General features: G+C 44.3%; 2 protein-coding genes across 7 annotated transcripts; both read right to left on the minus strand.

Annotated features, from left to right (window-relative positions):
* Window positions 1-17193: 17193 nt before the first annotated feature.
* Window positions 17194-34815, minus strand: Smarce1 (SWI/SNF related, matrix associated, actin dependent regulator of chromatin, subfamily e, member 1). Of its 5 annotated transcripts, XM_057775577.1 has the most exons (11): window positions 34273-34815; window positions 32373-32424; window positions 32153-32196; window positions 28874-28978; window positions 24547-24627; window positions 23472-23603; window positions 23042-23213; window positions 20670-20842; window positions 19990-20091; window positions 19020-19230; window positions 17194-17473 (listed from the first exon to the last, which is right to left on the minus strand). In XM_057775577.1, the coding sequence occupies exons 2-11, from the start codon at window positions 32377-32379 to the stop codon at window positions 17265-17267; spliced, it is 1236 nt and encodes a 411-aa protein (XP_057631560.1). In that variant the 5' UTR covers window positions 32380-32424; window positions 34273-34815; the 3' UTR covers window positions 17194-17264. The 5 variants fall into 5 exon arrangements, with proteins under 5 accessions (XP_057631560.1, XP_057631561.1, XP_057631564.1 ...); XM_057775578.1 differs by lacking the exon at window positions 28874-28978 and having other exon boundaries at window positions 34273-34813; XM_057775581.1 differs by lacking the exon at window positions 32373-32424 and having other exon boundaries at window positions 34273-34491.
* Window positions 34816-36906: 2091 nt separating this feature from the next.
* Window positions 36907-48482, minus strand: Krt222 (keratin 222). Of its 2 annotated transcripts, none has more exons than XM_057774997.1 (6): window positions 48320-48482; window positions 44442-44570; window positions 41921-42141; window positions 39925-40001; window positions 39610-39745; window positions 36907-38985 (listed from the first exon to the last, which is right to left on the minus strand). In XM_057774997.1, the coding sequence occupies exons 1-6, from the start codon at window positions 48413-48415 to the stop codon at window positions 38757-38759; spliced, it is 888 nt and encodes a 295-aa protein (XP_057630980.1). In that variant the 5' UTR covers window positions 48416-48482; the 3' UTR covers window positions 36907-38756. The 2 variants fall into 2 exon arrangements, with proteins under 2 accessions (XP_057630980.1, XP_057630981.1); XM_057774998.1 differs by having other exon boundaries at window positions 48239-48427.
* Between the last annotated feature and the right edge of the window lie 22665 nt (window positions 48483-71147).

Genomic DNA, 71147 nt, shown 5'->3' on the forward strand with positions numbered 1-71147 from the left:
AATGCTTTCATTTATAGGAGTTGCCATGGTCATGGTGTCTCTTCTCAGCAGTGGAACAGTGACCGAGACACGAGGTACAGTGTCCTCCAAATTTGTCAGGACAGCTGAAATGGCCCATCCTTCTGGTTCTGTTTTGGGGCACACCCGTCTCTCACTGCTTCTCTTTGTGGTATGAGGATCACAATGTAGGGTCTTGCCCCAGGCACCCTGTCACTGAACTGCTCCCTCCATTCCTCACTGTTGTTGAGAACACAGGAGCTTGAAAGAGACCACGTCACTAGAACTTTAAATCCCAGAGGAAGGTGGCTCAGGCTGTAACCACTTGGTTATCTACACCTATGTCCACCTAACCATCCATCCCACCATCTATCTATCAGCCAGTTCATATATACATATATCCACCCACCCATTCACTCACCTACCCACCTATCCATATATACATATATCCACCCACCCACCCGCCCACCCATCCATGTATACATATATCCACCTACGCATCCTTCCATTAGACTTTTTTGAAGATTCTGTTCTCTAAAAATGATGTATATTCATCATTGGGGACACAAGGATAGAAATCACTAAAAATTTCCCCCATCCCTATCATGAGCCAGGTTACTGGGATGTGTATGGACTCAGGTTGGGACCACATATTTGGGTAGAAGACACAAACAGGAAACATCTCTCTGTAGTTGGAAGTAGAGGTTTGACAAAGTGTTTGGTTGTATCTCAGCATCAGGGTAACTGTCCATCAGGTTGTGGTGGTTCGTATCCAGGCAGGATATCCGCAGGTAACAAGGCCCAGTGTCTCTCAAAGGTGAGCTAGGGTCACCTTTCAGGTATAGCTCCGCACTCATGGCCTTCACAGTCCCCAACCCTTGGGACACGTCCTGTCTTTCAGTTTGTTTTGCCTTGAACGCTCGCTCCCTGCTCTGCTCACCCTGGAGGATGGGTACCAAAGTAAATACGTACCATGGTTGTTATGATTCACAGTAGATGGGAATTCTTCCCTGAACTCCTTGGTACCACTAGGACCCTGTTGTAAGGGAAGCAGGGTGAGCAGGATGAGGGCATTCCTGGGCTCTCTCTGTGATTGAAATGCTAGCACAGCCACACTGAGAACCAGGGGATGGTAAGCCTAGGGGGTTAGCATAGTGTTGGAACCAATGCCTTTATCAGGGCTGCTGGAATAGGCTGCCACTCTCTCTCTTCCCAAGGGTTGTGTGGTGGAGCATCAGAGAGGCAGGCCTTTAGTTCTCTCCCAACATCACAATTTCTTCTGACCCAGTGATTTTCTTTTGTTCGTTTTTTGTTTCTATTTTTGTTTTTGTTTTTCTGACATAGGACTTCTCTGGCTGTTCTTGAATTTACTCAGTAGTCTAGGCTGGCCTTGAACTCAGAGATCCACTTGCCTCTGCCTTCTGGGTGCTGGGATTAAAGGCGTGCGCTACCACCACCCGGAGACCCAGTGATTTTTAATGACCTCCAACTAGAATCATTGGAACCCAGTTATGGGAAGGTTATCAGGAAATATTGGGGAGGGAGAAATGCGACTATACACGTCTTGTTTAGATTATTTTACATTAGCTCCTGATCCTTAGGATTTTCCCCTTCTTGGGCCTAAGAAAAAGAAGGGGAAGTGAGAGCAAGAGGGGAGAATTCTCCCACAGTTCTTCTTGCCTTGCAGACAACAACCAAAACCCCCCTTTGGTTTGAGCAGGGCTGCGGGCTTTTCTGTAGCCTGCTCCCCTTCACAGCCTTTCTTGGTTCTTGGTCCTTAGAGCTCCCCCAGGTGGGAGGCAGACTTCTGATCTGGCCCGATTTTACTTGGTGTTTTTTTGTTGTTTTGTTTTGTGTTTGTGTTTGGTGGTTTTGGAGGCAGGAACATTCCTAGGCCTGTAGCAAAGGGTCCAGGACAGACTGTTTGGGAAGGAACGAATGTTGTAGTCATTCTGAGGAGACACTGGAATTTCTGAGTTTCTGTCCGTGTCTGGGGCAGGAAGGCTCGTTAGGGCGGGGACCTCAGTCAATTCTCTTCTGGGTGGATGGAGAAGCTGGGCTTCCTGAGCCTGAGACACCACCATCTGTTCTCATCTCCTAGCTACAGGACTCCCCTGGCTGGTGGGATACCCCCAACCCCCAGCCCAGTGGTAGCGTCTTCTAGGAAGACAGGGGCATTGTCCCTCTGGTCCAGTGGGCATGCTTCCAGCCTTTCTGTGGTCTGGTTTGTTTGTTTGTTTGTTTGTTTTGAGAGAGACGCTCTTGTAACAGAGAAAGCTAAAGATGACCTTCATCTTCAGATCCTCCTGCCTCCACTGTTCAAATGCTGGGATTTGAGCATGTGCCAGTACACAAGGTTTTTGCTGTCACCTTCCCAGATGTCACTGATAGTTTGGAATGTGTGTCAGGCTGGAGGAGCAGAGGATGGAGGCTACCAAGATGGAGACAGCCTTTGTCCTCCAGAGACTTCAGTTCTGGTGCAAATAGGGATGCAAACTCAACACAAGATTGAACGGCAAGAGGCCCCAACATGGAGGGAGTGCTAGGCAGGACCAGGCTAGCCTCAGAGTTGTCGGAGCTCTGTACCAACTCCAAGGGCAGTCTCTCCCAGCCCCGTGCCCTTTGCTCCTGTGGAATGTTATTTTAAGATGTGTTACATTTGTCTAGGTTGTGGAACTTTTGTTTTTATGATGCAAAAATGTGTTGCAGTCTTTTCTGTTGTATCTGTTTAGCTCTGTGAAGCCGTGTCATTGTGCCTGTCTAAAACACCTGATTGGTCTGACAAAGAGCTGAATGGCCAATAACTGCAAGGCAGGAGAAAGAATAGGTGGGGCTGGCAGGCAGAGAGAATAAATAGGAGGGGAAATCTGGGAAGAAAAGATCGGGGAGCAAGAAAAGAAGGGGCCAGCCACCCAGCCACGCAGCGAGACACAGAATAAGAAGAAAAGAAAAGATGTTCAAAAATAGAGAAAGGTGAAAGCCCAGAGGCAAAAAACATAGATGGGATAAGTTAAGAAAAGCTGACTGGAAATAAAGCAAGCTAAGACACATTCATAAGAAAGAATAAGCCTCCATATGTTTATTAGGGCGCTGGATGGCGGGGTGGGGGTGGGGAAGAGTCAAAAGAGTGAAAAACAACAACACTTTGCCTTACAAGAGTGAGGCAGGATCAGACCGCTCAGGATGCCCCGGAGGGAAGGGACAAGTCAACGGTGGGTTTTCAGACATCCATCCCAGTGTCGCTGTTAAGGAAGGACTGTGCTGTGGCCTAGCCGCATTGAGAATAAGGGTCTGTGGCATGGATTGTAGGTGGGACTGGCTGGGAAGGAGACAGAGGGATGGCTTTCTCTTGCTCCCACTGGGCTTGGCCTTGGTTGGGGTTTGGAGACTAGGGACCAGAGGAGAAGCTGGAGGTCAGGGTGCCAGACGCTCTGCTGGATGGAAATGGAGTGCAGCGCCATTGGGCACCCATCCAGGCTAAGGGAAGCTACAGGGGCATGGTACTCACTCAGGGTCCCTCTCCCACCCAAACTCCAAGATGGCCCCTGGGCCTGCCAAACAGGCTGACTGCTCGGAGGTCGGGATTCAGTCTGGGCTGAGAATCGGAACTCGCCCCCCCCACCCCCCCGACTCCTCCCTTTCCTTTCCAGGTTAGGCTTGGCCCAGCTCCTTCTCTTCTCTCAGGGCCCAGTACTACAAAAGTCTCCCTAGCCTCCTCGCTTAAGAGTGCTCTTCCTTCTAACCCCCATCCTGGCTCATAGGCCCACACATGGAATAGTCATCCAAGGGTCTCCACTTATTTCTTCAGTCTTCAAGATTCTTCTTCCTGAGGGTTGGGCCCATGGCTCCCGCTGCTCAGGGTTTGCCCCTGCCCCTTCCCCCGGCTCTGTGAAGATGTCAGCAGATCCGAAATGGATACAAGGAGAGGCAAATGCGCCATCCCTAGATCCGAGATGACTGTGCTGGAGAAGAGGGGGAGCGGGGAAGGAAGTGGTGGGAGGGGCTGACATGGCAAACTCCTCCCAAGGGTCTGGACAGCCAAAGCCTCAAAGGGTCAGGATTATGGAAGCATCTGGTTGTTTTGGCCTTACACAAATGCTCTCATCTTCTGTGAAGTGCCACAAAGGGGTTGGTGGGGCTGTGGTGTAGGATTAGCTCTGGCTGGCATTGGGTCTATCTTGGGTCCCTGTCCTGGTGGCCCCTCTTCCTCAGTTATCTGGGTCCCATCTGAGTACTGTTGATGTGGGATTTCCCTCTGTATGCTGTGATTACCATTACTGAATAAAGAAACTGCCTTGGCCTGTTGATAGGGCAGAATTTAGGTAGGCGGGGAAAACTAAATGGCATGCTGGGAGAAAGGAGGCAGAGTCAGAGAGAAGCTGTGTAGCCCTGCCTGAGACAGACGCCAGAATTTTACCCGGGTAAGTCACAGCCACGTGGCAATACACAGATGAATAGAAATGGGTTAAATTAAGATGTAAGAGGTAGCCAATAAGAAGCCAGAGCTAATGGGCCAAGCAGTGATTTAATTCTGTTTCTGTGTGATTATTTCGGGGCTAAGTGTCTGGGAACCAATAAGCAGTCTCTTTCCCTCCAACATACTATGAGGTTGCTACCTCTTTATGTAGAGGGCAGCCTGGGTTTATGGTCCTCTGATGATCTCCCATTGGGTGGACATGGCCTCTTCTTATGGGCTCAGCCAGCCTGGACACACGAAGCCTGATCTGGAAGCTGGCATTCTGCAGATCCACATCCAGATCCGCTCCAGGCCTTGGTGTTCTGATGCCTTCACTAGCACCAACTGGATCGGGAAAGAAACAAAATAACCAAGCTCTGAGTCAAGCAGGATTGGTTTGTGTGAATTCCCCACCGCTTGTCTCCCCACCCCACCCTGGATTCTTCAAAGGACCTGCCATCTTTCCTTTTGGAAAGGGTCTAATTTATGGTAGTAGTTAAGGCATATATATTTTAAGATGGGCGTGATGGCAAATCCCTGCACTCGGGAGGCAGAGGCAGGAGGATCTCTGTGAGTCTGAGGCCAGCCTGCTCTACAGAGTGAGTTCCAGCACAGCCAGGGCTGTTATACAGAGAAACCCTGTCTCGAAAAACCAAAAAAGAAACACATACTCAGAGAGAACTGCTTAAAATAATTACACACATGCAATGGTTTCTCTCTCTCTCCTTCTTTCTTTCTTTCTTTCTTTCTTTCTTTCTTTCTTCCTTCCTTCCTTCCTTCCTTCCTTTCTCTCTCTCTCTCTCTCTCTTTCTTTCTTTCTTTCTTTCTCTCTTTATCTCTCTCTCTCTCTCTCTCTCTCTCTCTCTCTCTCTCTCTCTCTCTCTCTCTCTCTCTCTCTCTCTCTCTCTCTCTCTCTCTCCTGTGTGCATGAATGTGGCAGTCAGAGGAAGACATTAATACACGAAGTATGGCCAGGCAATGGTGGTGCATGCCTTTAACCCCAGCACTCAGGAGGCAGAGGCAAGGGGATCTCTGTGAGTTCAAGGCCAGTCTGGTCTACAAGAATGAGTTCCAGGACAGGCCTCAATGCTACAGAGAAACCCTGTTTCGAAAAACAACAACAACAATAAGAAAACACCAAAAAAAAAGGCAAAAACAAACAAACAAACAAAAAAACCCATAAAGTATGTTTAGAATCATATTTTAATTATCTCTCTTCTTGTGTCTGGAATTTGATCATGCTTTAAAGCAAGGGATTTATTTTGTTTTATGGGTTATTGTGCCTGGGGCCGGGCAGAGATGGTCTTCATCTTTAGAGCTGAGCTCAAATCACTCCCCTTTGCCTTCAGTCTGACTCTGGACTGACCCTTATTGAATGTGTCCTGCTGTGGCCAAGGGCTATTGTCTAGCTCTGGCTGTCCTGTAACTCACTCTTGTAGTACAGGCTGGTCTTGAACTCAGAGATCTACCTGCCTCTGCCTCCTGAGTACTGGGATTAAAAGCTTGCACCGTCACTGCCCAGCTGCCCCTGTCTTTTAAGGACATTTCTAGGGCACATCTGTGGGTGTGTTTGCCCATGGGATGGAAGTCATATGTATAAATAGTTCTTTAACTAGACAAAGTACAGGGACCATGTCATAATAAATCTCCTATCATTGGTCCCAAGTAAGGCCCTTGGCTGATAAAAAGATACATAGTAGCCATCTGTTGAGCGAATAGAAAACAAACGATTCATGGCTCGCTTGGTCCAGGCTCCACTGCAGAGGCTGACACAGCATTCTGTCCCCGCGAGACTCTGACTCAGAACTTGCCCTTTTCTCGCTCTCCTCATTTCAGCCATAGATTGATGAAGCGTGGGGATGATACGGGTCCCTGTCAGACTCCCCGCATACAGCTTTAGGCTCATCTTTACATAGCGTGGTGACCAACTTGTTTTAGTTAACCCTGGGGCTTTCCCAAGGTTGTGTAAAAGCCCTTCTTCAGTCTCAGGCTAAATGGAGTCCGATTTGTTCCTAGCTCCCTGATGCCAGTTCTTATCGAGCTCCTGTAGGGGGCGCTGGAGGCCAAGCCGAGGAGGCGGTGCCAACCTGCTCAGATTGATACTTGCAGGTGGGCTGCAGGAGCGCATCACAGGCACCAGCCGCCATAGGCTTCTGTTTTCGCTTCTCTCCTAACCTTCCCACCAGGAACTGCTGGCAGAGACGATGCTTGCTGGAAAAGACGCAGCAAACTGCTGCTAGCAACCCTCTCTCGTCCCTCTCTCCTTTTGTCCTTCTCCTCCTCCTCCTCTTTTTTTTTTTTTTTTTTTTTTTTGAGACAAGCTGGCTTCCGACTCACAGCAACCTTCCAGCCTCAGCTTCCAAGTGCCGGGAGCACAGATATGAGCCAGAAAGGGCAGGCTTACTTTCCTTTCTTGATCTTAATGAATCAAATTGCTTGTAAATAAACTGATTTGTTACAGGATACCAGGCTTCCAAGTGTGTTCTTGCTCTAACTATCCCAAATGACAGCACCTTCTAGCTGTCAACAACATAGAACAACATAGATCAGAGAAGGTAGAAAAAAAGTTGATTTTGTTAAGTGAGGGAATCTCTCCGACCCCACCCCTTTAACCTTTTTGGGTTCCTGTCTGGAGTTTTGTTATAAAAGACAGATTAACAATGAAAAAAAAATGAAAACTTTAAAATGTTTTATAGAACAATAGAACCTTGTAAGAGATGAAGACTGTGTGTTGGGGGCGCAAGACAGAAACAGTTGACGTGACCACTCCTTCAAGAGAAAGATTTTTACATTGAATAGGAGAGAGAAAATATTCATAGGCATCAGGAAGGGTCCAGAGCAGAGGGAAAGAGAAACAGATTGGACAGGGACAGGACTAGAGGGCAGAGAATAAAGAGTAACAATAACGAGAGAAGTGAGGTGTGGGGGGGGGGCGGGGGGAGCCTGGGAGGAGAGGGGAGAGAGCATGCAATTGTGGAGGCTTTGCAATGTGCACCAAGTACTTGTGAGAAGGGACTGAGGGAGCTGGAGGCCTGCACCGGCTTTGAGAGGCGATCACAGATATGTATCAGTGTATGCTAGGCAATGCCAAAATGTTGGAACTCTGTCAAGCAGAGAGTCATGTTCCTTCTGCCAGAGGCACGGAAATGACTCTTTTTGGGGATGGAAAACCTGTTTCGCAAGTTCACGAGGAAAGCTGGCTTTTGTGTAACCACCAGGAATTCTTCTTTAGTCCAGTTTGAGCTTATTTTTAGACATCTGGACGGTCTGAGACCTATCAAAGACCCCAAGAAACAGTTAAATCTGAGCATGCGTGGAACAGGTGGATAGAGAGCGCAAGTCTTCCCCATCCCACAGGACACAGGGAACTGAGGGGAGAGTAGGGAAACTGGTGTGGTCAGCGGGACGGCAGGCCTGTCCCTCTTGGGACAAAGATGTTCCCTGAGCCATAGGGAGGACACCTCTCAAAACAGTCTCAAGACTTGATTCAAGAGGAATTCAGGAAGGCCTGTTCTCAGATTCCTTCCACTTAAAAAACAGTCAGTACTTTGATGTGGGATTCCCCTCTGTATGCTGTGAATAACATTGGTTAATGAAGAAACTGTGTTGGGCCTGAGCAGGGAATAGAGGTAGGCCGGGAAAACTAAATGGCATGCTGGGAGAAAGGAGGCAGAGTCAGGGAGAAGCCATGTAGCCCCACCAAAGCCAAACAGAACTTTAGCCGGTAAACCTCGTGATGATGTGCAGATTAATAGAAATAGGTTAAATTAAGATGTAAGAGTTAGCTAATAAGCAGCTAGAGCTAATGGGCCAAGCAGTGTTTTAAATAATATAGTTTCTGTGTGATTATTTTGGTTTTGGGTGGTCGGGACGAACAAGCAGCCTAAGGCAACAGTACTTTGGGGACACCATGTTTTAAAAGCTTGTTTTTGTTTTGTTTTTCAAGCTCATATGGAACACCAATGACTCCACTTGGGTTATGATAACATTAATCAGTGGGCATAGCAGCCCCACGCCAGGTTTGTGCCCCAACTGTGGACACTGTTGGGTTGAGTGTCCTACTCTGCATAAGCCAAAGTGGGGTCAGTTATCCCAAGCTCCTCATCCACAGGAACATCTCTCCAACGTGGGTCTGGCAGCCCAAAGGCTGATGCTGCTCTGTATGGAGCTAAAGATTAAATTCTGTCTTGTGGGGCTGGAGAGATGGCTCAGTGGTTAAGAGCACTGGCTGCTCTTCCAGAGGTCCTGAGTTCAATTCCCAGCAACCACATGGTGGCTCACAACCATCTGTAATGAGATCTGGCGCCCTCTTCTGGCATGTGGGCATACATGGAGGCAGAATGTTGTATACATAATAAATAAATAAATCTTTTTTAAAAATTCTGTCTTGTATGACAGCCGAAGACGGACCACCATCCCCAGGGAAGTCATCGAGACCACGGACCACTATCCCCAGGGGAAGTCATCGAGACCATGGGAGCCTGGGGCAACCGTCTAAGTAGAGGGCACGTCTCTGCCCTTTGAGTGGATACATAAGTCATTTGATTTCCATCATTTATCCTTCTCAGGTCTCTGATGGTGTTGACAGCTAACTGTGGCTTTATCAACTTAGCGGTAGCTGCCTGGTCAATGCTTTCATATATAAAAATCAGGCCTTACTTTTCTAGAGCTATATTAGGTCACCTGGTAAAAAAGGCAAACTCACAGACAGGTTTGCCTCAGGAGAAGAAGCCAGATAGAAGAATTCTGGCTTTGGCTCTGAAATAGGTGAATTTGAGACGAACCACTCAGATCTTTTCTTTGGGTATTGACTTCTCCTTTGTTAAAATGAAGGGCTTTAGTAACAGTCAATGTGCTATGTTCTTTGGCTCCGTCCTCACCACCTTGGATGAAGTAGTTGTGGATGGGGCCCAGGCATCTTTCCTAGAGAAGTGCTGACTGACAATCAGTGTGGGAATTTGCCACAGAAACGGCCACTGGTGTTTCATGGAGGCCTCTGAGCTCCATTAAAGCTAATATCTCAAGAGATAAGGTGGAGAGAGGTCAAGGAAGGAGGCCTACCCAGAGCATACACAGACAGGCAAGGTAGGTCATTTTTAGCTTTTACGCTTTTGTGACAGAGTCTTACTATGCAGCCCAGGTTGACCTCAGACTCCTGATCCTCCTGCTTCAACCTCCCAAGTGATGGGATTATAGGCGTGTGGAACCCCACGAGTGAAGATTCACAGGAAACCACAATAAAGGTAAACACAAACAACCCCCACCCCCCACCCCACGAAGATGGTTCTCTGCATTGCCCATCTTGAATTATCCCAGGCTTTCTGAGCTGCTGGCTTCTGTTCTCTGTGTGTGCACACTTTCACTTTGGCAGTACAGACAGCACCGGAGGGCAGAAGATTCAAAGGGGAGTTGTTTTTACCTGTGCTTCTCTCAGTTTACCAAGAGAAGCTGGTCTCTGGGTGGATTTGTTTGCCTTGAATCTTTTGAATTACTGACTCACGTGTCCTGTCACTTAGCACCTTGTGCTACAGCCTGAGGTCATTTTTCTCTTTTTCTGGGAAATATGTCTTATATGAGTTTATTTATCAACTCAGGCCAAAGATTAAAAACATAGATTGCCTTGATAAAGTGATGCATTTTAATATTCACTTCAGGATTTAGCCATTGAGTCAAAAGGGCTGGGGAGGTGGCTCAGTGGATAAGAGTGCTTGCTGCACAAGTGAGAGGACCTGAGTTCAAATCCCCAGAACCCTGCCGAAAAGCTGGATGTGGTCTCATGCATGAGCTTGTAAACCTAACAATGAGGTAGAGGAACATAGACAGGGGGATCACAGGAACTTCCTGGCTGCCAATCAAGACCCGGGTTAACTGAGAGACCCCATTTCTCTTAGGGCAGAGAGTGATAGAACAGGGCACCTGCCTTATGTACACACATCAAACACTCACATACATGTGCAGGCACACAAAGTAAACTTTTTTTTTCCCCAAGAGAGGGTTTCTCTGTAGTTTTTGGAGCCTGTCCTGGAACTAGCTCTTGTAGACCAGGTTGGCCTCGAACTCACAGAGATCCACCTGCTTCTACCTTCCAAGTGCTGGGATTAAAGGCGTACGCCACTACCTTTTTTAAAAGCCAAAACAACCAGAAATTGCATTAAAAGCACTCGGGCATAGAGTAAGCACTCATACAGGCTCTCTTTTAGGTGACTATGAAAGTAACTTCCTCTTATTGATCCAGTCTATTAGTAATGTTTCTCATTGTGTAACTGGGCCATGCCACCTGTCACATGGGCTAAACCCAGCGATGGAATCTTTAAACTATGCTTTATTCAGAGAGCCAGAAATCTGAGACAATGGATCACTATCTCAAGGATCCATCTTAACGACAGCATACAGACTGTGTAGGGAGAACCAAGTCATCTATCACCCGGAGCTCAGGTGTGGCCCGCTGCTCAGTTGATCAGCCACGATTCTGAGGCCTGTGATGTCTATGTCTCCCTCCTTTTTCTCATTCTCTGCCCACCAGCCACTTGTAGACACAATGAGTCTAGTTAGTGTCTGTCAGTGTCAACTGTGTGCTTCTCCAGGGGGGTGTGGTCTGGGAAGGGATTCATTTAGAACAAGCCATTAATAGTGTGTATGTGAGCTGGACTGGGGATAACATGTCCATACTTCCTTTATATGATATGGAGCGCACGTATGCCTGTATAACACAGAATATGAAAGCAGCCCTATTAGTTGCTGTGATAGAACCCTGGCAGAAGCAATTTAAGGAAGGAAGGATTTATTAATGGCTCACGGTGAGGGTGTGGTCCATCGTGGTGGTCCATCGTGGCAGGGGAAGACATGGAGACAGGAGTGTGAAGCAGCTGACCATCTAGCATTCAATCCAGGATCCCAGCCAGTGGAGCCGTGCCAGCCATATTCATGGTGAGATTTCCCACTTAACTCCCTCATATACATGCCTAGAGGTTTGTTTCCATGGGGATTCTAAATCCCATCAAGTTGACAACCGAGATTAAACTCAGGACAATTTTGTTTTGAGATGGGGTCTCAAGTACCCCAGGCTGTCCCAAAACTCATTGAGTAGCCAAGGATGACCTTGAAAGAGCTTCTTGCTTCTGCCTCTCAAGAAACTGGGAATACAGGTGTGTGTCACAAAAGCCAATTCTATACAGTGCTGGGGATTGAACTGAGGACTTCTTGAAATGCCAGGCAAATACTCTACCAACTGGGCTACAGCTCCCAGGCCCAAAGGAACAATTTCTTTTTCTTTCTTTTTCTTTCTCTTTCTTTCTTTCTTTCTTTCTTTCTTTCTTTCTTTCTTTCTTTCTTTCTTTCTTTCCTTCTTTCCTCCCTCCCTCCCTCCCTCCCTCCCTCCCTCCCTCCCTCCCTCCCTCCCTCCCTTCCTTCCTTCCTTCCTTCCTTTCTTTTTTTGAGACAGTGTTTCTCTGTAGCTTTGGAGCCTGTCCTGGAACTAGCTCTTGTAGATCAGGTTGGCCTCGAACTCACAGATCTGCTTCTGCTTCTAGAGTGCTGGGATTAAAGGCGTGTGCCACCACCGCCCAGCCAGAAAGCCACATTCAAAGGTCTGGACCTCAGAGGTAGGAAAGGCAGAGTTACATGGTAGGAGAAGAGGATCATGGGCTCAGGCTCTCAAGGAACACTTGTCTTGAAATAGTTAATCTCTTAATTGGAAGGATATCACATTTCTGTTTTAATCCAAGGTGTATTTGTAAGAAGATTTGAAAGTATAGGCAAGCAGGTTTCAGCTTAAAGAACATTTTTTTTTTTTTAATTTGGCCATGGAGGTAATGAGTTGTCATGAGAGACAGTGGGTTATCCTAGACCAGAGGTATTTATTTAAACAGAATATGGTGCCCTTGGGGGACCTATGGACCAAGTGCTTGGCAGGAAGTGACTCCTCTGAGGTTGCCTCTCCTGAATGTCACTCTCTTGCTTTCAAATGGTGCATCAAAAGGGGCCGATATCTGCAGATACTATCTGAGTTTTGTGTAAAGAGAAAACTGCATTTGGGAATTTCCCCTCCCTACTTAACATTTTTTACTCTTTAAGTAAATGAAGAAAAACATTGTTGATAGTGAAACCATGTGAACCCCAACAGGTGGCTTGACTACATGGCTCCTGGGGTGTGTACACCAGCAAGTTAGGACCGGAGAGATGGCTCAGTGGGTAGGAGCCCTTGCTGCACTTGCAGAAGAATCAAGTTCAGTTCCTAGTACCCACATCAGGAGGCTCACGCACCAGGGGATCTGATGTCCTCTTGGCCTCTGGTGGTAACTGCAGTCCCATGCATATACCCCTACACATACACGGACACATAACACATAATGAAGATAAAAGATCAGGATGTTCAATACCGAGTACCTTGGGATTGGAATTTTACTCTGGGTTTCCTTGAACACTAAAGCTACAAGAGAATGCACGTCAGTCTGGCAAACTGCAAATGTCATTTCTTTCTCAAAACTGCAGGCAAGCAGTTGACTTGTGGGGTTAAATGCAGACTTGCTAGCAAGCAGGTGGACCTGTCATTCTGTAGACAACATGGGAGGTGACTTAGTTGGCAAAGTGCAAACTGGGCACAGTGGTGTGTACCTATGATCTCAATGCTTGGTAGGGGGAGGAGGAGGCTGGCTGGGGGCAGGGTGGAGATCCCAGGGGCTTGCTGGCCAGATTCAACCAGTTAAATCAGTTGGCTCGATTCAGTGAGAGACCTGTCTAAAAATAGAGGTAGACAATGATAGAGGAAGACATTTGTCATCAACTTCTGGTCTCCACAGGCACATGTGTGTGCACCTGCGCACACACATGATCATGTACACAACCACACATGCAGACAAAAGCAAACCAATCAACCTATGTGGGCAATTGCATGTGATTCAAGATGACAATTAAGACATTTATAAACACTTTTACTGGTTATTAGCACACTCATATCATTTTGTACTAAACTGTTTTCCTTACCATACTGATGGAAGACACTTTTCCCCAGCAAGCTGAGTTATAATTCAGCATGGTGTCTTCTAAAGGGGCTTCAAGCTTGTTCCCCGGCAGTCTGTTTTCCATTTGGAACCCGTAAAGCCATCTGAAGTGCAGATCATTAGGAAGTCAGCGGTAGTTGTCCCTGCAAGGTTGCTGCAGGGTGAATTCAGAGCAACAAGATAAACCCGAAGCAGGAGAGGAAACCAGGTGGAGACTTGCTGGGGTAGCACTTTGGGGTGGAGAGGAACTGTTTCTAAAATGAGGATTTAACAAATTATGATCTCCGCTCCAGTGCTTGTTCACATGAAAAACTAAAGCTTCAATTTAACTGCAGGCTATGGGCATTTCATCCTGTTGGATTCAACTGTCTCCTTTCCAGAGCTGGTGTGGAAATGGGGAGGAGCTAAGCCAAAGATCTGGAAGCAGGTTAGCTACACTCAGCAGCCATCCATGACCCGATTCCCTTTTTGGATAGTCCTCGTATCTACTATATATTTTCCATTTGGCCTTTACATTATCGTGCCAAAATGAGATAGCGTTTTGTTTCTCCCTAATTCTGCTTTAAAGAATGTAACTGCTTGTCAGTGGTAGCATAGGCCTTTAATCCCAGAACTTGGGAATCAGAGGCAGATGGATCTCTGATTTAGTTCAAGGTCAGCCTAGTCAGCCAGGGCCTGTCTCAAAATACAAAATAATTATAGATAGCTATGTATCACTTAGTAAAAGAGACATTTAAAAAAATCTATTGTTGGATTATTTTCACCAAGCAGACATCATGAAGTGTCTCGTAGCTGATATGCACCCCTGCTACAGATGACTACCGGGCTACAACCTGTCAAGTCTATGAATGGGGAGACAGCTCCACATCGCTGCCTCGAAGCCTGGGTTCTCTTATCTTTCAAGAGACTTGACATCATTGGCTTGGGCATGGTAAATAATTTCTGGAGTAGACAGTATGAAGCAGAGTAGGGCTTATTACAGTTATCTTAAAATGGGTTTGAGGGTTTTGCCTGCATGTATGGATACGCACCACCTGCATGCCTGGCACCCTCAGAGGTCAGAAGGTGGCTTTTGATCCTCCGTGAGCTGCCATGCGGGTGCTGGGACTCAAATCTGGATCTTCTAGAGTAACTAATGCTCTTATCATAGTCACTGAACCAGCTGTCTTAGAGGTATCTTAGTTTAGATTTCCTAAGCTGCAGTCAGAGAGGTGTTCAGAAAGAAAATCCCGAGAGCACATGTGTGGGCTTCTCAGGGTCACATGTCATCCTTTTTACAATAGTCATATAGAGAATTTGGGGTTTTGAAGCTATTATCTTCAAAGGGTTGTGAAGGAACCCAAATGAGATCACAGGGTGGTTCCCAAGGGGCACTGACAGGATTACAAACTGTCGGGGGAGAGGCAGGAAATCATTACTGTAACAAAGTAGGTGTTAAAATTCCTAGAAAATGCCTGGGTAAAGGAGTGGGGCCCTACAAGGCTGCCCAATTCTAGACTCTAAGGGGCTTCATTGCTCTAACATCCACACCCGAAAGGAATGTTATCTGTGTTAGTGGCCTTCACGGCAAATGACAATTGTGTTCAAGCTCTTGCTTAGTCTTCTAGAGGCTTCATCCAGAATCCTTGGTGAGCAGCCCCTTTGTGCTTCCATGACCTCATGGTTTTTCTTTTGTCCTGCCTCTTAATTCAGTACCAAGTGCCACCATATTCAACAATATAGGCCACCATAATCCAACAGGAAGCATTTGTGCCTAAACACCTGAGAGTATGGTGGGAATTCTAACAGGCATTTCCAGCTCCTGTGTCAGCGGTGGGACCAGTCTGACATCAAGCCTTTGGCTGACAGGAATGCCTTTATGCCCAGCTAGCTGTTCCGGTCAGCTCACTTGTCTAGAGGAAGGCCTGTAGCTTGTCTAGGCAAGCTGCAGAAAATATGAATTTCCCACTTTCTTAGAATCTAATAAAAGACCCTTAAATTTAGCACTCATAAAACAAGTACAGATCATGTAAGGGTAGAGAGGCTAAAGGTATTTCTGTATTTTATAGACTTGATTTAGGCTCCTTGTCCAAGGCCTATGGGGTGCAGGATATCAAAGGCCTGCCATAGTCTGTGTTCTCAAACACTGGTATCTACCTGCACTAGCCTAAGAGAAACCTCAGTTCAATCCTTCCCCACTGAGGTTCACTTTCTGGAACTCCTTACCCAGTGCTGCCCTCAGTGCAGGCGGAGATGCCTCCAGGCTCTTGGCACCATAAGAACCTAAGACTGCACGGTTTCTGCTCCATCTCACCCACCAGAGGATTCTATATGTAGCTATCCAATTTGTCTGGAATGAGACATTTTGAATTCTTGCTCTACCAGCTCAACACCCAAAGTAGACCAGTTGGTAACAAAGTTCTTTGATTCACAAGGAACTGTGCGAAAGTTCTATGGAGAATCATGGAAGCATTGACCAAAGGATGCCCTCACACACTGGTCTTCCTCTCAGGAAGCTGAATGGCGTAGACTCGGACACTAGGGATGCTGTGTGCTCAACTGCAGTGAGTTACTGTAACTGAGGAGTGCAGGGGGAGTGTCCCACATGAGCACAGGCTATATGCATTACTTAGCCACACTTCTTACATACTATTCAGACACCACAGATCCCTTCAGTCTGATTAACACTGAGACTCATGAGACTTATGTATGACACTCTACGGTGCGCATGTGTCATAGGGGTCAAATTATATGCCTGTCTTTTACCTTCTATAGTGCAATAACAACACTGAAACCTTTATCTTCATATCTTTATTATGTTTGGACCTTTAAGAAACATATACCATAATATATACCACTATTCAGTAAAAATCTATTCTAGGTTTTAGGAAGCACACACCACAAACTATCTTGTTTCTGGTCTCTAAGACTACCACGGATTTATCAAAAAGGTAGGCTCTGATCTATGGAATCTCAAGCCTTGAGGTTTTCATCACTGTAAAATATGTTCAAGTGGATAAACTTTATTACTGTTTTTCTTCTGGAACCGGCTAAGTTTTAAGTTTGTAGTCCATTATAAGAATATTCCATTCCTTAAACTCTGTTGTCTATCATGTGTTTGGAAAACCAACCTGGTTTTAAAAAAGTATTTCTTTTCCCCTGTACAGTGAGGATGAATTTCCCAGAACACATCCCGTATTAACTAGAATGAAAACACTACAGATGAAGTACACGTGCTGTGCACGCTAACGACTATTCACACCGTAACTACTCTACCATGGAGACACTGTCGCACCAGTCCAACTATGTGTAGTTAGTCTCAGGCTATGTTCCACCCTGGAAGAGAACTCCTGGATCTGACATTAGAAATACAAAGGGTAACAAGTTAACAAACATACTCACAGGACATTTTTAAGAGGGTCCTCTGTACAAGAACACAGGTCAGGGGCTCGGAAAGATGTGGACAGGGCTGGGAAGGGTTAAAGCTATGGCTTTGCTGAGCACCCACGTGAGATGAAGGAAGGCATTTGTAAGAGCAGATTCTGCAGCATCGAAGGTAATTCTTGAAAGAGCTGGGTGTCTTCTCAGTTAATCTCAGTTCTGAGGCTTCAGAAGTGGAGAGCTACCAACAGCATCCAAAGGAAAGCCGTTTCCGAGATGCTAAGAAAGGTGCGTGCCTGACATCAGGCTGTGATGTGGATGGTTGAAAAGACTTTGGTGGTATCAATGGAAAAGGAAATAAGTAATACACAGACCACATAACACCATTAAAACCAGAAAACTTTTTTTTTTCCATTTAAAAAAGTTTTAGGACACATAAAACAAGGCAGCATTTATTCCTTCTTCTCGTCTTCGGGCATGGGGTCTGTGGGCGGCTCCTCCACTGTTGCACTGTTGCTCTCTGAGCCAGTATTACTATCACTGGTCCCTTCGACCTCCATGCTGTCAACCCCCTCCTGCCCACTCTCCTTGTCCTCAGGAGTAGATGTGCCTTCTTCACCATTCTGCTGGCTCTCTGTCGTTTCTTCCAGGTGTGTCTCCTCTGTAAGACACATGCAACTGTCAGTTCCAAGACAAACATTGACTCTTAACTATGCTGATGGCATAAGATGTTCTGTCCAATATGACAGCCACTAGCCACACATGGAGAAGCACCTGAAATGGACCAGTATGACCCAAGAATTTTTAAGCATATTTGAGACAACTTAGAATACAAAAATCTACATTCTTAACCTATAGGTTTATGACATTTAAATATAAGCCAAACACTTGTGAGAACTGAGCTTTTCAAAGTATGAAGTGTACAAAACACACACACTGGATTTTGAAGACTTGCTATGACAAAAGAATTTAAGACAGTTATGGTCGTTGTGTGTGCTTGTGTGTGCATGTGCACACACCATGTGTAGGTTAGAAGAGTGTTGTGTTCCTCAAGAACTGTTTACCCTTTGAAGACAAAAGTAAACACCCTGTGCTGTCAGAGTAAGAAAGATCTCATTCACGGGGAAAACACTCAGGACTGAGCACAACCTTGTTGCAAGCAGAATCTGATTCTCAAGCACCCACTGTAACTACAACAATGTGTTCCAGGCTCAAATTCATGTTAAAAACAAGGTTCACAAGAATAGAAATAGGCCCAGAAAATGAAGATTAAACCCAAACTTGTCAGAAAAGATAATCTGCTGAGTTACACACTGCATAACCGCCTGGCAGAGATGCTGATGTTCATTAAACCCTGAACAGGCAGTTGCTGTTTGAGTATAAAGTATGCCCTTCTGTTTCCTGTGAACTCTACTGGCATCCCCCGACGACTTCTGGCTTACTCCTGTTTACCCACAAGGCAGGACAAATGCTGCCAGAAGTTAAGCTGCTCTCAAAATTCCAAGAATAACCAAATTTATTAGTATTTTATCTAAACTTTACCTAAAAAAAAAAAAAAAACAAACTCCAAAAGTTTTTATTTAGGGAAATCAGAACATCAAAAAGCAAACTGCTCTATGGTGAGGTCAGTTATCCATAGGCCTGGATAACTGCCATTTTAGGCTTTGTAGGCCAGGAAGTCTTTGTTACAAGTTCTGAACCCCCCCCACTCTCACTCACAGACACACAGACACACAGACACACACACACACACACACACGTTATCACTTCAAAGCAGCCACAGATGAGGTGGCCATCTTCCAGTGAAACTTTACTTACAGGAAGATGGAGGCAAGATCTGGCTTACAGCTTTTACTTTGCTCAAAGCCTAGGTACCAAAGACCAAACGAATCATGGGGACAATGGTAAAGGTTAAAATATTATTACTGCCTATTAACCCTATGTCAAATTCAGTACCAGAATGCACCCAGAGGCAGGTACTTTTCGAGAAGTAACGAACTCAGTAAAGTCACAGTGCCAGCAAAAAATGGACAGGATCCCTTTCCATCTGTCTCCAGAGCCACAGGTGCCCACCTGGGTTCTACTACGGAGAGACTGGAAAGTCACAGGGATTAACTAAAGGGAGTGGCTGCTGCAAAGCATCCAGAGGGAAAGGTCAGAAGGTAGCTATCAGGGCCCTCACATGTTCCTGCCAAGGAGCTGGTTACCTGTCTCCATAGGGATGCTCTCTTCATCCTTCTTCTCCTCAGCTTTGTTCGTTGCTTGCTCTTCCTCAGGGGCAATGCTGCCCTGACTGCGCTCGGCTTGCTCCGCTGCTTCCTTCTCCCGCTCCTCCTGCCTTTTGCGGGCCTGCTCCTCTGCCTGTGCAATTTCGGCTGCGATTTTCTCCATGTCTACTTCCACCTTCAGACCGCATAACTAGTCAAACACAAATCAGACAACTCTTAGCAATGTTGCTTTCTTCGGACCTTGGGATCAGGTAAGTTATTTCTTGGCTTAATAATGGTATTTACATGGGCGAGTAAAACGTATCAGTGTTTTGTCCTCAAACCGCACAGGACAAACAGCTGCTGCAGCAGCAAACCAGGCAGGGCAGGGCAGGGGCTGGTGGGGCACTGCCCAGGACCGGGCTAGCCTTGGGATGCCCCACTCATACGTCAGCTACCAAGTTCTCTATTCATTCATTCATTTTATTTATTTATTTATTTTTTTGAGACAGGATCTCTCTATGTAGTCCTAGACTTCACTATGTATACTAGGCTGACCTTGAACTCACTGAGACTCTCTTACTTCTACCTGGGATCAAAGGTGTGTGCCACCACGCCCAGTTGAGATTTACTTGTTTTAATACAAAGTGCAACTGAACTACATCTAATGAATATACCCAAGAATAAATTACAATAAAGTGAAAATAATTCACAACTACAAAGATTTTAAACAAAAGCAGTAGAGGATCTATCACCTGTGGGCCTGTAGTATACTACTTCAATGTATACATGACACTGCGAATTTATTGTAATTTTTCTAAAAAACGGGAATAATTAAAAAAAACGGGAATAATTTTATAAAGACAGTACGACTTATACTGTGATGTTAGTACTGTTTCAAACATCACTTTAAGAAAAAAACCAAAGCAACAGGCACATGATAAAGGCAGTCACGGAATGGAATGGATACCCTTTTAAGTTCATTGTTAAAGGAATCTGTGCTTTCCAGGAATTTCCTCTTCTTTTCCTGGTGTCGCTCCTCTATCTGAAGAAGTTCGGCTTCTAGTTTTCGCTGCAAGGTATCAGATCAGATTATGTAGTTATACCTTCTCTCTAGAGCAGATGTAAAGCACACCAAGTGTGTCATTTTAAAAAGCTTATACTTTAATTTCACATTTTTAATTATGTGATGTGTATGTGGGTATGTGTACAGGTGGAGGAGCCCAGGGAGGTCAAAAGAGGGTGTTGGGTGCCCAGGAGCTGGAGTTACAGACAGTTGTGAGTCACCTCAGATGGGTTCTGGGAACTGAACTCAGGTTCTCTGGAAGAGCTGTATATGTTCTTAACCACTGAGCCATCTCTCCAGCCCACTAATTTTGCATTAAAAAAAAATTAGGTATAAAATCTAGCTATTTTTTTAAAAAATGTAACATAGGGAAGGAAAGACTACCATTAACAAGATGATAACGAGTAAGTTCTTTGGGAAAGTCATTTCACAGTAATGCAGCAAAGGCTGATGGGGTGCCCCAAATCCTTCAGTATGCACCTATCTTTTCACAGGCCCACTTACAATACACTGTCTCAGAGCCACATCATCTGGGACGTGTGGCAGAGACTCCTCTTATTAGAATGAATGCTTTCTGCCCTTACCTGATGAACCATTAAAGACTGGACCTGTCGCTTGAGGACCTGCATTCTAGCTGTTGTGACAACTGACCGCACATCAGGGACCACGCTCTCACTGAGGATCTCACTGATGAGGCGGTGGTTTCTCTGGAAACGGGCGGTAGCTGTATGCTTCATTGAAAAGCCGTCATCATAATCTAGAAGGAAAGAAATGTTCTGGGAATCAGTTGGCTAGTCACCAGGACAGTGGTAACAAGAATCACCAAGTAAGCGCTGTCCTCAACTGTCCTAGCAAGTGGGCTTGCCCAGCATCAGGGGAGTCAGGGCAGGCCACAGTAAGAACCATACAGAGACAGAAAACACAACCATCCAAAATGTTTCCATAAAGCTAGTTAAGGCAGGTGTTCTCAACCCCAGGGTGGGGTACCAAATGACCATTTCATAGAGGTCATGTATCAGATATTTACATTATAATTCATAACAGTAGCAAAATTAGTTATGAAGTAGCAACAAAAATAATAATATGGTTGGAGGTCCGCACAATATGAGGAACTGTGTTAATAAAGGGTCACAGCATTAGGAAGGTTGAGAACGACTGTACTAAGGGATAACTCATGTCTGAGGTTTGGTTAAAATACAAACAACGTATGTTCACATCTCTTTAGGCCCGGGATCCATGTGAAGCCTGCATGTGATGGCAGTACTTGAAAATCTGTCAATCTCCCAGCAGCATTTGATAAATGCTGGACTGTAAATAGGAGGTATCTTTATCACAGTTGTTAAAATTAATAAAAATATCCATTTGTAAAATTAACTCATCACCATCCTCTCTAGCAGTATTTAGTTTTCCAGGCAGTACTTATAGTTTATTACATTAAAAAAATGGTAAAGACCCAAACTAATCCCACAGAAAAAAACAACTTGATTTCAAGGCTGGGAGACTGCTCACATGAGGATCTGCAAGGCAATCATGAGGATCTAAACTTGAAACCAGCCAGTATCAAGTAAAAGTCGGGTGTGGCAGATTCAGGAGGCTCGGCAGTCATTCGAGCTAAAACAGCAAGCTCTAGGTTCAGAGAGGTACTCTATCAAAGAACAAAGCAGAGAAGAAACTGAGGAAGCAATCTGGATGTCACCCCTGACCTCCACATGCCTGCACAGGGAAGTACAAGGGCATATACTACACCCAACCACATGACGAAAATGTGGAGACTGGGGAAGACACTCAACATTGACACACACAAGAACATCCACTACACACTCCGAAATACTTGATTATAATTTATTTTTAATTTTTGCCAGTTTAAACATGTACATGGCTGTTATGAACGTATAAAGGTGCTACCCAAATCTAGGTACATACAGTACACAACTGTGTTATTTTTGGTATGTGTGATGCATGTATGTGGGTCTGCAGTGTGCACACATGCATGTGGAGGCCAGATTATGACAGGTGTCCTCTTCTCTTTCTGCCTTATAGACAAGGTCTCTCACTAAACCGGAAGCTCACCATTTTGACTAGACTAACAGCCCACCATGGTCCCAGAATCTGCCTGTTCCAGCTCCCCAATGCTGGAGATACAGGTATGTGCCAGCTGTCCTATGCTTGGCCTTTTATATGTGTGCTGGAGATTTGAACTTAAGTCCGTGTGCTTGCACAGCGAAAGCCCTCGAGCCCCAGGGTGTGTGATCTTTCTGAGACAAAAATCTACCGTGTACCCCAGGCTGGTTTTGAACTTACATCAGCCTGCCTGCCTTAGTTTCTCAAGTCTGGGATAACAAGTGTGCCCTACCATACCTAGCATGTGTGCTTATTTCTGGAACACAAGTATCTCCTTTATCTTGCTTTATCACCTTCACCTGGGAGTCATCTGTGAATTCAAGGCCAACTTGGACTACACAGTGAGCTACAGGACAGCCAGGGCTATGTAGATATCCCGCTCTCAAAAAGCAAATCAAACCAAACAACAAAAAAACAAAACTGCAGCAAAAAACCAAACCAAACCAAAAGAACTAACCAACTAACCCAAACAAAACAACCCCCCCAAAACAAACAAACAAAAAAACTCCATAATATCACTTAGGGTGTGCCACAGAAGCCTAAAATCCAGGGTTTGGAGGCCGAGGCTGGAGAAACCAGTTCAATATAAATCTGTGCAATACAGTGAGATCCTATCTTCAAAAAACAAACAAATCCTATATTCTGAGTATAAAGACACTGAAAAGTAACACATGCAGCTGATTTTCTTTACTCATTTTCCACACTCTAAAATCCTATTATTGAAATTAACTTAAAATTACGCTTTCCATTTAATAGAATAAAAGCCTTGAATTAAGATTTATCTTCTATTTTAATTCAGAGAGAATGCACACACAAACCCCACTTCCCTCCTTACCATCTGGATCCTCAGCAGGCTGAATGCTCATATAAGGTTCTCCTTTCTCCATGCGAGACTGTCTCTGTCGACTTTCTTCCTCTAATGCAGCTTCGGCACGACTTTTTGCATTAATATATGCAAGGTATGCAGGGGAATTGTGATAGGCCTTCATAGATTCATTGTACTCTATCTGAAATTGAAAGGGATGTTGGTGTTTTTGAATGTACGTCCCACAGGCTACCGTGTGTGCCGGCCTCAGCCACCCGAATGTGGGCACGAGGCAAAGCACGGTGTCATGACAGTCATCTCTCTCTGAACAGAGAACACGAGGTTCAGACACTAGCTGAGTGGAGCCTGCTGGACGCAACAATTTCAATATTGTGAAATGTTTCTTTTACAAATAATAAAATCTTTTATTTAGATTTAAAATATTTTATTTATTCCCTACCTTTTCAGCTTCGTATTCGTTTAAATATTCTTGTTTCTCTTCATCAGTGAGATCTCGCCACATGCCACCAATAATCTTGCCAATTTCCCACAACTTTAGGTCAGGGTTGGAAGCCTTTACTTGGTCCCAGACCTTAAAAGTCAACAGTTAAAAACTCAATATTAATGCCTAAGTATATAGTCATTTAAAAATACTCTGCTATGGAACCCTTTAAATACAAGCAAAGGCAGAGAAGACAGTACCAAACTAGCATGTACCAATCAGACTGCTTCAAAACTGCCAACAGCTGGCTTATCTCATTTCATTTTTACCCTGGCGGATCTCATACACCATGTCATTTTACTCAAATACTTCAAACTGATAATTTAAGAACACCATTAATCACAGCACATGCTTACAGCAAATTAAGCAAACAATTTAAATATGTCTCTAACAGTTCAAGCAAATCTAGAAGAGTTAATTTGTATAATACAATGGTGTCATACTGTCAAACACAGAAATAATAATTAGGATCAAAATAATACTTTTACTATACTTACAAATTAATTCATTTTGTGCCCTTGGAATTGATCCTAAGGGCTCTGACGGCACATGTTTTACTACTGAGCTACATCTCAGACTTATTATTATTTTTAATAAAAATAAGATATTAATATATACAGTCTTGCATTCTCCTTTCTTTTTTTTCTTCAAGAAAGGGTTTCTCTGTAGCTTTGGAGTCTGTCCTGAGACTCGCTCTGTAGACCAGGCTGCCTTTGACCTTAACAGAAATCTGCCTGCCTCTGCCTCCCGAGTGCTGGGATTAAAGGCGTGCACCATCACCACCTGGCACATTCTCCTTTCTACTTAACATTTTTCTCATGTCTTTCAATATTCTCCAAAACGTATTACTCACGGCTACAGACTAATCTGTTTAAAAGATTTTAGCAGTTTATTTAACCATGCTCCTCTTCGATCTGAGTTCTGGAACTTTGAAACAGAACGAACCACTTAATCCTTCCCCCTATTTTGTAAGGACGACGCCGAGCTTGTCTGCAGTGACATGGAAGGCCATCTTCTGGTCCCTGGTACACACCTTTCTGCTGTACCTCATGTAGGGCATCAGCGGCTTATCTGGTGGCTTTGGAGGCTTTGGAATCGTGATACCAGATGACGCCTGTAAAAGAGTTAAACACATTCATTCTTCAGTTGCTAGGCGCTCACCAGCACCTGAAAGAAAGCCCCTTAAAAATTCTAATGCGCCTTTCTTCTACTCGTCCACGGATACAAGATTATTATTTTCGCCAAAGAAAATAGATATCACTGTAAATTCAGAAATGTTTATATCAAAGGAAAATGACTTTAAACACATATTTAATGTTTTACTTAGCAGTTTATTTCCACTGTTGGACAGCCTGGCTGCAAGAATAAAATATTATACATAATTCATAGACTGAAAATGGAATTATATGCCAAACGCCTCACACTTAGGACGTTACCTTTTATTTCCTCAGTAACTATTACGCATACAGTCAACGTTGGATATCTGCAGACTCTGAGCACTTACCATACGCACACTGCCTATATAGGGGATCTCGTTATAACAGGAATGTACCCCAGACAAATAACAAAGACCACCTCCCACGTTTAAAAAAAATCACCAATAAGAAATAGGAGGTGAAACCTAGCAAATACATTTAAAAAGAAAATAAAATATGTCCTTTAGAAGTAGATTTATTTCTCTTAAGGTTTTACATTATCTTGCAGCTTTGTTTCATGTCTCTGTAGTCTTGGGGTAGCGGTTTTCCTACAGTGGATCAAGATGCACAGAATCAAGTCACACTGTCCTTGTCCTCATCAGACGGCCTCACGGAAACAAGGAAGCGCGTTAGGCGCTTACACTGGCAGACCTTGCTCATGTTACTTTTGAGGCCCATTCCACAAAATTGCTTTTGTGGAAAAGAAATGAGGACAAGGAAGGACAGGATACAGAAAATGGAAAATTAAAAAAAAAATAGTTAAAGTGATTGGTCCTGTCTATGCGAGGCACAGGCAAAGAGACATCAGATGACATCCAGCAGATGCCCCATATAAAGCTGCCACTCCAAGGGCATCTAATTCTGAACTTTTCTATCTCCTCTTCATATCTTCACACTGATGAAGGGGCCAGAATAAGAAGGAACATGGTCTATCAGACTTGGCTCTGACATCACGGGGGAAGGAACCCTGACACTGACTCTCACGGTCAGAATGGGGAGAGGACTGCTTGCTTTACTCTCATCACCAGCACACACACCGCCAAGTCCTTGCTGCTCGGACCCACAGACAGATGTGGTCTTAACCAGCAGTGGGAGGTGGAATGAAGTGAGACATGCAGGTAGAACTGTCACAGTGGTTAGAGTAGCCAATCAGGGACGCGGGCACCACTGCAGGAGCCCTAAGAAGTCAGAGTCCTACCTGGCTAACCTTTGCATGGAAAGTCTGCTTCCCAATACAGGACATGATTAGAAAACATTTCTAACCCAGTCCTAGACAAACTTTTGGGATACAAAGTGAGTGACAAATAAGCCAAAATAAAGTTGTGCCCATATTTGAAGGGACCAAAATACTGTTAACAAGTAAAAATTCTAACACGTTTACATTTCAAATTTTGGGTATACATTAAAACAGCTAAAAAACAAAGTTTTTAAATATTTTCTCAAATCTTCCAAAGAATCACATTTTAGAACATTAATAGATTTGCTAATTCACCTCCTCTCCAAAAAGGGGACCCAAACAGAATTACAAATAAAAAACAAAACAAAACAACACAAAACAATACTTCCCCTACTCCCTAAGAATAATAAGTGAAATTCCAGTTGGGTTGGGGACCCTAAAGAAGTTTATCATCACATATCACCAATTTGCTTAACATCTCAGACTCCTTTCTAAATGTCCCAAGCATTTTTCTACTATGTACTAAGTGCGTTATTCCGTCCTTTCTTGTTAAGAGTCAACTAGAAACAGCTACTATGTGCTGCTGTGCTGTGAATAAGAAAAACTGCAATCGGCCCTGCTCTTTGGCTAAGTGGCCCAGGAGCACAATTTTGGAGAGCTCAACTTTGCTGTCGATGAGGACCTTTGCTTGTTGCTATCAGGAAATCCACCTGTAGCACTAAGTCTCCACCTTTCCAATTTCTTTCTTCCCATTTGCAATGAATTGGAGGTGGGAAGCAAATACTTAGGCTTGTAAAAACTGTTCTGATCTAAGAGTTAGGTCCTGGTCCATCTGTGGAGAAAGTCCATGATTTTGTGGTCAATTCATCTTGAATAGCACAAGAGAATTTTTTGTTGTTTCTCAATTCTTAGCTGTTTCTCTGGCAAGGTCTTATTTAAGGATTTTCTTCTGGAGACCAGATTTCTACTAGCAAGAAGTAGGCTACTTTTAACACTCTACTTCAATCTGTTTACGATCCTGTATATTAGAGACTGTGAACCATCACCTGAATAAACCGGTCAGGCATGGGCTGCACTCAAAGCTATCCTAAACCCTCCAAAGGTACCTAATGCTTTATTATCTGAAAACAACCCACATGTTAAGACAGCTCTTGACTGGAGTTTCACAGAATCATTTCACCAAATCACTATGGCTATTTATAGAAAACAATTTACTCAACAGGAACATTGCTCACCAAGTAGTGCATCATTGGGGTCATTCTCTACAAACCCTTTTTATAAGCATCTGAGCCCCAAACACTAAGTCAGACATACAAGAGAGTGCAAGCCCTAGGTGTGCGGCAGTCTGCCCAGGCGTCAGCCCAGTGTGCTAGAACAAAAGGACAATAATACAAACACCTACAGAGAAGGCACACACCAAACTTCACTCCTAACCCACTCCCTACCCTGAAGGCTAGAGCTCACTCAGCATCGAGTTCTTCTACTCCCTAGGAGGGAAAGGGTTGAAAACACGTGACCAGCCTAGGTCCAGAAAGGAGTGAACTCTCCCTTTTCTAATCAGGTTTCTACTGAATGACCTTACTTTGTAACAACAGAGAGGCCTCACAGCTATCCACAAATTAAGAACTGGCTGTTTATACAAACACAAAACCAAGTTATTCTAGGATCACAGCGACTACTGGCTCATCAGCATGGCTACCAAGAGCTTAAAGTATGGAGTGATTCAGAAATCATCTTCTTACTTAATACCCATAAATAAAATTTCTGCATTAATACAAATGATCTAAAACTAATTCTGCTTGCTATGTGAATTATAATGTTCTTTTTCATCTGGTCACCTTGCCACTCATTACACTTGTGAGACAACACACTCAGGCCAAAGGAAAACACGCACTGCTACACGTAGAAACTATGTGCGCCGCACAGTGCACACATGAACATATTTTTCAGAATCCTTTTCAGATACTGTGAAATACATATGGCACATAGAACTTGATATGCTTATGAAGTACAAATTATGCAGAAACAATGAAAAATTTAGACAAACAAAACCTATCAAGCTAAGCAATGTGCTTACCAAGATAGACACACGGTTTGATAGTGACGAGTTTTCAACTATAGCTTTACTACAGGGTGAGAGGGTTTTGTTTTGTTCTTTGAGTTACATTTCTTTTTTATGAAAACAGCAAATGAAAAACCAGATACTAAAGATTACAGCCATTCTGTGTTGTATATATTCTCACCATCACCACATTCTAATGGAGGTACTTGACTTTTGGATTTATTACCTTAATTTCCTTGGAGTTTAAAATAATTTAAAAATAAAAACTTTGAAGTATCCAGTTTTGATTATTTTAGTTGGATCACTTAAATGAAACACCCCAAATTTTAGGAATCATCTTGCTCACAACAGACTGGAAACAGACCTCCAGTTGTACTTATCTGACACCAAGAATTCAAGTTTTATTCTGAAATTCCTTGAGGTGACAGTAAAATCTTTTTCTGTGTTAAACTGGAAAGAAACGAGTCTCAGATAGGTCAATTACTAAATCCAAAAGACAAATAACTGAGTGCGGCAGTTTGGATGGGCAGGGCTGCCCGAAGTTTCTAGTCCAGATGAAGCCAGGTCTAGTCCAAGCATTCCTTAAGAAACTACATCCTTGAGAGTACCGCCACCAATTACCTTAGACAACAAAAGACACTCTTCATGACATAAAGAATTCGAGATCTGTTTACATAGATAGTATGAGCATTAAGTGTTTAAGGCTTAATCCCTATTGATCACCAAACAGAATGGATTTCTTTTCTTCCAAGTATATATCCAGACTGCACTTTTTTTTCCAGTGTAAGACTGTACAAAACAGTTCAAAAGTCAGGTTAAATTTTTTTTAAATGGCTGTGCTTCTGATTCAAAAGGACCTAACTCTGGAGGCATTTCTGGTCAATTCCAGTTGTTTGCCGGAGGCTGTAATAGTTGATTCTCCTACCGTGACCCGGCTGTTGGTGCCCGGGTTCCCTCCCAGCCTGTAGTTGTTGTAGGCGAGATGACTGTATGGATTGTATCCCACAAACCCTGGTGTGCTGGGCATTTGCTGATGGAAACAAATGAGACAAAAACACGAATGAGAAATGAGCTCAAACGAGGAAAACACAGAAATGAAAAATGATCTGCAATATGGCATGCAAAAGCAACCTGAATTTAAACAAGCAATGATGTGTTGTAATCGTTCTTTTTGTTATTGTTGAGGAAATTAAGTTTTTTTTAATTGAGAAACCAGCCTGCAAGTATGTATGTGCATGCATGTGCATGTGAGATTGTGTATGTTTCTTCTCTTTCCCTTTTTTCCTTGGTGGGGGTTAAGGATGCTTGTGAGACAGAGTATGTTGTGTTTTGTTTCTGAGGAAGGCATCACACTGCAGTTTCAAACATCTACAACTACTTCATGGTCAACAGTATGAGATAAGAATTTGGCAATCTGTGATGTCTGAGATGGGAAAGCTTCAAGTATGATAAGCTTTAAGTCTGAAAACACTACATGCAAACAAAACATGATTTATTGGACAGTTATGTGGATGCCACCAATGCACTCATTTACTAAAAACAAAAACAAATGGATCTGCTTTCAAAGACAGCTTTAAGTAATTTTATATGTGACAAATGAGAAGAGACTCAAATCGGGAGGCCAGGAATTGTCAGTAGGAAAGAACATATGCTGAATTCAATGGATGTCACATGCATGATTTCAAACAAGGACTTGTAAGAAATGCATAGATTTCATACTGGGGTACTATCTGATCTTTAACCCAGTCATTCTCTCATAGGCTTTCTCTTCCATCTCTTCTTTGATCCATCTTCCATAGGTGATCATGCATTTAATTTTAATGGGAACTACGTCTTTTTAGTTGACAGACTTGAACTTCTTTTTCATCTGACTTCCTGAAGGCTCTCAGCCTTTCCAAATACAACTGCTCGCTGCAGCGACAAAATTCTTGATTTTTGTGAATTATGTGTTGATAAAAATCACAAATGGGTTCTTATGTAATCGTGGCCTTGTGGTTAATACAATGACATCCAATGTTCATAAAAATCAAGACAAAATGCATTAAAAAATGTAGTAAAGAGAAACCAAAAATGTAGTTTACTTAGTCAAACTCAATCATAGTAAGTGATAGCAATGTCATTTTTACATGCAATTAACATAGCTCTCCTTGATTATACAAGAGTATGCTTGACACATCCCCGCTAGACTTTAGTTGTCACAAAATCAATGTCATTTCCTAAAACATGCCCTTGTACATATCCTTAGTATCCAAAGACAATCATTCAAGCAGGCAGCACATGTGATACTTTTTAGAGGAGAACAAAGTGATCAATTATAGCCCATAGTTAGAAAAGACGCAAATTAAGCATATTTAAGTAGCAAAACACAGATGAAATAGTAAAGGCACAAAAGAAGTGCATGTAACACATGGAGTGGCCCATCTGGGTGGTGGCTGTGGAGGGGTGGTGGGTGGTGGTGATGGTGGGAAAAGCAATGGAGTAAAAAAAGAGAGAGAGAGCGGCTAACTCATTCTATATTCATTCTACTAGATGTTAGAATTCCTAGCTCCTGGATTTTGTGTGAAATGTGAAATTATGGTACAAGGGACAAAAAAAGATCCCCTTCTTTGTATGAAACTCAGGAGGGGATCCTGTTTTTAAAACATCTTTATTCCAAAAATAAATAGCAAGTTTGTTCATATAAACTACTGGAGGCACTATTTATATATGATACCTCCAAACACTGCATAAAGAATGAGAGTTACAGGTTCAATATCAATCAATAACGTGAGCAAATAGGGGATCTAAAAAGATGAAACCAGCACATGGTAATTATACCATTTCTAAAGTCGAAGGACCTAGTTATATCTTTGAGGCTCTTAATCGCTCAACTCAATCTTTACACAGCCATGAGCATGTGATGGAGATGGTGGTAAGAATTATTCTTTAAGAAAGAAAATAATGAAGCACAAGACTTTACAGTCTACCAAAGTAACTTTACAGACTGTATCACATGAAGTGAACTTAAGAATGTATGATGCACTTTTTAAAAAGATCATCTCAGGAGAAACAAACTGCTGATAAATATAACTAAAACATTCACCTACAGGTTAGTAAATCAGACTAGTTACCTAATGGAGAAAACAAAATGACAAAGGAACTCATTAGTAATAAAAGGAGACTAGCCTGAAATTAGTTGGTAGAGGGATGGAAGGAAGAGCTAGCAGATATTAAAGAATTAATTTGGGGCTGGGCATGCTGCTAATCCCAGCATTTGGGAGGCCGAGGCAGAAGGATCACCATTTCGAAGCCAGCCTGGGCTACTTAGAGACCCTGTCTCAAAATAAAACAAAAGAAATCAAAATAACCCTGACTCTGATTTTGTAGGGTATGGTTATGCTAAGTGATTTTTGTTTTTTAAATGGTAAGAAAGCCATTTCAGCATATCAACAAGGGCCTGCACAGCTGCTGTGAAATCTGAATTGTGGACTGGACGATTATTTTACATGCTGATCAAGCCGGGCTAGAGCTTGCTGGGAGAGAACAGTTTCCACCATCAGACACTTTGAAACAGATCAGTAGGCCAATCGGCATAATTTATGGAGAAGAACAAAATTCAGCAGCAAGTTCTGACCCACCGGTAATGAAATTCTTACTTGAGCAGCTTGAAAATAAGACTTTTGATGAGTGTTGTTATATTCAGAAGTAAAAAAAGTTTATTTAATGTGAAAATTTTATATATACGGGCAAGAAAGTTTAATTAAAAAATCTGTGTTGCTGGGGCTCCAACCTGGGCCTTGCACATGCTAGGCGAGCGCTCTGCACTCAGCTATGTCCCTAGCCTTTAGAGTGAGAGAAAAAAAATGTGATAACCAGCTGAAGGTTAGGTTTAAAATCAACAATAACAAAAGGACAAATAATGCCAGAACGAGCATTTAATCAACATATAGACTCTTTAACAGGGAAACAAGAAGTGTTTCATTCATTTCCCATTAGGAAAAAACAGAGCACAGGAGGTTGGACGCTCACAGTATATAATTTTAGATGTTGGGTTTGGTTCAAAGTAGGATGAAAAGAGTTACTTTATTTAGTAGGAAGTGCTGATTTTTAGCTGAATTTTCTATCTTGTGGCTGTGATGACTGAGTGACTGTCACTGGAAGACATCTGGGTTTTTGTATCAAGGCCAGACTTGGCTATTACATTAACAAGAAAATTAAAACTTACTGTTGCAGGAGCTGGGGTGGGAGGTGGGGCATAAGATGGTCTTTCTGTTTGAAAGAAAATAAATAACTTCTTGTAAACAACTGAGATATAATACTATGCAACAAAACTACCAATGGTCCTGTTTTGAAGAAAAAAAAATGAGAGTAGTTTGGAATTCCCATTTGCTAGGGCATTAGTCTTGTATTAACACAGATTGATAAATATAAAAATTGAAACTTACTTGACATTTTGGAAGATTAAGTTCTCAGTTCCTTAAGAATGAATCTGAGACACTAAAATAAAAAAAAAGAAAAAAAAGAAAAAAAAAGAGAATCAAAACTCAGCAAGCATAAGAGAATGTTTTCCTAAAGAATAGGGTAGTTTGATTGGTATTTCTGAGCAAAATTACGTCACTATTAATTGCTAGTAATCAAGCCTTTTGCATATTTTTAACTAGTTCTTGTAATCATTTGGTTGATCAGAATTAAATGAAGAAAGGTACTGGGAAATTTAGAGTTGTATTAGAAATGGATCTTTAAGTTTTTGCTTATGATATTGAGCCACGTCTTGTATGGAAAACATTTTGCTGATGCCATGCAAACGTTTGCTTAGACTGGTAAAAAAAAACAATGACAATAGAATGGGATGTATTACCAGGGTGACCCCAACAAGGCCTACCAGACGCTGACAAATCCCCAACCAGTAGCTCTGCTTTTTTTAGGGGACACCTTTTATTGAGACAGAGCAAATGTCTTATTCCTGGAAATAGCGTGAAAGATAATTTGGTATGATAACGACCTTTACATTCTCTTTTGTTGGTAAAAAGTTTCGTAAGTGAGGGAACACATTTTCAGAGTCTACTGGAATGACTCTTATTGGTCCTTTAGAACCCATTTCAGAAATTACTCAGGTACTTTCCTGATAAATTATCTGGGCAAAACAACTGCATCTTCCCTGTATTCTTATCTGGTTACAAAGATCAATGGCATCTTCCCTTACACGATAGGCCAATATGGCTCGGTTTTGTCTTGAAAGAGAGGAGGGATGGTCGAATTTATTATTGTATTGCTCAAACCTAGCTCAATTCTTCACGGATTTGTTCCTAGTACTACCGGCTCACAACATGGACAGATGTGAGCCCGCTCCTTACTCAACACACACCACAAACGGTAATGATGGAAATTCATTTTTAGAAAGGTGAATAAACTATGCTTACTGGAGTACTTTCACCCATCGCTATGTATAACACTTTTTCTTTTTTTTCTAGTCTTCATTTTAAGAAAATGCCTCACATCATCGGGGTGAGAGTTCTGATGTGGGAACTCAAGTTTCTCAGCCCAGGCCTCTCTTTTCTTCCATCAACACCCAGTAGGCCTTGCTGTGGGGAGCCCCGACAGAAACTGTAACAGGGTCCCTGGTCCCTTACACTTCAAGGCTAACAAATGATTGCTCTCCCGTAACTCTTAAGAGAGGATCTAACCCTAGTGCCTGGCATGGAACTCAGTATCTGTTGAATAATTAATTACCTTTACAAGGCAGGCTTATCACACAGTCTCGCTCACTATTCACAACGACCCTACCAGACACATACGGCTGTCCCCATTTTGCAAACCAAGAAACAGTCTCAGGGCCATTAAGATAATGTCTAAAGCCGTAGGCCCAGAACTGCCAGGGGTGGGTTTAAAGCCAACCCACGCCGTCTCTGAGTTCACTCCTCACTCCAGGCCACCTCGGAAGTCTTTAGGTCGCAGCCTGAACCAAAAAGGGAACCACTTTCCAGGTGGGTGAGGCCCCCCCGCTGGCCTTGCTCGGAGGGCTTCCCGAGGTCCCCACCCCCTGAGTTTGTGGCCGAGGTTGAGCTTTTCTGACAACTTCCCCGCAGGGGGGTGAGCATCGGTGCTCGGCCAGCGTCCGAGGTCCAGCGGAAAGGGAAAAGGGGCGCCTCGGAAGAGCTGTCCCGGATGGGGCTTCCTTGTGACCCCGCCGCCGCTAGGCCTCACAGAGGCCGCACCGGCCCTAGTTCCCGCCTCGGAGCTGAGCCCGACCCCCAGCACCCCGCGGGAACTCGGGGTCCCGCCAAGCCGACACACCACGGCCCGCCACCCTCCCCGACCGGGTCGGACCCACTTGGAAACACTCACCCGCGGGCCGAAAAGGCGCCCGCAGCTCCGGCTTCGCTTCCCTTTGTCCCGCGCTCGCCCCGCCCCTCGCGCCGGAGCTTCCGCGCTCGCACTTTCCACACGCTCCGGGATTTCTCTGCGGGCCGCGGCCGGCTCTCCTTAGACGAATAGCCCTTCCCGTGAGGACGTGGCGAGGCTTAGTGCAGCCGAGGATTTTTTTTTCAGGCTCTCCAGTTTCCTCAGAACTCTTCCAATTCGGATCCTATCCCAGCCGGGCGCCGATTCGTCACGGCGAGGAGGGCGGAGAAGGCCGGGCCGCGTTGCGGGCCCTGGTTCGCGGCCGGGCGGCAGGAACTGTGCCGCCGGGAGCGCGGCAGGGATCCACCGAGGCGGTGGTGTCACCGTGTGAGACCCGCGCGGGGCGAAAGCACGCCGGAGCCTCTGCCGGGAGAGGGCGGGACGCAGCTCCCGCACCCGGCGATACCCTTCGCTGTGGTCCTCAGTACGCCGCCGCTGCAGGATGGAGGATGGAGGCGGGGAGGACTCGGGTCGCCGCGTTTAGGTTCTCGCCGGCGCCCAGCGGGGCTACAGCCTCAGCGAAAAGCAACACGGGAGTTTGTAGTTTTCTAGATGCTTCTAGAGATTGAGTGATGGCGACGGGTTTCTGAGCCTAGGGTCCGCAGCTGTCAGCTCACTCTAGCCAGGTCGCATACCTGTGACAATTTACATGTCTTTCCAGGAGAACCAATTCCGATTAGCCTCACAATTTCATAATTATCAGTGTTTTCTAAGGGCTACTTTCATAATTAGGTGTTCAGCTAGTGTGTGTAGCGGCACCTTTCTGGATCATTCCAAGGCTCATTTTATTAATTCCAAGTACCTGGAAGATGTGGCTCATGGTGGAGAAAAAAAACGATTAGATGACCTGTGGTTATCTAAGGGCAGTGTTAGCATTTAGAGAAACTGGTTGAATTCTGGGGCTACCCGGCGGCCCTGCAGAGCAGGGATAAGTGATAATACTGTCCAGTTCTTCCATCGCCCAATATTTTCATACCCATGAGTAGAAATTAGTGAAATGAAAGAGCACATTGAAAGCAAAGACTAAAGAGAGTTTGGCAGAAGAATGAGTGGCATGAGAGAATGTATCTGGAATTGGTTTTAGCATAAAAAGCATACAGAAGGTGAATGTAGGACCCACAAAGTCACATCAGGGATCCAGTATCCTCTTTCTTTGGTTTGCTCAGCAACTTAGGGAAGTCTTGTTACTTCCCTACCTTAACGATTGTAGGATGCAGTGGTAGAAAAGGAGGTGGGGGCGCACCGTGCTGTGGGGTGTGTGTGTGTGTGTGTGTGTGTGTGTGTGTGTGTGATTCCTGTCACATGATTTCAGAGCTGACCTGTTGGTATTGGATAACCCATTATGGGTTTTCCTCACAAATTCTTTGCTTCCAGAGTCTGTTTTCATTAAGTAGAATTGTACATTTGAGCATCCTTGCCGGATCCTTCAGTGTGCATATTAGTTCAAGCAGCTGTGAGGCAGGGAAGTGTAGCTCGAATTCGAGTTGGTCTTAATAATAAAAGCCCAGAGTCAGATATAGGGGTTAGTGCTGAAGATCAGAGAAGCAGAGAGGCCAGACACTGGAGAGTTCTTTTACCTGTACCAATGCTTAGACAGAAGGGCAATCCTGTCCTCAGACTGCATCTGTCTCCACCAAACCTCAGACTGCCCTGAGCTCCCTCCTGTCTCCTCCCGCCTTATATTCCTCTCGCCACCGAGCCACTTCACTCTGTCTCCACCTCCCTAGTGCTGGGATTAAAGGTGTGTGATCTCTTTTATGTAAACTGTCTTTCTCTTTTAGATACATTCTATCTTGTTTAGCCCAGGGTGGCCTTGAACTAACAGAGATCTGGCTGCCTCTGTCTCCTGATTCCTGGGAGTAAAGATGTGTGCCTCCACTCCCTGGCCTCTAGTGACTTATTAGCTCTTCAACTTTATTTGTTAAAATGTAAACAAAATATCACTGCAGGGAAGGCAGCACTTAGAAGCAAGCATGGCCTTCTCTTTGTCTTCAGGTGTGAACTTGAGGCCTAAGAGACAGAGAGCAAACCCTCCTCTCTCATCTGGTCCATTACTGGCAGAGCTGGAGCTCAGATCCTCCAATTGTCAGTAACTGGAATTACTCTTTATTTTTGTATTTTGTTATGAACTCGTGCATTTGGAATATTTTCAAGAGATGGAGGAATATTCATTTCTATTCCCCTGTCAGAGAGGACTGTATTATTTAGTACAGTGGCTGTGAGGCTTGCAGATGATCCGCTGACTGCAGTGCCTGGAATCCTGCAAGAACTTTGCAAATAATGCTCTCTACTATTATACTTTTTCCAGAATCATAGGGCTTTGTAATTATGGTTACGAGAAGTGTGAGTATGTGTAGGATCTCACTACGTAGTTCAGGCTGGGCCTGGAACTAAAAGCTCTTCCCGCCTCTGCCTTTCGTGTGCGCTGTGGGCAGCTGGAAGTGCTGGTTAAACCCACCACCTGCTGTGACTGCAGTTTCTTTCCTTCCTCCAGTGAGCCAGCTTTGTTTGCCTCAGCCATGCACAGACAGCTTTGAAGTAAGAGAGCTCAAATACAAGGCAGCCTTGGAGTTCATGTTTCAATTTTTTTTATTATAGCGGTATCATTTACTTTGGTAAATTCATATTCCAATTTTAAAATGCTTTCAAGCAAACAAAACTCACTTACAAATTCAAGAACTGCATGTTATACACACAATAGCTGCATAGTGGGATTTCTCTAGCAAGCTGTTAATTCACAATGCCCAGTACTAACAGTACGGCAGTAGATTACACTAAATGTATCGCTTTACCATAGTCATTGTTGAATAGGACAGTAACCAGTACAACAGCTTATATGATTGCATGTCAGAGCTTTAATAAAGTTGTAGCATTTGATGATGAATGAAATTTTCCCTTTTTGTCCTGAGGTCCAGACTCAGTGCCGCCCTGCTATTCCTCTAGCCCAAAAGACACATTTTTATGTACAGGATGCAATTTTAGTTCAGATGCTTATGCAAGAATAAGCAGTTAATATGCTGCTGTATCCTTGATAAAACCACATCATTCCTTTCTACTAAACAGAGTGAGTCAGGCTAAAAGGAACCTGAGGTAATAGAAAGAAAAGACATGTTAAATCCCTGTATTATATTAAAAGTTACTTAACAATTGCTTTGTGGCTTTAGCCTATTTACTGGTCAAAATATATACATATATGTACACGCATGTGGAGAGAGGGAGGGATGGGGGATTGATTTTGAAGGCTGCACTAAAATGCTAGCATAGCTGTAGCCCTTATGATTCTTCAGCTGGAAACAGAACAGTGGTTTGTATTCCTTCTGTTGTTTAGGGAAAAAAAATCCTATAACCATCTAGTGTCTTAAAACAGGTATTTATTATCTAAGGTCTCAAATATACCTGCATTAAACAATTTATATTGTTTTTTAAAATGTTGCAACAACTCTTCACTTATTCATAAATGTTTTACACCTTTATTACAGTTTGAACAATTGAGAACAAGTCTCGCAGACACTCTTAGCCCAGCTAGCGATGCTATGCTGCTACTTCACAGAAATGACTGTAAGAACTCTTTCTCCTAGTTCAGAGAGGACCTTCTCTAAGGCTGTAGCCAATGCTACTAACATGGCGTTTTGGATGGAAGAGTTCAGATGATGAGCGGTTGGGTGTCCTAGTAACTAGAGGACACCTTTTCAGTTAGCTTTAGAATGTTGTTTGTGCAGTCGTGTGTGTGTAAGAATACAACTTTTACAGTTCTTTCAACGAAATGACTCTCCTGCAAATCAGATACTGATTGTAAGAGAATCAGGATAGGGCACCCCGATTTTATTAATCATCAAAATAGCCTTGAGGTGTGCTCTATACTTCATCTAGAATTGCTCGCAGACGGACCGCTTCTCAATTCCCAGCGTTCAAATGATTGTCTCAAAAGGAAAATTGCTAAGAGTACGGAGGGCCCTCCTTACATGTTTGTTCCTGCCTGCTGTCTTTGTAGAAGAACAAACCCTTTAGGTTCTGTGGTCCTGAAACCATGGAGAGTAACCCCCAGTGTAACTCTTGAGTATCCAGACAAGCTTTTTCATTATCCTGAGGATGTTCAGTCATGGAGGGAAATTACAGACTTAACCAAGTCACCTTATCCTTCAAGTTTCTGATAACACTCAGCAGGATAAAGACTATTTGGATGATAAATAAAACAGAAACCACACTGAATTTCTGATTTATTCTTAAGCACTCCCCCTTCGAAAAAAAATATGCTCGTCTTTGGAGTCCTAGCAACTTTACCTCTTATTATATGTGTTCTCTGAAGAGATCCACAGCCCACAGCATCTTAACATTATCCGTACACATGGAATAACTTATATTCGGGGCTGGGCATCGGCATGGCCAGCCTGGGTCCATCCTAGTGTCTGATAGATGCTATCTCTGGGTTAGTTGGTGGCTGGCGGGGGCTTGATGGAGGGGATGCTACATGATCTTCTCATGATGAGCCTGACTTCAATGTCTGGCAGATTATCCTGTCTGCTCTGTAAGCAGCCTTCATCGGTGGCTGCTAAGTGGAGATCAAATCGAAGAGAAACAGACTTTTTCCTCAGCCGGGGGTTATCTTTAAAGAACGAACCTTCCCACTCTTTAATAACTTCATCCACTTTCTCTGTCCTGAAATAAGAAAATAAAAACTTTTTTTAATAGAAGAAGAGATAGAGACAATGCCCAGTTCATATTTATGAATAGAAATATGTGTAATACATAGGTTGCGAGATTTTAACAATTCAGATTTGCTTATGTGTATGTTTTGTCTACATGTATGTGTACCAAGTGGTACATGCCTGGTGCCCACAGGGGTCAGATTCCCTGGAACTGGAGTAGCGATTGAGAGCCACCATTTTTACCACAGCCATCTCTCCACACCAGAACCACAAAAATATAATCTTTAATATGGAATTCTATGGAATTTCTACACGATTATTTTTACCTTTTTTTGAGACAGGGTCTTGCTGTGTAGCTTGATGTTCTAGAGCTCATTCTGTAGACCAGGCAGGCCTTGAACTCACAGAGACCCAGCTGCCTCTGCCTCCCAGATGCTGGGACTCTACACAATTTTTATGATCTGATTTTAGTTTTAGAAAAAAAATGAATTTTTTTCACAGTCTTGTTTGTGTTGTTCTTTGTGTCTATTCATGTCTGCCTGAAAAATCACAGTTTATTGAAAGTATTTGGAAGGCTGCTGAAGTGAATGTCATCATTTTAGCACTGCTTCGTAGTCCAAGCTGTTTTACTTACTGAATGGTGCCGCGAGCTTCCGCACTCTCCTTCACGACGTCTCCATTTAACACTGCCTGTTTGGTCGTGGTCTCCCCATTTTCACTCTCATACTTTTGTGAGACTTTCGTTGAAAAAGATATTTCATTTATAATGGCTGTGAAAATGTTACATTAAATTACAACGTTGGAAAAGAAAAGGGACATAAAGTGGGGGTGGAAAATCACAGCAATGAAGTACTGAAATTCCTTCGCTTGCTGCTTTGGAGAATTTTCTGTATAATCTCCACAAATAACATGCCGGTTTTCCAATTAGTCTATCGTGTGGGAACCTCACCTGAGGGCAGAAGAAAGCCGACTTTACTCCTGGTAGGTTTTTCTTCTTTTTTCTCTCCTTGGATGCAACCATAATATCTGAAATGGAAAGAGTCATGGAAACAACACTGCAGTAGTGAAAGACAAAAACAAACAAAAAGAAAATAGACAAGAGAATGGGTAAGTTGTTCCGCTCACACAATGGAAATACTTCTTCAGCAGTGATGAGCGAGGCCATGCAGTGTCTTTGTCAGGGAGCCTTCCAGGCACAAGGAAGAGTTTTATAAAGGTTAAGACAGTACACAGATGATTTTCTACATTGTATAGATAGGCATTTATATTACCAAAAGAGCTGTGCGAGACTACTAAATATAAAATTTGGAGCCAGCAGGGTGGGTGTGGGTTAAGGTTGGGTGGATGGTGGAGGGCAAAGGGGCAGTATTTAGATTCCCAGAAATAAAACATCTTAGACTGGAGAGACTAGAAGTATGCTAACATGTAGGACCTCAAAAGTCATAGGAATACAACTCTACTACTTAATAATATTGTTCATGAGCCAGGCGGTGGTGGCGCACGCCTTTAATCCCAGCACTCGGGAGGCAGAGGCAGGCGGATCTCTGTGAGTTCGAGGCCAGCCTGGTCTACAGAGCTAGTTCCAGGACAGGAACCAAAACCACAGAGAAACCCTGTCTCGAAAATCCAAAAAAAAAAAACCAAAAAACAAAACATATTGTTCATTATATTTTCTGTTTTTTGTGCAATAACACTGTTCATTTTTATCTGCCTGTATTTATATCAAATATAATAATACAAATTTAGAAAATTGTTAAAATGTTAAAAACCAATCTGTCAATCTCTCAAATAATTAGGAATTGCCATCTATGATCATTATTTAATAACGTATTACATTCACACCATATATAAAATCATATATTTTTTACAAAGCACAGTGTGCTAGGCAGTGCTTTAATCACTTTACGGTGTCAGCTCGTTAGATCCTACAGTAACCTTGTGATGTAGATATTATTATTCTTGCTTTGCTGAGGAGAAGCACAGAGAGGTTAAGTAACTTGTCCAAGGTCACTCAGCTAGTAAGTGGTATATTTTGAATTCAGTTTATGATTTTGAAGGATTTAAGAATTGCCAAGGCTTATCACAGGCTAAACTTATTCCATCTCGTTTTGCAGAAGAGTCAGAATTCTGAAACAAGCAAGAAAAAAGATTTATTGTCATGGGAATATAGAGACATGGAGGTAATGCCATGTTCAAAGGTCTCAGGCCTTATAGATGGTTATAAAATACAATATTGAATAAATAAGAATTCCCCTTTAACTTTTTTTTTTTTTATCTCAGGATACCTGAAGCCATTTAAATATGGCTTGGGACAGTATTGCTTTCCCTGCTTTAGCAGAATCACATTATTACTCTTTTTCATTTTTTGAAAAGGTCTCTTGGAACTCAAACTGGCCTCCAACTTGCTATAGAGCTGAGGATGATCTTGAACCTCCTGACGTCCAGACCCTCCTGCCGCCACAGCTGGGATTACAGGCGTGCATGCCTGGATAAGGTGACGCTGGGGAACAAACTCAGGGTTTCGCGCATCCTGGACAAGCCTCTCCGCCAGCTGAGTCCCACCCCCTAACTATAATAATATCATTTTGGTGTTCACTGTGGGGTGGGGGTGGGAACTTAGGGCCAGGTTGTGAGTCACCAAACTTCCTTGGGAGTGACCTATGAAATGCAGACTAGTTCTAAAAGAGAGAAGCAATGGACAAAGTGGGAAGGCCAAGAAAAACCACCTTAGTGAACAAGAGTTGTAACAGCCAACTTTGGCTATGAATGTGCTGGTTTGAGCAGGCTGGAGGGTGTGCTAATCCCACTTTGCCATAGGAGCTCAGTGAACGGCTGTGGTGGCGGTGGGCTTTATTTTGGATTTGGTTTCTCTGATGGCATCAACAGTGGCTCTGTGAATGTGGCCCCATGCCACCCTGTGCCATTAGCGATGTGGACTCAGGTACCTGAGCTCTTCCTGTTCTAGTAGGTGGCGGTAGGTGGCTATTTCCTGCTCCAGGCGCATCTTCGTGTTGAGAAGCATCTCATGCTCCTGGAGCTGCCTCTCGATGCCGCACCTCACTTCCTGCAGCTCCTTCTCTAATCTGTCAACCACCGACTCCAGGTCTTGCAGCTGCATCTGGTGATGCTGCTCACTGGCCTGCAGAGAGTTTTCAAGGCCCCTTTCCTGTGGACAGACATCAGCAGCAGTGAACCAGTGACACAGAATGGGCTTCTGAAGTCTCTGTCACCTGTTCCATTCTGTCTATGTAGTCATCCATCCGTCCGTCCGTCCGTCTGTCCGTCTGTCCGTCCGTCTGTCCGTCTATTTTTATTTGTGGTATTGGCATTAGCAATCAAAGCCAGGGGCTTAAACAGGATAGGCACCGAGTCACACTTGGAGTACCACTTGTTTTATTTGAAAGGTTATAGCAGTTGTGTTTTACTTATGCAAGAGGACTTTTTTTTTTTGCTATTTGAATTTTCTCTTTCTCTCTTTCTTTCTTTCTTTCTTTCTTTCTTTCTTTCTTTCTTTCTTTCTTTCTTTCTTTCTTTCTTTCTTTCTTTCTTTCTTTTTTTTTAAACTGTGGAGGCCCAAAGAGGCCAAAGGTCAGAGAGTTTGGGACTTGTTTTTAGTTCATTTGAGATTATTGTGCTTCCTAACTCAAAGAGTTCTGCCTCTTTCAAGGCTATTGTCAACAGGTGTGGCTAGTTGCCAGACCTGGGCTCCTGAAATAGGGAAGTAGTTGGTTCCTACCTAAAACAAAAGTCTAAGGATCCAATTAAAGTTCCAGTTCTGTTTATGGAAGTAACTTGGGATTCCACCCAGGGAGTGGTTTGCCTACAGAGTGATTGGTCTAGGGCTTGAGTCAAAGGTGTGAGCAATGAATGTAGCTTGTGGCTGTCAATTTGTATGTTAATGTAGTCCTTTTGTTCTAGTCCTACCTTTTGTAGTCAGGGGTACAGTAACCAGTTGGAAATTAAACACGGATGAATTTTCAGTACTCACTGAAATTCCCTCCCGATACTATCCTATATATTTCTGCGTTTTATTATTTTCGTTTGCATCTTCATATTCTTTACTATATTTCTAAATTCCCACGCCTCCACTCTGGAGGAAAGGTATTTTTGTCGAGGCTGGCCCCCGACATTTAACATTTATTTTGTGCAAGTAAAAGTGTGCACGTGGAAGTCAGAGGAGAGCTTTCAGGAATTGTTTTCCTTGTTCCATCATGTGAGTTTGGGAGGTCAAACTCAGGGTATCAGGCTTTGTGGCAAGCACTTTTACCTGCTGAGCCATCTTGCTGGCCCCCTTCCTGCTGTTTGAGACAAGGTCTCATGATGTGGCCAGGCTGGTCTTGAACTTGGAGTTCCTGGTGTGTGTGTGTGTGTGTGTGTGTGTGTGTAAGGAGGCCTAGTTCATTCTGAAGTTCAATTTGACCTTGCACTAATAGCAAGCCTTCTTCCTTAGCCTCTGAAATGCTGAGATTATAGACATGAGCCACTATACCTGTTTTCCTTTTTTTCCCCCCAAAGAAAATTATATTTAGCGACTGAGCATGATGACACTCACTTGCAATCACAGCTACTCAGGAAGTGGAGGGAGGAGGGGCACCAGTTCAAGGCCCACTTAGGCAGCTTTGTGAGATGGTATCTCAACAACAACAGCAACAACAACAACAACAACAAGGAGCAGGGGCTGAGGATGCGGCTCCTGGCTCCGTGGTAAAGCACTCATTTAGCATGCACAAGGCCCTGAGTTTAATCTTTAGTACTGGATATTTTTTAAAATATACATAATGAGATAGCTTTCTGTATTTCAAAATAGTGTTGTAATATTTCCTCTGGCAAGAAAAAGTTTACATTGTGATTTATCTGCTGTCATTCTCAATTATTTGATTTTGTAAATTATTGAAAATATAATGAATATCAAAGGTGAAGCAGACTGTTTATAAAAGGCATGCTAGAAGCCAATGAGATGGCTCAGTGGACAGAGGTATTGTCTCAACCTGAGTTTAAAACCCTGGCCCCACGTGATGGGAGGCGTGAACTGGCTTTCACATGTGCACACACATAAACAAACAAACGTAATAGGAAAAGGCATAATAGGAAAGTGCTTAAGTGTTTTCCCATTAGAAATCTCAATGACACCAATGCAAGAAGCCAGTTTTTGGAAGGCTATAGATAATAGCAGCACACGATCCATTTTTTCCCTATCAACTGTCGGGGAGCCCCAGAGCAATGAGAAGTAAAACTAAATTTTTCTAGGTGTAAACAGAACCTCCAGTGAGCTGCTCACAGCCACTGGGCAGGAGAGAGGCTCCGGGCCAGCGCTCAGTGGCCTTCACTGCAGAGTGACAGCGTCTTCTTTCCCTCTCTCTGTTACACATGACGCTCTGCCAGCAAGCTTCTTTCCCAAGGTCCCTCCGCTCCCTAAATCACTAGCCTCTGGGGTGCAGCAAGCCAGTTTCTGGTGCTCTTCCTTACCACGGCGTGGAGAGACTCGATTTCCACCTGGAGGTGGTGGCACTGGCGGCGGGCCTCCTTGAGTTCTGCCTGAGCTGCCTTCAGAGCCTCCTCATCCTTGTCCATTCTCTTCGTTATATCTTCTTCTAGCTGCAAGAGAGTCAACAATAACAACAGCCAACAACGACGACAAGAGCAAGAAAACAAAACCCAAGAGAAACAAAAACCCCAAAGGGCATTCTTGAGAGGGAGGTGCTTAAAAGCGACCATAGAACAATTATACAGGAATCGAATCGCATCTTCTTTTCACTATTAGATTACAAGTGTGTGCTCCAGCGTTTCATCACTAATTAATCAAATCCCCGAGCCAGTCAATTATGCTCCCAGCCCCAATCTCCTCTGCTGTAAAATGATCCAAAAAGTCCCTTCCCACTACGGCAGCCTGTGAAATACAGAGAAACACATCTGTTTTAAAGAAGAGAAAGTTTTCGAGACAATTTTGTGACCTCTGATTCTTTTACATTCCCTTATCTGTCGATATTAAAGATTGAGGGAAATTCAGTGAATATTTTTCAACTTTTTTTTTTTTAGGCTGCTTCATAGAGGCAGGTACACATCTGTATATCCCCAAAGGGGTCAGTTCTGGATGGGCGGACTGGGAGGAGACACCGCTAAAAGGCGCATTACTATGTTAGGAAATTGTTTTTTTTTTTTTTTTTTTTCGAGACAGGGTTTCTCTGTGGTTTTGGAGCCTGTCCTGGAACTAGCTCTTGTAGACCAGGCTGGTCTCGAACTCACAAAGATCCCCCTGCCTCTGCCTCCCAAGTGCTGGGATTAAAGGCGTGCGCCACCACCACCCGGCTATGTTAGGAAATTGGAAAATCAAGTTGTCCTAGGCGTCAAGGTTCTTAAAGTTCTGTGTTGCAAAAACCTTTTTACTTTTTTCAAAAGATCTTTTTGTTTGTTTGTTTTTGTTTTTTCGAGACAGGGTTTCCCACTGGGACCCGGGCTTGCTGATGAGGCTAGATTGGCTGGCCAGTGAGCCCAGGGATCTGCGTGCCTGTCTCCAGATCGCATTGCTGGAATCACACGCGCACACCGCCGTGTTTCCCTTTTATATGTGGATCCTGCGGGTCAGAATCAGGTCCTCAAACTCTCACAGTAAAGTTCGCTGAGCTATCCTCTAAGTCTCCCAAAAATACATCTGAAAGATTATTTTCTAAATATTCTCCTATTGTAAAAACACTCAGGGGAAGGTGTGTAGCTCAGCAGTAAAATGCCTGCCTGTGCAGGCATGGGGTGGAGGGGGGGAAACTCGGTATTCTCTGTTTTGCTTGAAATGTTTTCATGCTGGTGGAATTAAAAGAAAACACCAGTTAACAACGTTATCAACATTTGACCTCATTAGGAGCAATGTGTTGAGTTGATATGAAGTAAAAATAAAAAAAAAAAAGACAACGTTTTAATGTTCCTTTAAATTTGTAAATTTGGTTATATGGTAGATTTTGTTTGAGTCAGTAAAAGTCTGTGTGAATCAAGTTTAGGGCATGAGATTAGAGCAAAGGGCTGGAGAGCTGGTTCCTTCACTAACTGCTTGTCATGAAAGCCTACAGGCAGGAGTTCGTATCCCCAGAACCTATGTAAATACTGGGTAAGTGCAGAAGCCTGCCTGGAATTCCAGCTTTGGAAGGTGGGATAGGAAATCTCAAGTCTGGACATACCGGTGAGCTCTGGACTTGACTGAGAAACCTGGCCTCAACTCACAAAGTGGAAGAGCAATGGAAGACCATTTCTGAAATCAACCGTGGTTCCCTACCAACATACAGACCAACATGCTTGTGAATCTTGCACAGTTCACCCACACACATGCAAACATGCACACACATCCACGTAATCACCCCTTCCCCTGACCGAAAAATGGAAAAAGAAAGATGCTGGAGGGAATTTTTTTCTTTGGTCAGCTGATCACATATTTAGTGTTAACTTGGCAAAGTCAAGCAACCAACAACAACTACGGGAACAACTATAAGAAAGAATGAAAAGACTTTTGGAAACGACATAAGGCTGTGGGGACCACTGGTCTTTTGAATTCCCAGTAGGGAACTGGCAGGTAAACTGGGTGTTAGCTAGATTCCCAAGATGGTCCCCAGTGAATCCCCACCCCCCTCAAGTTCACGTCCTGAGTCTTGCTGTGATCAGTTGGGTCTGGTAGTGGTGACGCTGTACCCATTCTAGGCTGTGCCTTAAGCAAGCCTGGCAGCTTCTACATTATGTTTTTGGGAGCCCTGGGTCATCACTGTAGAAGAAATCCGGATACCTGGTTAGAGAGGGTCCTGTAAGGAAGCTAGGCGGAGAGCGACCCGAGACTACGTGCGTGGAGCCGGAAGCTGGCTCAGGTGTTTCAAGTCAGCCTTTCAGCAAACCGCTGCCAAGGTTCCAAACACATTAGCCAATCATTTGGAGATGCCAGCCAGTAGGACCCTGAGGTGACTGCATCCTATTCTGCATCTCATATAGCACCAGGGTCTCCACAGCCCGGGCTGCTCCTCATCCCACAGAATTACAAGCCAGGATACAATAGCCTAAATTTTAGCCCATTGAGTTTTTGGGGTAACTTTTTAGTGCAGCAACTATATGCTTATTTTATTTGACTTATTTACCTCTTGGTGCTAGGGTTTGAACCCAGGGCCTTGCAATATGTTGTGGTAATAAAATAAACTGGCTTTGTGAATTACTTGGGGAAAGCATTTCTCTCAAAACCTTTATGTTATCAGATGTTGCAAACAGAACTCGAGAGAGTTTCTGCTGCTTTTCTTCGTAGTCACTCGGTTCAGCATGGGGACTTGTAAACGAAACTTAGATTTCTACTTGGTAAAATAAAGTATTCATTTGGTTTATAATTGTCAAAAGCCGTCATCTCTTAATATTTTCCCCTATCATATGAAGGCGAACAAACTTCTCCAGCATCTAAACCAACAGCCCAGTGACCTTATTTAATCCAGGGAACTGGTCATTCTTTTTGAACACTGAAAATGTTACCCACAAGCAAAATTTACAATGATCTTTCAGTTGCTAATGGAACAAAGTCCTGTGATTTCTTGCTAACAGTTTATATATATTATATATAATATATATACACATGCATACATCTCTATATATTATATTTTGAATTGAGCCTTGGTCTGAGTTGGCTCTGTTTCGTCCGTCTATTTTAAATATCTTGCATTTATGTCAGAACTAAACAGTTCTCACCGTCCAGATGCAACAATGGATACTTTTCAGTGTCGAGGCACTACCCAGCTGGGGGAATTTTGATTGTTAGAATTTGTCTCTCTGATTCTGAAACCCGCGTTCACACACTCAGATGATTCTATTTATAGCAATGGCAATCAGCAGAAAGCTGAGTGCACGGGAAAGATGATAGAAACCTCTCAAAAAATATTTTACTTGCTTTTATCGCCTCCTCAGAATGTGCAGGCAAACAATCTCGACTATCAAGCTTCCATTATACAGATGTTTTTAAATCGCTTCTATAATTAACTCCATAATATCTTTGAAGAGTGTTTGGAATGCATCTTTCCAGAAAAATCTAAAGAGGTCGGAGTGCACCATTTTATTGTGTGTTGACCCCGTGCTTTAGTAATGACGGTCCGTCACCTTATGAACTACGTAAAATCCCAATTCATCGATCAATATTTATTGAACGGTCATTCAGCCGCACAGCCACGGGGTTTGTCCCTGTCTGCCACCCCAGACCCAATGCAGAAACACCTACATTGCCTCCCCAGTAGATGCTGCGTGGAAAAGAAATACTGTACCTCAGAGAGGCCGGGACAGGACTCGGGGAGACATGGACTGTCTCCTTATCCCGAAGGTGCCTGGCTGAATGAAATCATTACCTGCATCCGTGTGGACAGCACCGTCTCTATCTGATTTCTGGTGAGAAGCTGTTCATAGTTTGCCCTGATCTCATTGAGGAGCTGGGACAGCTCCATTCTTTTCCCATCCTCCACCTTGGCTAACTGGACCTTAGCGACGGGATGAGTCGCTGCTGCCGCAGAGCCTGCCCTGCCTGCCTGCGTCGCCGGAGCAGACAGCCCCGCGGAGCCTTAAAGATGCAGAGATCCATTTCCCCAGCAGAAGCAGGGAAACTCGCGCGGCTAGTCAATTATGCAAATGTGAGAAACTGTTCGCGCCCGTTGTCGTTGGTACAGCAGAAACCTCAGAATCTCCAGGGAAGAGAAGAAAATGACACCCACAGGTCACTGTTAGGGTCCCCTACACCTGTGAACGCTTGGTCTGTGGGGGGCGGGGTGCTCTATTATTTTGTGGTAGGGAATGAGTCACGACCTTAAGAACACTGTCGTTAGCCAGGCATGGTGGTCAGGCATGCTAGCCACCTCAGTACTTCAGTCAGAAAGATCTTGGATTCAAGCCCAGTCAGGACTTCATAGCGAGGCCCTGTCTTGGGAAGGGGTGGGGAGAAAACAAAACAACAAAAATCCAAACCATCACCAAAAAAACAAAAAAAAAAAAAACAACAACAACAACAAAAAAAAACCAACAACAACAAAAACAAAATTTGGGAGGCAGAGGCAAGCAGATCTCTATGAGTTCCAGGCCAGTCTGGTTTACAAGAGCTGGCTCTAGGACAGGCCCCAAAACTATAGGGAAACCCTGTCTCAAAAAACAAAACAAACAAACCACACACCAGATTTTATTGTGCATAGATATTGTGTTATTGTGTGGGCATTAAACTGGGCTCCAAATATAATAGTTTAAATTTTTTTATAGCTCTCTTTTTTTTAAATCAGCATTTGAACTTTTTTTTTTTTTTTAACAAAATGCAAAAGGAGAGGGGAGGAAGAAGAAAACAGAGGGTAAAAGAACCCAGGTGACCAGAAACAGACTGGAGGAAGAGTCAACAGAAGGGCAAGGCTGTGGGGAATGGCGAAGGGGTTGGGACACAAAGGACGGTGACACAGATGGACGAAAACGCTGCCATGGGGCCCAGAACTTCGTGGGCCGACTTAAAACAGTGAAGAAAACCCAAATGGTGTGGTAAGCCACCTGAACGTGTTATCTGTCTCAAGCATTCTGACAGCTGCTGGAAAAAGCTTCTCTCAGACAACGTCGATAATGCCGCTAGCTGTATTTCTCAATCAGTGGGGGTACTGCCAGCCCCAGAGCAGAGTGGGGTTGATGGAAGGGAACTCCTGAAGTCACGAGTCTGGAGCGGGCGCTGGAGCAGTGTGGAAGTCGTGGGTTAGTGAATACTGCCAGTGTTGTGGAAGTGAGCCCTTGGTCCCTGTGGCGGGGCACCCACTGAGGCTGATGTTTCTGTAAATGTGCAGAGAGCAACACCTCACACTTAGAAACACGTCTTCAGCTCTTCCGATAACACTGTTCGGCCCAATCTTCTCAGTTCCTGACATTTTGTGACTGTGAAGATGTAAGGACTGTGGTCAGAGGGGTTAAGTGTCCTATCCAAGGTGGCTGACGGAAGGGACAGCATCACTGAGACAGGGACTTTGACCGCAAGCTGCCTGCCCTGTCTGCTTCTTCATTCCTTCCTCACCTGGATTCCTGTTCAAGATGGCGACTGTGTTAGATGCTACTGAAATATTTTTTGAGAACAGGTCTGTTGTAGTTTACAGAGTGAATGAGTCAGATCTTGGTTCTAAAACCCACAGGACCTTTGATGTGCCTCTTGTTTAAAAAAAAAAAAGTGTGTGTGTGTGTGTGTGTGTGTGTGTGTGTATGCGCGCGCATGCGCGAACTGCATTAAAAAAAATGGGTGTGGTGACATGCGTTCATAACACAGGCGTTTCGGAGGCAGAACAGGCAGGTCCCTGGACCTTGTTGTCCAGCCATCCTGACTAGATTCACGAGCTCCAGGTTCAGCGACAGACCCTGCCTCAAAAATAAGGAGGTGAGGGACTGGAGAAGATACCCAACATCTATCTCTGGCTTATACACACATGTACACAGTGTAAAATCCACACACACACACACACGTACATACACACCAATAGTGTTCAATAGTTCATTCGTAGACAGCTTGCCTAGCCTGTGCAAGGTCCCAGCACCAGAGAAAAATAAAACTCTGTGGCTCGTAGCTAGTGGGTTAGACAGTGCAAATTTGAAATTTGTTCCTCGGGCACATCAGGAAATGCTCGTCACATACTTACGCATGCGTAAAGACAACAGCACCGGGTTTGCTCCAAGGGGTTAGAATTTACACGTCTACAAGCATGAGAGAGCGAAAAGGTTAGCCATTTCAAGACTCAAATTCTTTTTATTTTTTTTAAAAAGAAAGATGTAGCTACTTATGAGAAACACTGCTCTTTATTAAGACAAGCAGTCACAGTCGCTCATCAAACGCCATTTGTGGGCTTCATGCGATCCTTGGTGCATTAGCTAGATGCTTCAGAATGCTGTAGAATAAACAAGAATGGCTGCCTTTCTTACAGAGATGCTCTTAGGATCACTCTCAAAGGTGCCTGGCTCTGGCGTTCGTTGAAGAATTCACGACAGCCAAACAAGCTGTGTGAACAAGCTGTGTGTGTGATGGAGTAGGATGTGGGAAAGTGAAGGTCAAAGGGCACAAAGTGGCCGGTAGGTAGGGTGGCCAAGCCTAGAGATCTATTTCTTATTTTTGGCTTTTATGAGAAAAAGTCTCTCTATGTATTCCTGGCTGTCCTGGAACTCGATTTGCAGACCAAGTTGGCCTTAAACTCACAGAGATCTGCCTTCGGAATGCTGGGATTAAAGTTGTGTGCCACTGCTCCCAGCAAGCCTAGAGAGCTAATATACAGTTAACAAAATTATATGGCGTGTGGAATTTTTATTGAGTAAATAGAGTTTAGCTGCTCCTGTCATTAAAAACATAACTGAGATGGTAGAACGCTCATTCGCTCATTCTCTTCACTACGGAAATCACTTTCCCACCTCTGTCAACACCACAACATCATGTTTCAGACTTCAAATACACCTGTATTCATGTAAAATTCATGTAAAAAACAAACACCTGAAGAAAAGGAGGCGCGTCTTATTTTCTTTTTTTGGTTTTTCGAGACAGGGTTTCTCTGTGGCTTTGGAGCCTGTCCTGGAACTAACTCTTGTAGACCAGGCTGGTCTCGAACTCACAGAGATCCGCCTGCCTCTGCCTCTGCCTCCCAAGTGCTGGGATTAAAGGCGTGCGCCACCATCGCCCGGTTGCGTTTTACTTTCAATAAGGTGCCACTATGCCTCTTTTTCTCCATTAAAATTAAGTTAGCCTGTTTTTTGATGACTTCATATGCATATGAATGCATCCTAATCACATTTCTTCCTACCCCTTTCAAAAAAGTTGTATGTATGTATGTATGTATTTATTTATTTATTTTTGTGCTAAGGTGTTTGCTTGCGCATTATCTGTGTACCATGTGCCTGTAGTGCCTGAAGAGGCCAGAAGGGGGAGTCTGAACCCCTAGGACTAGAGTTGCGGGCTGTCTGGTCCCACGTCTCCTTCTCATTCCTATCATTCCTCTCCGGAGTCCCATACAATCCCTTTTCCAGATCCATGACTTCCAGCTTTGTTTTGTGAATTATTTCTTTTTACTACAGTTCTCTGTGTGAGCATCTGATCGGACCTACCCACTGGAGAACAGTGGGGTCACCAGTAGGTACACGCCTGAGAGCGATGACTCACCCTCTCCCTGAATCTGTTAGGAAAGAGTTCAGCACTGCTGTTGATGGGGCTACTCTAGTGCAGACCCAGTGTGGGCATCTGAAGCTGCTTTGAGTTCATGATTGCCATGGCTGTGGTATTTCCACTCCTTTTGTTTTGTTTTGTTTTGTTTGTTTTGGTTTTTCGAGACAGGGTTTCTCTGTAGCTTTGGAGCCTGTCCTGGAACTCCCTTTGTAGACCAGGCTGGTCTCGAACTCACAGAGATCCACTCCTTCTTCTTATCCTTTGACTCTTTCAGTTTTTCTGCCCCCCCCCCCCCCTTGCACAATGATGTTCCTGGAGCCTTAGACGGAACGCTACACCTGTCATCCAGGGGTGAGTACTCATCTGTCACCTGCCACTCTCAGCCCCTTCTGCACCGACGAGTCTCTGCATTCACCACCACCCAGCATCCACCAAGAAGAAGCCTTTTGTATAATTGTTAGTTTTAAATTTGTTTTGAGACTGGGTCTTACGTAGCCCAGGCTAGAATTGAATTTGCTATGTAGCCAAGAGCTTCCTTGATCTTGTGACCTCCCCCGTACCCCGCGTCTCTAGCTCCTAAGTGCTGGGGTCACAGGCTTCTGTTACCATACTCAGTTTACAGGGTGCTGGGGAGTGAACCCAGAGCTTCGGACATGCAAGGCAAGTGCCCCACCAAATGAGCTACATCTCTAAGCCAAGTCACGTGTTTTGAAGCATCTAGCCACTCTCTCCTAAGCGTCCTCTCACAGGTAGGGCTTGAGGGTTGGTGGCAAGGAGATAGCAGGTGGGTTGTTTGTTGGCATCTTCTGCCCAGACTCCATGTGCACCCAGAACCTATTTGGCTCTTGTTTTTAGCCTGGGGTGCAATCTATGGAGCAAGGCACAGTTCTACATGATCTCATCCCCAAACACCCCTCCAGTTTGGTGGGTTCCCAGGCTCTATGATGCAGGTGCAGGATCTGCAGCCCCCTTCTTAAGATCCAACCTCTGCCCATCCCTTAATCTTATCTTCTTTCCCATTGCTGCGGGAAGGCTGTTCTCTCAAGAGAGGGATGGGAATTCCTGTTCCCAGTGCTGGAAGCTCAACTCCGTAGCCTGTCTGTTTGACTCATTCATCATGGTCTCCCCACTGGGCCAGTCACAGAGAAAGCAGGAAACATCTATGTGAGGGGAAATGGTATTTCCACTGAACCTGTGTCTGGGTCCGAGTTCCCTTTGCTCTGAGACCAAGGCCTGGGAAACTTCTTGGCTTTGTTCAAATTTCTCCAAAGACAATGATCACAGAGTAACAGTGTGATACAGGAAGAGAAAGATCAATGGGAACATCACTTCAGTCCCCCTTTCCATGGATGAAAAGTGCTTTGCCTTAAAAAATCTGCACTGTAAGGTTGTAAGAGATGATAAGGATGCTCTGATTGTCTCTCTCATCAGTGTCATACAACCTCAAGTGAGTCAAGCAGATACAGTCAGCTTCGGCATCCACCTTGTGCCAAATGTCAGCTGGATCAGGATTTTCCACTTGTAAGTCATTGGTTTGTGACTTCCACTCACACCTCTGTATTACCTGAGTGGAAATGTTCTTAGAGGCGTCTTCTGTATTCTCTGTCTGCTCGAAGGAGCTGAAGGAAGTGGATTGCCAGGAGGTAGACAGGTAGCTCGGAAGCACGCCATTTCTCAGGTTCTTCCTGTTCATAAATTCGAACACATGAGGTAGACAGCTGGCTGTCATGCTGGCGTTTTTTTACTAAATGACACGGTAGAGTGTGGCATTAGGTTTTGGAGAAAATGACATCCCTTTCAGCCTTTTCTTGTGAGAGCATGTGACAATTGTGAATGGGAGCTTTGCTTTGAAGAAGGAAAAATATCGAAAGGGAAGTAGCAGGTCAGTTTATTTTTATATGATTACATTGCTATATACAAGGGTGATAACTTGTAATCCATTTAATATTCTTAACTGTTACAAACATCTATCATCTATCTATCTATCTATCTATCTATCTATCTATCTATCTATCTATCTATCTATCTATCTCTACCTACCTATCTGTACAGACACACACACACACACACACACAGTTAAACACGTATTTATTTGCTGGCTGTGTGCCATGGTGTGTGTGTGGAGGTCAGAAGATAACCTGATGGAGTGGTTCTCTTTCCACCCAGTGGGTTCTAGGAATCAAACACTAGTCATAAGATTTGACAGCCAGCCCCTTTACCTGCCAAGGCATCTTGCTGGCCTTGTACTGTTTTTACTTAAAAAAGCATCACAGATAGACTTGACGGCAATGCAAGTTTACACTGGTTGGCTTTTCCCTCCAGGCAGTTTGTACTTAAGCGTCTCTTTAGATAGACAGGTCAGTCCACTATCTTAATTTTGGTCAATAATCTCACCAGGGCTTGGGCATTACTTGATTTATGAAGTATAATTTCTTTAACAGCTTAAGATATTTTAAATCAAGCTTATATTGTAATAGGATTAAAGACACATGACTAGACAGCAAACATAGGATTTTTTTTTAATCTTTCAGAAAACTTGCTATGGATGAGAGGCCTTTACCGGCTTGTCCCCTTTCCTGAGATGCGGCTGATTTCTGGTCACGGGACATAGCGTGTCTCCACACGATGCGGCTGAGCTTGTTCCGTGTGTCAGTTAGGAGCGCGCTTTGATGGAGAGTTTTGCAATGGCACGTGCTTGTCTGTCAGCATTTCCCAGCAGGTTTTTGTGTAGATGAGAAAAGATTTCACGCACGCCCATAAGTCCTGTACATGCATTTCATGTGGAGTGATCAAGCAGGGTGTATACCACATGCTGAACTCATCCCTTGTCCCTGTCGCTCAAGGGTGAAAAGCAGGGCAAAGTTCCTTCCGGCATCTTCCGTGGTGCTTCTGCTTCCAGCCTTGATTCTTGCTATTGAGAACACACAAATGTTTCTCACTCAAAAAGAAGCTTTATTAGAAGATGGCTCTGTTAGGCCCTTGCTAGCACATGGCTGCAGTGTAGCCCCAAAGCGTTGGCTTTAGAGACCATAATTCAGAATCTGCTTCCTCTTCCCCACCCTGTTTTCCTCTGTGGCCACTGTGAGAGATGAGGTTTATCTTGTTTGTTGTTGTTTTCTCTTTTTTAATCAAATCTGGGCAAGGGCTTATGTTTCCTTGCCTTCCCCTTCCTCTTTGTGACAATTAGCCAGCCACAGCAGATGGTGAAGTCGAGCTCCCATTAATGGGGTGAGACACAGTTATCACCGGAATGAGGGATAAAAGACCTGAGCTATTTTGGCCTCAAAGAGTTGCTATCTCTGTTTGGATTCTGGGATACCCCATCTATCTATGTATCTATTGTATGTATCTATGTATCTATGTATGTATCTATGTATCTATGTATCTATATCTATGTATCTATGTATCTATGTATCTATGTATCTATCTATCTATCTATCTATCTATCTATCTATCTATCTATCTATCATCTATCTATCATCTATCTGTCTATCTATCTATCTATCTATCTATCTATCTATCTATCTTCTACCTATTATCTATCTATCTATCTATCTATCTATCTATCTATCTATCTATCATCTACCTACCTACCTACCTATCATCTACCTACCCATCATCTATCTATCTATCTATCTATCTATCTATCTATCTATCTATCTATCATCTATCTATCCATCTATCTGTCTATAATCTACCTACCTATCATCTACCTACCCATCATCCATCTATCTATCTATCTATCTATCTATCTATCTATCTATCTATCTATCTTCTACCTACCTATCATCTATCTGTTTGTTTATCTGTCTATCTATCTATCTATCTATCTATCTATCTATCTATCTATCTATCTATCTATCTATATTTGCCTTGTTGAGATACCTTCACTTTTTGCATTCCGTTGCTGGGCACAGAGATAGGACACAGAGATTATTTCTAACGTGAGTCTTGAGGTTCTTTCTGGCTTGTAACTAAAATGGTACTCCCATGCACCAGGTCCACACACAGGTACAGATGTTCTGTTCCGTCTCACTTCTGGCAGTAAGATCTTTGTTGGGTCCTAATGGATCAGGACAGAAAAACTAAAAATAAGGGCTAGAGAGAAGAGCCCCTCACCCTGGTTGAAGTCCCGGAGAGTCACAGATTCCAGCACAGTTCAATAAACGTGCCGTGAAGGTTGCTGACGGAGAGGCTACCGTCCTTTTACATAATTGTTTAAAATAATGTAAAACAGCAACAGACCCTCATGAAGGTATAAGTGTGTGATCAAAGTGTGGCTTTCTCCTTGTCCAGATGAAAACCTGCCACTTTCTAGGAATCTTCCAAGAACTTCTGTTGATAGTAAAAAGCTTGCCTTAGTCCCCTTGTGAAACCTTTGTGATCTGTAGATTTGCCTTATGTGACTGTGTTGCTATCCAAAGCATCCCAGAAACCACCCTGAGAGCCATTTACAAAAGGGGAGTTCTTAGCAACCTTTCAAGATATAACCGGAGAGGACCCCAAAAGTCCTGTATCTGGGTACTGATTAGAAACTTCCAGTGTTCATGCCCATGTTTGTGTGTGTGTAGCCTTTTCCTTTCTATTAGCCACCTACTTAAAACTATGTTTAAAAAAAAATCTTTTCTCCCCGGGTGGTGGTGGTGCATGCCTTTAATCCCAGCAGTTGGGAGGTAGAGGCAGGCAGATTTCTTTGAGTTTGAGGCCAGCCTCTACAGAGGGAGTTCTAGGACAGGTTCCAAAGCTACACAGAGAAACCCTGTCTCAAAAAACAAACAAACAAACAAACAAACAAACAAACAAACAAACAAACCCAAAACCCAAAACTCTTCTCTTAGTGGATTCTGTATTTGTATCTATCCATATGTGTCTCTTTGTCCATGTGTGGGGTACCTGTGCATGTGGAGGTCAGAGGTTAAAGCTTAGTGTCTTCCTCAATTGTTCTCTCTCTCTCTTTCTCTCTCTCTGGTTTTTAGAGACAGGATTTCTCTGTGTAATAGTCCTGGCTGTCCTGGAACTCGCTCCATAGACCAGGCGCTTGCCTCTGCCTTCTGAAGGCATGAACCTCCACAGCTAGTACTCTTATTTTTTAAGACAGGATTGCCATTGAACCTGGAGCTCACTGATTGGGTGAGGCTGGCTGGCCAATGAGCCTCAAGGATCCTCCTGTCTCCACCTCCCCAGGGTTGGGATTACAGGTTGGGATTTTGGTCCAGCTCTTTCTGTAGGGGCTGTGGATCTGAATCTAGGACCTTGTGCTTTCTAAGTCAGTGCTTCACTGACTGGAGTTGCTTCTGTAGAAGCTGCTCTGATTTAAGGTAGGAAGTAGAAAGTGTCACAAGAACAATCCTCTGAAAGAGTGACAACCGTTTTGTACTGGAAATTGAAACTAGAACCTTACCATGTTTAGCGTGTGCATTTGTCAAGGTAACCCTGACTACATAGTTTCTGTCTGTCTGTGTATCATTTATCATCTATGAGTCTATCATTTATCTCTTCTCTCTCAGTCAGTCTATCATCTATTTATCTACTTACATTTTGTTAAGAAAAGACTAAAAAAGGGTAAAAAGAAGTTAAAATAAGAGTCTTTTTTCTTTCTGTTAAAAATGAGGGAAGAATAGTCCCTTTAGCTCACAGAACACACACACACACACACACACACACACACACGCCAATAACAAAGGAAGAAATGGGCATGGTGGTACATGCCTGTAATCCCAGGAGCACTTGGGAGGCTGAGGCAGGAGGCTCTTGTCTGAAGGTTATTAAAGACAGCACATAGCAAACCCACATAAAATGTGGGATGTAGCTGCGGGCACCTCTTGTTTCAGCTGAAGACAGAGACAGATGCATCGCCAGGCTCTCTGGCCAGTCACTGTAGCCAACTGGTAAACTCTAGCCTAAGTGAGAAACCCTGCATCAAAAAATTAGACAGCGAGTGATAAAGGCAGGCACTGGGCACAACCTTTGGCATTTAAAGTGCATGTCTACCTACACATATATACATGAACAACAGCACACACACCAGAACAAATAAATCAACATACAAAAGGTTAAGTAAGCTTTTTGACAGCTTGACTTTAATCATAGGAAATGTCTCTCTCCACCCTGAAACAAGGTTTCTTTGTATCTAGCCCTGGGTGTCCTGGAAACTCACTTTGTAGACCAGGCTGGCTTTGAACTCACGGAGATCTGCCTGCCTCTGCCTCCCTAGTGCTGAGATTAGAGGTGTGCACTACCACTCCAGTCTTTCTTAAGGAGTTGGAAACTCTCTCTTTGGGATGTAAATGTTCGAAGACACTAACACCATTCGCGTCCAAGTTCAGCAGCTTGATGTCCATGGGCACCTTGTTTCTTAACTTCCTTCTGTTATAAAGATTGAAGAAGTTTATTTGTCCTGTGTAGTGTATGAAGACTATTAAATAAAACAGACATCACCCTAATCACCGGGCACCCAGGATGATGTCTGTGTGGCAAATGGTCCACCAGATCATCCTACTAGAGAATTAACCACGGCTTATTTTGAGAACACAGCCTTGTTGGTTGTATGATTGACTGTCTAACATGTCAGGGTTTGCTCTGTGCTTGTAGACCCTTAGTGACTCTCTTGCCATGCACATCACCTCCTGGCTTAATGCTTATTGGATAATAAAATGTGCTTTCTCCTTTGTGGAGAATCATATTTCCCCAGTGGACTCATGGGAGAAGTAGTACACCATGTTGTAAGTGATTTATTTAAAATACCCAACATTTCCCATTTTCAGTTTAACGTCACATGGAACACTATTTTAAGATTTATTTACATTTTAAAATATGTGTATGTGTGCCTTAGTGTCGGTTTGTGCACATGAGTGTCTGTGCCCACAGACTCCAGATGTTCTTGTCCCCAGAGCTGGAGTTATAGGCAGTTACGGGCTACCCAAGTCATATATTTTTTTTTTGTTTGTTCATTTGTTTTTACATTGAGTCATCTCTCCAGCCCATACAGCACTATTTAAAATGGAAAGAAGAGTTTAAAAAATTAAATCAAAATAAAGTTTACTTAAACACGAACAGATAATTAACATTTAATCCATCCCCAAAGTTCTCTCACCAATACCACTCTCTAGTTCCAAATCATTTCATTGATCTTATTTCTTTGGAGCCTGCCCACTAAAGTTAGCACTTAGTTAAGGTTGTTGTGAATAAATATCAGAGTAGACAGTCATCTTTTAAAGTTTATTTTGCATTTTCACTCTGTGTGCATGCGGGGTTGGGGCAGATGCAACATCGTCTATGTGTGAAAGTCAGAGGAGAGCTTGCAGGAGTTTACTCTCCTCCTCCCGCGTGGGGCCAAAAATGGAGCTGAGGTCATCAGGCTTGATGACAGCTTATCTCGCTGGTCTAGCAATGGTTTTATAGTGATAATTTTTAATGCAAATTAATTGTATAAATGAACAAGACATATCAATCCATCACGCACCCATCCATCCATCTACGCATCCGTGCGTTCATCTACCCACATATATATCATACCTTGATCATGTCCATCCTTCCTGTACCCTCTTTTCTTCTCAACCCTCTTTCCTCTTCCCTAATAGTTCTCCTATTTTCAGGTTAAAATAGAGAATCTTCTTTCTTTCCTTCCTTTCTCCTTCCTTTCTCCTTCCTTCCTTCCCTCCCTCCCTCCTTCCTTCCTTCCTTCCTTCCTTCCTTCCTTCCTTCCTTCCTTCCTTCCTTTTCTTTCTAAAGGACCTCATCTATCCCTGGCTGGTCTCAAACTTGGCTGTCTTGTGGAGGATGATCTTGAACTTCTGATCTTCCCTCCTCTTCTCCCCCCAACTCTTGTGCTGTGATCACAGGAATGTGTCCAAACTCTGGCTCTACAGCAGGCATTTTTTTTTTTATTGAATTTCCTCTATACCTTGTCCTAATGTGTTATTGTTAAACCCATAGTGCACATTTTGTGTTCTGGCAGTGCTCACTGGAAGGTTTGAGTTTGTTTCAGTTTTCTGGCTGTGTGTGTGTGACCAGGAGAGGTTGCTCACTTAGGCATTGCGGTTGTATAATTAGCGTGGAATGATGATCTTCCCCTCTTGGGTGTGAGACCAGATTAAAGGCATCAATATGTCACACCAGCAATTACCCAGTCTAAAGAAGCTTAATTGCACCAACAGACCATCACATTCGGCACAAATAGAATATTTGTGTTCCTGTCAATAATTTTGAGCATTTGGAGAAAATGTTGGGGTGTTAGTTTTTAACTCTCAAAAGGTGTTGTCTCAAACAGCCGTAGGACAAGCACCTCCTGCAGGGATCGGAAGTCAGCGCTGTGAGGTTCAGGGAAAGCGCTTCCCTTCTTCCTGTCAAATCCCTTGTGAACAAAGCAGGTGGTTCCCCTTTCCAGATGCTTGATCCTATAAAAAGCCTTTGATAGATGAGCCCTCTGAGGTTGCTGTGACACCTTTAATTAGCAGGCAGTAGTCTTTGATCTCTCCGTGGAGAAGAGTGGCAGTCTAGCTGTAAATTGAAGGCGTGTACTGTCCACTCACCTGATGGCCAGCTGACCCTTCCTGGCCACTTCGGCCCAGCACAAGCCACTCTGAGTTCCTGCAGCAGTTGCTGCTCCCTGAACTCCGTAGCCTGAAAAACTCCTTTTGATGACACAAAGAGCCCTCAAGGGTCTGCAAGATTACAAGAATTTACATCCTTGTAATTTTGCAACCTCTTGGTTGGATTTTTCTTTTCTTTTCTCATTTTGTTTATTTAGATTCTCAGTCCTGGCAACCATAATTCTTTATTTTATTTTTTTTACATTTTATTTAATTTGTCCATGTGTGCATGTGTGTGTGTGTGCGCGCGCGCGCACGCACATGTGCGTGTGTATGACAGAAGTGTGTGGAGGTCAGAAAAGAACTGATGACCGTCACCTTGCTTTATTTATTACGTGGGTCCTAGGGATGAAACAGAGGTTATCAAGCTTAGTGACAGACACCTTACCTGCCAAGTCTATCTCCCAGCCCTGACTTTCATATTTCTGTGACCTCTTTATATTATGGGTTCAATTAAAAAAAAAAAGTACAATGCATTTTCAAATGCCATTTTCCCTCAACTGAGAGTTTTTCCATTTGGAAACTGCAGCTGTCGCACCAGCCTTTCTGATCCGATCCAAGTCCAGCTGTTATAAAAGCAAAGCCCTTGGTGGGACAAACTGAGTGGATTAGAGTGCACACTCGGCCACACCCTTCACAGGTATCTTTCATACCTGGGCAGGAGAAAAAAAATCCATTAATTGTGTGGATCCACTGAGCCTCAGCTCTTCCCTAATTGTTTTTCTCACATTTCAAAACTTGCTTGTGGCTCGGCACCATCTGTCACCGCTGACTCCAGATTGGAGGCTGGAGGATTTGTTGGCCTACAGGTACCACAAGCTTGGTCACCTTCAAAACTCATTATCTCCGAGATGTCTGCGAGTTGCTGCCCTGCCCTGCTGATGCCTTCGCTGCACGAGATGCTCACCGAAGTCGCTGTGCGTCTTTTGAATTTGGGGCTTGTTTCCTTAGGAAAGGGAGAACTGCCTGGTGTTAAGAGCAGATGCTCTGGGGACACACGGCATGGGCTGGAAACTGGTAGAGATCACTTGGCAACTGTGATCAAGCTCTTTAGTGCCTCAGTTTTCCCATGGGAAAGGAATACTCCATCTCTCAGGGCCATAGGGACTCAGCTGATACATAGGGGTTGCTGAGGACAGAGGCCAGTGCAATCGCTGACTCAGAGAGGAAGGGGGGTGGTAAGTATGGGGTCAGAGGGAAGGCTAGCCTGTGACCGGAAGTTAGGGCGCATGTGCTGCAGGGCCTGGAGGAGCCCTAAGAGAAGCCTCATCAACTTAAGTAGGTTGGCGCCTGAAGGTGAGGACGTGCGGCATGAAGCACGAGGCTATGGGAAGAAGAGGGAGGGTGAAGCTGAACTGAGGAGGTGTGGCAGCCATGTGGACAATGGCCTGACGCAAGAGGAGCCAGAGTGCAAGAAAAACTCTTGCAATTCCCTAAGTTCTGTTTCTCTTGCTGTGCTAAAACACCGTGACCGGGGTAACTTCTAGAAGGAAGGGTTTATTTGGGCTTCCTGTTCCAGAGGGATTAGAGCATATCATGGTAGTGGATAGTGGATTTAGGCTGCAGACATCATGACTGGAACAGCTGAGAGCTCACATCTCAAACCACGGGCAGGAAGCAGAGAGAACACGCTGAAAATGGCGCGAGCCTTTGGAACCTCCAAGCTTACCCCCAGTGGCATTCTTTCTCCACCAAGGCCACAGCTCCTAACCCTACACAAACTTGGCTATCAACTTGGCAGCGTCTGAGCCCATGGGGGACGCTCTCATTCAAACCACCACACAGGTATACCAGTGAAACAACCTTTGTAAAATGGTATGGGTGAACAGCATCTCCCCAGGGTGGGCTTGAGCTAGCATCCTCCTGCTATTTCCTCTTCAGTGCTGTGTGGTAACAGGGATGTAATTATATACCTAGCTAATGTCTGGGCTGTTAATTATATGTGAAATAATACTTATTTTACTTATTAAAATTTAAAACCTTTTTGGTGTTTGTGTGTGTCATATGTGCGTGGATGTAGGGGTACATGCAGGATACAGAAGACAACTTGAGGGAGTCAGTTCTCTCCACTCACGGTGTGGGTCCCAGGGACTGAACTCAGGTCGTTAGTCTTGGTGGCAAGCACTGTTAGGCACTAAGCCATCTCACTGGTCCTACCACAGAGTATTTAAAGTACTGCCTACTATCACTATGTAACATGTTTTCGTATTTTCTGTTCCATTCCGCTTAAAAATGCTGATTGTATTTCAATATTTTTAACTAAGAGGTCACAAGCTGCAGCTGGAAAACCAACACCTTCAACTCACCTACATATTTAAGCCTTATTTGGCCTACTTTTTGTTTTTAATTAAACATCATGTTTTTAAAAACTTGATGTGTGCCGGGCAGTGGTGGCACACACCTTTAGCCCTAGCACTCGGGAGGCAGAGGCAGGCAGATCTCTGTGAGTTTGAGGCCAGCCTGGTCTACAGAGTGAGTTCCAGGACAGGCTTCAGAGCTACAGAGAAACTCTGATTTGAAAAACCAACCAACCAAACAACCCCTTAACAAACAAACAAAAAACAAAAAACTCCAACAACAGCAACAAAATCTTGGTGTATTTCTTTTCATTCTCTGTGTCCTCTGACCTTTCTCAGTAAGCGTAACCGAGACCGTCTCCCTACATTCTGAATCAAATGATGTCAGAAGAAAGTCATTTAAATGTGACAGAGTAATAGCACCTAAGAAATTTGTATCTATTATTATAAGTATGCATTTAAAAAAAACCAGCAGTGCTTGGAGACACGTCTTAGAGAAACGGTTCCACAGGCGACTTCGGATTTTACGTGATGGTGACTGCCTTCACAGGACTTAATTCATGTACAGGCTGTCCTTTCAGGCCTGGGGATGTACTGGAAGTGAAGACTATGAAGGAGAATAATGGAATAATTTCCTATAGAACTTACCCTTGGGCTGGGGATGTAGCTCAGTTGGGATAGTACTTGCCTAGCGTGCAGGAAGCACTGGGTTCTACGCTTAACACTGCAGAAAACCCTGCACATGTCTGTAATCTCGGCCTTTAGGATGAGGCAGGAGGATCAGAAGTTTGTGGTCATCCTCAGCTCTAAATGGAGTTTGAAGAGGCCAGCCTGGGCTACATGAGCCCCTGTTTAACAATAACTAAATAAAATAGAAAAGAATTTACATTTTATTTTACTGCCTTTTAAAGATTAGTTTTAAAGTTTATGAATAAAAAGGAGCTTAATTTTGTTTTGATTGTTTTAGGTATTTATAAAAAATTGTAGTATCAAGCTGAGCGGGGGTGGTGCATGGTTTTAATCCCAGCACTCAGGAGGTAGAGGCAGGTGGATCTCTCTGAGTTCAAGGCCAGCCTGGTTTACAGAGTGAGTTCCAGGACAGTCAGGGCTGCACAGAGAAACCCTGCCTCAAAAAACAAAACAAAAGAAAACAAATTGTAATATCTGGAATGCTTCTTACAACTCTAAGTTGCCTGGGGCTAAGGACATGAAGGCTCAGTGGTTAAGATACACTATACTGCTCTCTTATAGGGACTGGAGTTCAGTTGCCAGCACCTACATCAGGAAGCTCACAATTACCTGTAATGCCACCTCCAGGAGAGCTGGTGTCTTCTTCTGCCTCTGCAGGCACCTGCACGCTCATGTACACACACACACACACACACACACACACACACACACACACACACACACACACACACACTAAATAAATCTTTAGGGCTGGAGAGATGGCTCAGAGGTTAAGAGCACAGACTGCTCTTCCAGAGGTCCTGAGTTCAATTCTCAGCAACCACATGGTGGCTCACAGCCATCTGTAATGAGGTCTGGTGCCCCCTTCTGGCCTGCAAGCATACATACAGACAGAACACTGTATACATAATAAATAAATAAATCCTTAAAAAAACAAATCTTTAAAAAACCCTAAGTTGAAATCACTGGGTTTTAGCCTTTTACATATTTATTTTATTCATTTTTCTTTTGAACTGAACAACCTCAAATGACTACAAAGTATGAAACACTGGGGCACATGTGCCTGTTTTTAGCGTAGGAGTCCTGGTTTCTTTCTCTTGCTTCAGCCCATCACTGAGGGAAGTCAGGTCAGGAACTCAAAGCAGAAAGCTTGAAAGAACGCTGCTTTTTCTGATGATCCATGCTTCACTAGCTTTCTGATTTGTGTTTGTTTTTTGAGACAGGGTTTCACTGTGTTGTGTAGTCCTGGCTGTTCTGGATCTCGCTCTTTAGACCAGGCTGTCCTCGAACTCGCCTCTGCCTGCCGAGAGCTGGGATTTAAGGTGAGTGCCACCACCGCCCCTTAACTAGCTTTCTTATAAGGCCCGGGACCATCCGCCCAGGGAATGGAATGGGGTGGGCCCTCCTACATCCATTGCCAGGGAAGACAGTCTCCACAGACATGCCCGTGGGTCAGTCTGATCTGGGAAATCCCTCACTGGAGACTCCCTTCTTGGGTGACGCTAGGATGTGTCAGACGGACATTTTAAGCCAGGTAGGACAGAAGGGAAGGCAGAACCATCGTGATGGCCTAGATCTCAGTTTGACCGGATGAACAACAGTGGACTCCCTTGTCCCTGGAGCCATCAATGGTCTGGTTCCTGAACTAACTCTGCCGTCACAGAGCAGGGGTGGGGTATTAACTACCGAAGCAGTATTTAAAAGATGGGCTTGGCGCAAGTCTGTTCAGCCTTGGTAGCTTAGCATATTGTTGCATTTAATTTAAAGTGCCAGTAAGATCAATGGATTCCCGTACCTACCCCTGCCCCATTCCTGTCTTTCTTATCATATGCGCGGCTTTGTCACCGGCCCTGTCCTTTGTGCAGGTGGTGGCAGGTCCCAGCTTTGTTCTTCAGGTGTGTCTGGAAGCTCAGGAGCTGCATGGAGTCTACTGTCTTTTGTTCTCTCTGGGCTACTGAGTTTCTAGTGTGCTGATTTGCAGTTTGGGTCCCTGAAATTGAGTCTGGGATTTGGCTTCGACTTTTCAAGGGATTTTTTTTTTCTTTTCTGGGAGTGGGAGTAAAGGTTTCCAGACATAGACAGATGAGCAGCGATGTCTGGGTAGGGTGAGCATCAAGGAGAGAACACAGGCTGTGCATGGGTCTTCTCTCTCCCTTTCTAGTCTCTCCCTTCTCAAGTAGATCAGAGATAATCTCAGCAGCACTCACGTCTGGGAAAGGCTGAGCTGCGATGCTCCAGGAAGGAGGCCATCTCAGGTTTCCTGTTACTTTCATATCAAGCTGCATTCAGGGACTAGCATTGCTGGAGTGAAGGAGGGGACCCTGTTTTCAGGAACAGAGAAGCAATTGTAAACAGTTTAGCCCCCCTTTCTACTTGGTGACATTTGGAGGTTTTTTGTTTGTTTGTTTCTTGAGACAGGGTTTCTCTGTGTAGCTTTAGAGCTTGTCCTGGAACTCGCTCCTCACTCTGTAGACCAGGCTGGCCTCGAACTCACAAAGATCTACCTGCCTCTGCCTCCTGAGTGCTGGGATTAAAGGTGAGCACCACCACCGCCCGGCCTGGAGAGACATTTTTTTTTAATATTTATTTATTTATTATGTATACAATATTCTGTCTGTATGTCTGCAGGTCAGAAGAGGGCACCAGACTTCATTACAGATGGTTGTGAGCCACCATGTGGTTGCCGGGAATTGAACTCAGGACCTTTGGAAGAGCAGGCAATGCTCTTAACCACTGAGCCATCTCTCCAGCCCTGGAGAGACATTTTTAATGGTCACAAGAGAGAAGGGAAGTACCTGTCCCTGGCTCCCTACAATCCGCAGGAGAGGGACCCCACCCCAAGGAATTGTTAGTCCACAAGATCTCTGGATCCAAGATTGAGATGCTGTTTAGAACCCTGATATTCAGACATTCTTTATTAAGCAAGTTCCAGGACACTGTTCTAGCCAGGGCATACTCCTAGACTCCAAAGCTAGAAGGTGCCAGGCTGCTAAGGTGCCATTGCTTTGACAAACTGCCTGAGATGATTGTTTATAAAGGGAAAATGTTTTTATTTATTTATTGTCTTGGGGGATCGAACCCAGAGCCTTGCCTATGTTAGCCTAGTGCTCAGCCTCTGAACTATGTTCATTCTGTTTGACTCGGTTTTAGAGGTTTCAGGTCACCATCAGGTAGACCCTTCGCTTGGAGTCTCTGGTGAAGAAGGTGCTGGATGGTAATGGTGACTGTGCAGGCTGACATCGGTTCCTCACTTCATGAGCTAGGAAGCAGAAGAGGAGAAGAGGAAGGGGCTGTGGGCTCACTCTCTCCTTTAAAGCAGGGGTCTCCAGTGTCCCAGTGATTTCCCTCCATGTCCTCATTATCACCCTAGGGACAAACCTTTGACACACAGGCCTTTGAGGGGAGGAGAGTTAAGATCTAAGTTATACCATCTCCTCAGGCCATCACCAAGTGTTGCCAGGGAGATGATAGCCCAGTGGTTCAGCACTGGCCTGGGCTTCACCAGCTCTTTTGTACTGCAGGAATTGTGGCCTAGGAGGGACTTCTTTGGAAGAGCCATTTCCCTAAGATTATACGAAGAAGTTACAGACAGCCCAGGGGTGAGGGTTAGGTGGGGAGCTTGGCAGCTTTCCAATGAGAGGGCAGGGGATGAGCCTGTCTCAGTGGCTACCTGGAGTTTCCTGAAATGAAGTTGCTATTGTTTCTGATCCTTCCTCACTGCTCCTGAAACGTGGAATGGTGAGTGTGCCAGCGCGTGGGGGCTCCTCCTGTGAGCGAGTGGGGGCTCCTCCTGTGAGGGACGGGAGCTCCTCCCGTGAGGGATGAGGGTTCCTCCTGTGAGGGAGTGGGGGCTCTTCCTGTGAGGGACAGGGGCCACTCCTGTGAACGAGTGGGGGCTCCTGCTGTGAGCGAGAGGGTGCTCCTCCTGTGGGGGCGGGGGTTCCTCCTGTGAGCGAGAGGGTGCTCCTCCTGTGGGGGCGGGGGTTCCTCCTGTGAGGGAGAGGGTGCTCCTCCTGTGAGGGAGTGGGGACTCCTGTGAGGGAGTGGGGGCTCCTGTGAGGGAGTGGGGGCTCCGCCTGAATACTCTTAGGTCTTTAGAGTATGAATGGGCCAGTGAGGTGGCTTAGGGGTAGTAAGGTCTCTTGCCACCAAATGTGATGGCCTGAGTTCAGTCCTGGGGACCCACATGACGGACACAGAGAAACACCAGCCAATCATCTTCTGACCGCCACATGTACACTGTGGCACATGTGCGCTAACCCCTAAACAGACAGACAGACAGACAGACAGACAGACAGACAAATAAATGTGAAAACAAATACAGTGTAAGTAAAAGGAGATTTAAAAAGTGGAACAAGCTGGGAAGTGGTGCACATCTTTAATCCTAGCACTTGGGAGGCAGAGGCAGGCGGATCTCTGTGAGTTCGAGGCCAGCCTGGTCTACAGAGCTAGTTCCAGGACAGCCAGGACTACACAAACAAACCCAGTCTCACAAAGAAAGGTTGAACAATGGACTGGAGAGATGGCTCATTGGTTAAGAGCATTGGTTGTTCTTCTAGAGGACCCAGGTTGGATTCCCATCACCCACAAGGCAACTAACAACCACCTGTCACCCCAGTTCCAGGGGATCCAGCACCCTCTTCTGGCTTCCTTGAGCACCAGGCATGTATGTGGTGCATAGACATATATACAGGCAAAACGTGTACACATATAAGTTGATATTTTTAGAGGTGGACCGTATTCAGGCTGAAGTGCACCATCTTCTGATTAAAAGGCATATGTTTCTCAGTGCTGAAGAGAACCCCAGCTGACCTACATGCAGCAGTTTTTACTAGCATAAGTTTCTTAAGCGTTCAGACAGGAGCCTGCCTTGCCACCTACCTGGCAAGAGGAGCAGTGATCTCATCCTGAATCCCAGCCAGAGCTTTCCCGGCGGCAGCAACCTCACGCTGACGTTCTCAGTGGCCCAGCTCATTCTGTGGCTGGAATATTTTTAAAGCAGTGCCTGGTGTGTGAAGTCATTGTGTGGTTGCCAGACTTTTCTCTTTTCTTCTTCTTTCTTCTTCTTCTTCTTTCTTCTTCTTTCTTCTTTCTTCTTTCTTCTTCTTCTTCTTCTTCTTCTTCTTCTTCTTCTTCTTCTTCTTCTTCTTCTTCTTCTTCTTCTTTCTTCTTCCTCCTCCTCCACTTCCTCTTCCTCCTCTTCCTCTTCCTCCTTCTTCTTCTTTAGACATTAATTAGGTGGAAAAAAGTCTTGTCCAAGTTACTAATTGAAGAAGTCCAAGGTCTTGGAGACACCCCCCCTTACTCTTGCTTTCTCTTTCTACTCCCTAACCTCCTCCCCTCTCTGTTTTTTGACATGGAGTCTCATATGGCTCAGGCTTGCCTCAAACTTGCAATTGGAGTTGAGGATGACCTTGAACTCCTGATCCTCTGACCTCCGTCTTCCAAATGCTGGGATTAAAGGCACAATGTTTTAGTGCCTTTAATTAAAGGCATCATGCCCAGGATGACTTTTTCTTGAGTCTTAAAACAATCAAAACACCTTTAATAGGGGATACAATGTTTTCAAAAACGCATTTTATATTTCACATGAAGCTGTCTGTGAGGTCCTTGGTTTATGGAATATTCACCGGGGGTGGGACGGGGATGGGGGGGTGGGACGGGGATGGGGGGGTGGGACGGGGATGGGGGGGTAGGACAGGGGTGAGGCTGTTCAGTATCCGGGCTACTGTTGATTGTCCTTCTGTCTCCGGGACCTTAAAAGCCCTTTCAGCTCTTCCTTCCAAATCTTCCTGGAATTGCTGCAGCAGGGGCGGCAGCGTCTGAGGAGGCAAACGGCTGAGGCAGCACTTTGCTACAGTAGTATCATTCTTAAAGCAGCAGTGGAAGGAACTTTGTCCTAGGTTTCATGACCTTGGCTGGATTTTTTTTCCTTTTTGTCGGGGGAGACAGTAAAAATCCCATTGTGTAGTCCAGGCTGTCCTCCCACTTCAGCTAGCGACCCTCCTCCCTTAGCCTTCCGGGGCTGGCATTAAAGTGTCCCCCACCACCCATGTCCTCCACCACCCATGTCCTCCACCACCCGTGTCCTCAGCTCTGGTGATCTGCTTTGTTGTGGCTGAGTTTTCCTGTCCCTGAGGTCTGGGGCCAGTGTCTCTACCCACATGCATGTCAGACCCTTTGACAACGGGCTGATTTTGAATTTCCTGGCTTGGAAACGATCAAGGCGCTTAACTATAATGGCAGAAGTCAGTTCCTTCAGGATCCCCCCCCTCGTAAGAGTTGGATGGGCGACAGGGACTAAGTAAGGCGGAAGAGGTCGTCGCTCCTTGGGCACCTCCATCCCTGTGGATCATTTGGAGATAAGCTGATGCTTGCTCCAGGGCTTCCAGGGATGCTAACCTCTGGTTCAATATTTGTTGATGTAATTGGCTGTTAATGGTTCCTTGTTGCATCCAAGATTCTGGAAGTCTCGGGGCAGAGTGTTCTCGGCACGTTGATTGTTAAGGACGCTGTGGTTTTACCCTGCCCTCTGGTCAGGTGTTGAAGACCTTCTGCACGTGCAAAGGGGACAGTGCAAAAGACTCCTTAGGAACACACCGTGACTTTTTTTTTTTTTTTTTTTTTACAGGAATCTTACTTGAAACCCACCTAATTCAAAGCCCTGGGGCTGGTGGTGGAGCTCAGTGGTGGAACACTTACCATCGTGCTTGAGGACTTGCGTTTGAGAAAAAAAAAATTACTTGTGAGACACAATTAGATGGTGTGTCTCTGTTGGAGACAGGATCACCACAGCATGATTGTAAGTGATGCGCTCTAGCTGGGCCTGGTGGTTCACGCCTGTAATCTGAGCACAAAAGAGCCGGCAGCAGGAGGATCAGGAGTCCAAGGTCATCCTTAACTATATGTCAAGTTTTATACCAGCCTGGGCTACGAGAGAGCCCGTCTCAAAACATCCAGGGAAAAACTGAGTTGCTATAAGGTTTTCAGTGTAAACCTTTCTAGAAGCTCATCCTTCCCCAAAAGGAAAATACTCCTTCTCTAATTTGTCATTTGTGGGGGAACCCTGCTGGTATCCAGGCCAGGAAGCAAACCCACAAAGAGCTGGGAACGAAAACACTGTGCGGACTGACTTGTCAGCCTGGATCAGACTTCGGGAATCTAATGGCAGGCGGTTCATTGCCGGCATCCTGAAAACACAGGAAAAGGAAATTCGGGAAAAGGTTTCCAGGCAGCAGCCAGTCCGATTCCAGCTGCACAATGAAGCTTAAGCTGTGGCCACATAGAGACTCCTTTACAAAGTACACGTGACCGTGAGGGTGAGTTCTATGGGAGAAAGGCCTAGAATTTAGCGTGGTCTCTGACGGATAGCAGAGGTCAGCAGTCCATAGAGTATATGTGACACCTCCCTAAGGATGGGTAACAGTCTAGGGAGGAAAGAGTCTGGGATAAT

Source organism: Chionomys nivalis, chromosome 7 (assembly GCF_950005125.1).
Source record: "Chionomys nivalis chromosome 7, mChiNiv1.1, whole genome shotgun sequence".
Lineage (NCBI taxonomy): Eukaryota > Metazoa > Chordata > Mammalia > Rodentia > Cricetidae > Chionomys > Chionomys nivalis.

What these genes read in the sequence shown, in the direction of transcription:
- Smarce1 (XM_057775577.1), bottom strand. An exon ending in CCACCCCAGCTCCTGCAACA is followed by an intron (nt 28,979 to 32,152) that starts GTAAGTTTTAAT and finishes TGTTTCCATCAG; the next exon opens with CAAATGCCCAGCACACCAGG. An exon ending in ACATGAGGTACAGCAGAAAG is followed by an intron (nt 23,604 to 24,546) that starts GTGTGTACCAGG and finishes TTGACTTTTAAG; the next exon opens with GTCTGGGACCAAGTAAAGGC.
- Krt222 (XM_057774997.1), bottom strand. Translation starts at nt 48,415, where the DNA reads ATGGAGCTGTCCCAGCTCCTCAATGAGATCAGGGCAAACTATGAACAG. An exon ending in TGCTGTCCACACGGATGCAG is followed by an intron (nt 44,571 to 48,319) that starts GTAATGATTTCA and finishes ACTCTCTTGCAG; the next exon opens with CTAGAAGAAGATATAACGAA. An exon ending in CGGCTTTCTTCTGCCCTCAG is followed by an intron (nt 39,746 to 39,924) that starts GTGAGGTTCCCA and finishes ACATTTTCACAG; the next exon opens with CCATTATAAATGAAATATCT.